The sequence below is a fragment of the Vulpes lagopus genome, chromosome 10 (genome assembly GCF_018345385.1).
Source record: "Vulpes lagopus strain Blue_001 chromosome 10, ASM1834538v1, whole genome shotgun sequence".
In the NCBI taxonomy this organism is placed as follows: domain Eukaryota; kingdom Metazoa; phylum Chordata; class Mammalia; order Carnivora; family Canidae; genus Vulpes; species Vulpes lagopus.
In genome coordinates, this window is record NC_054833.1 from 61240405 (window position 1) to 61312493 (window position 72089).

Here is a 72089-nt window from a genome sequence, read left to right on the forward strand (position 1 = left end):
GGCAGACTCTTCACCTACTGAGCCACCAGGCACCCCCCAAAATAATGTTTTTAAATGCATACAGTGAAGTATGATTTTAAGATTTCAAAAGAAACCAAGTTATTCTTATTTATTTATTTGTTTATTTATTTATTTAGAGAGACAGAGAAAATGCAAGCAGGAGAGGGGCAGAGGGAGCAGGAGCAAGAGAAACTCTTAAGGAAGCGTCATGGTCATCAAGGAGCCCGATGTGGGGCTGCATCTCACCGCCCTGAGATCAACCTGAGCCAAAATTGAGAGTTGACACTTAACTTAGCTACCAAGGTGCCCCAGAAACCAAGTTATTCTGAAATACAGTTATCAAAATATTTTAAAAGCTGTGTTAATTAAAGAAGTAAATATATTCACATTTCTCGTGTAAGATCTAGAGGCAGATCTGTAACTGTTATACTTTTAAAGTGGTGATGCTTTTTTTTTATTTTTTAAAGATTTATTTATTCATTTATTTATGATAGAGAGAGAGAGAGAGAGAGAGAGAGAGAGAGGCAGAGACACAGGAGGAAGGAGAAGCAGGCTCCATGCCGGGAGCCCGACGTGGGACTCGTTCCTGGGACTCCAGAATCGCGCCCTGGGCCAAAGGCAGGCGCTAAACTGCTGAGCCACCCAGGGATCCCCTGGTGATGCTTTCTAACCATATTTTGAGATATATACAACACTGAAGGATGATATGAGATGATATGAGAAACTTGTGATTTCTTTTGTTGACAAAGCCATGGATACTGCTACAATACTAGGGTCTGTCACCCTTGCCATATTTGAAAGAAATAGATTCTAGTTTCATTTTCTCTGAATAGTTTCCCAATTCTTTTTTGCCTACCCAATCACTGCTCATTTTTCAAGACCCAGATGATTTCTCCACTCATTCCAACCTTTACCAAAATCCCATATTTCTGGAGCCTTCGTGTCTGTTATAACAATAACATCCAGCAGGGCATTTCAGTTCATAAAATTTCAACTTTGTGCTTTATCTCTCTTATTTCAGTGGAAGCAGGGATTGAGCTTGTGCTTATTTTGAAATTCCCTGGTCAGGGTCACAAACACAGTGATGTGTAGATGATGCTTTAGTGGTTCTCAACCTTGGACACACATCAGAATTACCAGCAGGTACTTGGGTTCTGTGCCTTAGGCTAGTGATTGTCAGCATGTGGTCCCTAGACTGGCTGTATTAGTATCACCCGGGAATTTGTTAGAGATGCCAGTTGTTGAACCTCACACCAAACTTACTGATTCAGAAACTCTGGGGGTGGAGAGGACAGCGTTCTGTGATTTTGATCCACACTGAAGTTTGAGAATAAATGCCCTAGGGATTCTGATTCAGAAGATATGGAGTGTAATTCAGAAGACCATATAGACCAAGTACCATTACTCAGTGAACTTCATGAAGTCACTACAGTCCAGTGTTGCTCACCATTGTATCTCCAGGCCCTGTCTCAGTACCTGACACATGGTTGGGACTCAAAAATATTTGTCAAGTAGAAGGAAGAAAGGTGATTTTGGAAGTCCATTAATTGAGTAATGAGCAACTACATGTCTAGGTATCTAATATCTTTTATAGAAATTAGGTGCAAGAAGCTCTTCTCTTTGACAGATAACTATTCCCTTTGACGAGGCCATTTATGTCAGGAACAACAATTATTTAATGATGTACTTGTGGCTCATCTAATAGCTCCAGCTAGTGATTTGAATTGTGGGAGAATTTTGAAAAATAAGCCAAAAGGTCAGACTTTGCAAACCTAAATGACTACACAAAGTTAAATTTCGCGTGATTTTTTTTTCTGTCCCAAGAACTTGCTATGTTAAGCCCTCCAGGGTTTTCTGATCTTCCTAGTATGACATGAACTCTTGCAGCCTACAGAATAAAGGAGGAAAATTCTGTGTTTCACCCTCAGGTGTAAGTAGAATAAACTAAAGCCGCAAAGGATAGTAATTTCCAGGAGACAGTGACTTAAATTAAAAAAAAGTGGTCAGAGAGCATACTTTGCTCTTTAAATAGTGTGTCCTACTATGTGCAAATCATTGTTTAAGACAAATCTTCTCACTGAAACAGTATTGCTACTCCCTAAGAGCTTACAGCCTGGAAAGATGAAAGCAGGAAGGCAAATAATCCTTCTTCTTCTTCCTCTTTATTGCTCAGCAGAGCCCTTATCTGCTGTTTTCTTTTTTATTTATCTATTTGCTTGTGAGTGTATTGTCTTTCCCTATCACTAGAATATAAACTCCAAGAATCTCTTTCAGTCATATTTGACCAGTTAGAATACTCCCTGGAGCATGATGGACATAATAAGCATTTAGATGAAATGCAACAAAGAAAATTCAAAATTAAATGTGTGCATTACTTCTTTTGAAGTATCAGATCCCATGTCTAGGTCTGCATTTTCATATCCTCTGGCAAAGAGCCATGCTCTGGATTCCCATGGCTTTGTGAGGTTCAAGTCTGGTTCTGAAATTTACTGCCCTGGGGCCTTGACCACATTACTTAACTCTTGACTCTTGCTTCCCTGCCTGCAGTACGGTAAGGACCGCAGGACAGAATGTGGCTAAGGGCACTTAGCACAATACAGGGCTAGTGTTCGCTGTTATGGACACAGAACATTTGAAGCCTCATCTTCTTTAACAAAACTTTGTTAAAAACAGAACTGTTAAAGCCTCACCCCTAGCTAGAAATTATAACTGAAAACAGAGTCTTCAGGTGCCGGGTAGCAATTTTAAAAGAAGCCTTGAAGGAATGGGGGGCTGTTGACTCAGTCCCTGTGAGGATGAGCACTGAGCTAGCCATCACACCTTGTGGGAAGTAGACTAGCACAAAGTTACATAAGATTTACAATAAGCCCATAATTACTCTGTACAGTTCCATTTGAAGTTCAATTTTTAAGTCTCTTGGTTAAGATGAGCAAAGAAATGTCCTCTGACATTACAAAATGTGTTTCACCAGGTCTGAGGACCATTGACATACAACCTGGAAGCTACAGATATTTTTATGAAACAACGACTATATATGTTACATTTAAATTTTTTTCTTGTTATTTTTTGTAGAAAGCTTGTTAGTTCATTTAAAGTGGTAAACTAAAATTAAAAAATAAAAAAATAAAGTGGTAAACTATGTCATAAAAGGATAATTTTACTCAATGACCTTGTGATGATTAACTCACCATCACTTCCAAATATAGCTCAAATTTACTCAAGCAATATTAAAGGACTGTAAGATTAGGAGCATAGCTAGAGAAATTCCCTTGGAGCAATGAGTAAAATTATGTAAGTAAAATTAAAGTGACTGGCAATAACTTTAGAACCCAAGGCAGGATTCACCTTAAGGGTATTATTGTTTATTCTGTTGAAGTAATATTGAATTGGATTTCCATTACTTGAGGCATCAGTAATTCTAACAAAAGGAGTTTTCATGGATGTGTATAAATACAGGTGTTAATATTTATATAATCAGTATTTTTTAGAGCCATGTTTCTCAAACTGTCTTTCCCTTGCTGAACTGAGATTGGTCTTTTTATGCGTTTTTCTAAAGAAGCAGCAATGTTTCCTTTGGTGTGTTCTGTGGAACTTACTTCTGATGGCTTGGGTACCTTACTTGTTAGTAAGCACCCACCTCGAATGGTCCTGGTGCTCAGTGAGAAAACCATTGTCAGATCTCTTCAAGCCTTTAGTTTCTTATCTGCAACGTTAGAGTCATAGCTATACCTTTTCTGCTTTAAGGATCAAATATGAAGTTGTGTGTAGTGTTTTATAAGTGGCAAAACACTATATATATATATATATATATATATATATATATATATATGTATATATATATAATGCTATGTGTACATATGTGTGTATACAGGTGAACAATAAGCTATTACTTCTGATGCTCCCTAACAGCTTGCTTTTATAGATCTCCCAGGAAATGCTTATCAGGGGATTTTAGTGGGTCTAGTTATTAGCTCTTCACTCTCTAAACCTCACTTGGCAACACTGAATATGACTTGGCCACCATATTTAAGAGCACAAGATAGGGCATTCTTTTCACACTGCCTTGGTTTCTTGGTTTCCCCTTTTCTTGTTTCCATTTCCCTTGTGAAGACTATTGGAAAATGAAAATTTCCAAACTTGCAAACCCTGGGTCTTAACCAGAGGAGCCTTCTTATTCCTCGACAACTACTTCTTACTGGGGAGCTAGGGCCCTAGATGGCAGAGGGACAGGCCTGGCCTGAACAAAAAGCCCTGCTGGCCAAGAGGGTCTGGCATGCATCTGGCACAAGTGTGCTTTCTCTTGTGACAGCATCTCACAGACTAGACTGAACCTTTCTGAGACTCCCATTGCTCCTTGTGTTGTTTACAGAGTGAGGAAGTAAGTCAGTTTTTCAACAATCGATAATATCTTGCTGTATGCAGTGATGAGGCTTTAAAAATGAAGTACATGGACTAGAAAGCGAAGGCTCTCCTCTTTGCCTTCTGTTCCACGATTAGCAGTTTGGAGCATGGCTCTACAGATCACGCTGTGTGCAGTTTTAATATGCACATCCAAAGATCTTTTTAAATAAAGAAATCATTCTGTACATTTAGCTCTGCACTGAAAACATCTTTTCATGTCAGAACATACACTGATATACCTGTTCCATAAGATGAATGTATGTCATTTACCTTCTGATGGACATTTCTTTCTCTTCCTTTGTCTCTCTTTCTCTTTGCTATTACCAAATGCCTCAGCAAACATTCTTGTATGTAAACACACACACACACACACACACACACACACACATATTTCTGAAGAGCACATTTATAAACTTGTTTCATACAGAGTGTTCTTTAATGCAGCTAACATTTATTTTTATACATAATGTGATATCACTATACTTTAAAAAGAAATATATGCCCAGGGCCACCGCAGTGGCTCAGTAGTTGAGCGTTTGCCTTCAGCTCAGGACATGATCCCGGAGTTCCCAGATCGAGTCCCACATCGGGCTCCCTGCATGGAGCCTGCTTCTCCCTCTGCCTGTGTCTCTGCCTCTCTTTCTGTGTCTCTCATGAATAAATAAATAAAATCTTTAAAAAAATAAGAAATATATGCCCATTTGTTCTCAACCATTTATTGTATAGTGTAACCAGCTGGTATAAAATGTTAGCTTTACCATAAACTAAATTTGCATGTACACCTGCTTCTGATTCTTCCATTGATTTATCTTTCTACAGATCCATTTCTCTGTACAGTTATGGTAAGTTATGTAGTTATAATAATCTTATATGACATTCCAGTTATGATAATCTTATAAGATATTTTCAGATCTGGTAGATCAAATCTTCAAACATTTTTTCTGCTTCAGAATGTTTTCATTATCCTCGTACATTTTCTTTTCTGGCTTACCTTCAGGATTAACTCCTCAAGCTTCATTTTAAAATTAAATTGGATTTAGGGCAACTGGGTGGCTTAGTCAGTTAAGCATCTGACTCTTGATTTTGGATCAGGTCATGATCTCAGGGTTATGAGTCAAGCGGCATGTGAGGCTCCATGCTGGGTGTGGAACCTGCTTAAGATTCTCTCTCTCCCTCTCTGCCTCTCCTTCCCTTGCTGAAATAAATAAATAAATAAATAAATAGCTTTGGATTTAAAAATTAGCACATAGTTCTGTGAGTTTGGCACAAGCATGGATTTGTGTAGGCACCATCATAATCAGGATACAGAACAATTTCATCTCCCCAGAACTTCCTCCTGCTACCCATACTTTGTTGTCATACCCTCGTCCAACCCTGACTTCTGGCCACCACTATTGATTCTGTCCCTACAGCGTTATCTGTTTGAGAATGCTATGTAGGTAGAATCCTATAGTATGTCGCCTTCTGAGGCTCACTCAGCACAATGCCTTTGAGATTTATCCAAAGTCTTGAGTTTGTTCCTTTTTATTGTTAAGTAGCACCCCATTGTATGGAGGTAGCCCAGCTTATCCACTCTTCCCTGCTGAAAGACATATACATTTGGGGCCATTACAATAGAGCTATCTTAAACACTCATGTACAGGTTTTTGTGTGAACAGAAGTTTTCATCTTTCACCGGTAAATACCAAAAAGTGATAATGCTGGGCTGTACTGTGAGAGTATATTCAGCTTTGTGAAAAACCCTACCAGACTGTTTTCCCAGAGTGGCAGTGCTGTTTTGTATGTATTTCCATCGGCCATGCCTGAGAGTCGCAGCTCCTCTGCGTCCTTACCAGGACTTAGTATTGTCAGTTCTTTCTACTATAGTCATTCTGAGCAGAGCATAGTGGTGTCTCATTGTCCTTTCAGCCTGTGAATCCTCACTAGTTCATGGTGTTGACCTCTTCTCATGTGCTTATTTGCCGTCCTTGTCTTTTTAGTGAAGTGAGTCTGTTCAAAAGTTTTGCCCATTTTAAAGATGGGATACTTGGGGCGTCTGGGTGGCTCAGCAGTTGGACGTCTACCTTCAGCTCAGATCATGATCCCAGGGTTCTGGGATCAAGTTCCACATCAGGCTCCTCTCAGGGAGCCTGCTTCTCCTTCTGCCTATATCTCTGCCTCTCTGTGTCTCTCGTGAATAAATAAAATCTTAAAAGATAAATAAATAAAAATGGGTTACTTGTTTCCTTACTATTGAGTTTTGAGAGTTCTTTGCGTATTCTGAATACAGATCTGTTGTTGACAGGGGTGGCTTGTGGGAGTGTGACCTGTGCAGTTGCCCAGACCCCATGCTCAGAAGGGCCTGCCATTTCATTTGACACTCTACTGTCATAATTTGAAGTTCTTAACAATTTCAGCAAAGGATTCACATTTTCAGTCTATACTGGGCCCCAGACATTATGTAGCTGGTCCCATGTATTGGATTGTGTGATTTGCAAATACTCTTTCCCAGTCCACAACTTGTTTTTTCATTCTCTTGGCAGTGTCTTTCCCAGAGCAAAAGTTTTTAACTGTTGGTAAAGTCCAGTTTATCTATATTTTTCTTTGATAGATTGTGTTTTTGTTGTCATGTCCAAGAACTTTTTGATCACAAGGATTTTTTCTTCCATTATCTTATAAACATGTTACAGTTTTATGTCTTATGTTAAGATATATGATCCACTTTGCATTAATTTTTTTATAGTAGATGAGATTTAGGTTTTACATTGGAACTTTTATTGGCCATATATTTAATTTATAGATTAATTTAGGAAGAACTGACATCTTTACAATGTAGCATCTTTATATCTAGGAACATGATGATGTGTCCTTCACTTATTCAAGCCATCTTTCATGTCCTGTAAAGTTTCAGTTTTATTCATATACAGTTTGTATATTTTAATATTTATTCCTATTTTTGTGGTTTTTATTGATACTTGATATGAGACTTGTTTTCCATCATGTTCTCTATTTCTTTCTAGTTGATGAAAAGAGTTGAAAAGAAGCTGTTGTTTTTTGGTTGATCTTCTGTCACAGTGGCTTCCTAAAGGGTTTTGCTAATTGTTTGCTTTAGGCAAGTTCCCAAGGAAATGACTTCTTCCCCTTACTACCCATCTCTCCCTGTGTGACCTAGAGATGGCTGTGGGGTTGAAGGTTGGTCCGTTGAACCGCCACATTGCTTCAGGGTGCTGAGTGCCCTTGTTCTCAGCAGTGGGTTTCAGGAGCTAATGGCCTCAGACAAACAATAAGCACATTTCATCAGTTCATATTCATTCAGCTGCAAGTAACAGACTAGTTAAGTGGCATTTACTTTTAAAAATGTGTTTTATTTTTCTCATACAACAAGAAATCTGTGCAATAATGCCATTGGGAATCCAAATTCTTTCCTTTTAGACTTTTTCCAAAATAAATTTTTAGTTTCAAATTATTTTAGGTTCTCGGGGAAACTGCAAAGAAAGTGCAAAGAGTTCTCATATACTCTTCACCCAGTTTCTCCTAATGTGAACATCTCCTATAACTATAGTATATTTGTTTAAGAATAACAGGTTAATGTGAGTTCATTACGATTAACTAAGCTACAGATTTTATTGAAATTTCATCAGTTTTCCCATTAAACGTGTTTTAGAATCCAAGCCAGGGTACCATCTTGCATTCATGTCCTCATATCTCCTTACGCTCTTTCTTGGCTGTGACAATTTCTTTGTCTTTGTTTGCTTTTCATGACCTTGACAGAGTACTGGTCCGGTATTTTAGAATATTTCTCATTTTGATTTTGTCTGATGTTTCCTCATACTTAGTCTAAGATAATGAGTTTTGGGGAAGAATACCATAGGGCTGGAGTGCCCTTCTCAGTGCAACAGATCAAGGGGTATGTGATACCAACATGACTTATCACTGGTGATGTTAACCTTGGGAGAGTCAATTGATCATAATGTTGGGCTTGATCACAGAGGTAGTTTCTGAGAGATCTTTTAGTCTTTATATCATGGAGAAGTCAAAGTATACATAACAGTGAAGAGAACATGCATCTATATCTAGCTTTGACAGTTATTTATGGTTGATCTTGTTTTATCTATACCTCTATCCACTTTCCCATCAGCCCCCACTGGGCTATTTTGAAGCAAGTACTAGACATCACATTTAATCTATAAACATTTCAGTGTGGATCTTTAAAAGATAAAGACTCCTAGAAAAATAGCCACAAGATCATTAACATTCATAAAAAAATGTAACTATGATTTCAGAGCTGTTTCTGTTTTCTCATTCTACCCTCCTTGGCATGCTGCTCTTTATCCTTGGTTGCAAGAGAGCCTCTCTGGCTTCAGCCATCACATATAAATTTTGGGAGATATGCAATATATGTTTTGTTTTGTTTTGTTTTTTCTTTTCTCTGTCTCATTTGTTCTACAGTGGTGGAAGTTAATATCTTCTATAACATGACCAGCATGCACCCAGAACCAAGTGGTATACTGTGCTGGTTCATTCTGTGAGATTCCTCATTCCCATTCTGCCCCCCTCTTTTATCTCATTTATGTTTTGGTAGTCAATGTTGAGGCCTTTTACAAGTATTTCTGGTTTATATAAATTTGGGACTGAGCATCTTCTTACATACAGAAACAAGAGGATCACCCTCTAGAACCCCTCAAGTAGGCTACATTCTCCCTCCACTACAACTTTGTCACCACCACCATCTCCCAGTCCCCCCATTTTTTTCTTCTCCTTTTTTTTCTCGTTTTCTTTTCTTTTCTTTTTTTTTTCTTTCTCTTCTTCTTTGGGATTCTTGGCCTTTTATTTTTTGCTACTTTGTTTTAAAATTTCTTTTTCACTTTAGTGGTTTTTTTGTTTTATTTTGTTCTGATCTTTGTTTTCAATTTCTGGTCTCTGACCACGGCAGAATCATCTAGGGTGAAATTTACTTAGGTCGTGGTTGATATTCTTGACGCAGCCCACTCATACAGCCATGGTGCACTGAGCAAAATGACAAGAAAGCAGAACTCACCACAAAAGAAATAATCAGAAACAGTTCTCTCTGCCACAGAGTTACAGAATTTGGATTACAATTCAACATCAGAAAGCCAATTCAGAAGCACAATTATAAAATTACTGGTGGCTCTGGAAAAAAGCATAAAGGAATCAAGAGACTTAATGACTGCAGAATTTAGATCTAATCAGGCTAAAATTAAAAATCAATTAAATGAGACAATCCAAACTGAAGGTCATAACGATGAGGGTTAATGAGGTAGAAGAACGAGTGAGTGACATAGAAGACAAGTTGATGGCAAAGAAGGAAGCTGAGGAAAAAAAGAGAAAAACAATTAAAAGACCATGAAGAAAGGTTAAGGGAAATAAATGACAGCCTCAGAAGGAAAAAAATCTACATATAATTGGGGTTCCAGAGTGTGCCAAGAGGGCCAGAGGGCCAGAAAGCATATTTGAATAAATCATAGCTGAGAACTTCCCTAATTTGAGGAGGGACCAAGGCATTCAGATCCAGAAGATAGAGGTTCCCCCCCCCAAAATCAATAAAACTTGTTCAACACCTTGACATTTAATAGTGAAACTTGCAAATTCCAAAGATAAAGAGAAAATCCTTAAAACAGCAAGAGACAAGAGATCCCTAACTTATATGGTGAGAAACATTACAACAGCACACCTCTCCAAGGAGACCTGGCAGGACAGAAAGGACAGGCAGGATATGTTCAGGGTACTAAATGAGAAAAACATGCAGCCAAGAATACTTTATCCAGCAAGGCTCTCATTCAGAATAGAAGAAGAGATAAAGAGCTTCAAAGATAGGCAGAGACTGAAAGAATATGTGACCACCAAACCAGCTCTGCAAGAAATATTAAGGGGGGCCCTGTAAAAGAAAGAGGATGCCCAAAGAAATAATCCACAAAAACAGGGACTGAGTAGGTATTACGATGACACTAAATTCATATCTTTCAATAGTAACTCTGAACATCAGTGGGCTAAATGATCTCATCAAAAGATGCAGGGTTTCAGACTGGATAAAAAAGCAAGACCCATCTATTTGCTGTCTATAAGAGACTCATTTCAGATGTAAGGACACAAACAGTCTGAAAATGAAAGGTTGGAGAACCATTTACCATTCAAGTGGTCCTCAAAAGAAAACTGGGGTAGCAATCCTCATATCAGATAAATTAAACTTTATCCCAAAGACTGTAGTAAGAGATGAAGAAGGACACTGTATCATACTTAAAGGGTCTATCCAACAAGAGGACCAGACAATCATGAATATTTATGCCCCCAATGGGGGAGCTGCCAATTATATCAATCTATTAATAACCAAAGTAAAGATATACATAGATAATAATACACTAATAGTAGGAGACTTCAACACGACACTTTCTGCAAATGACAGATCTTCTAAGCACAACATCTCCAAAGAAACAAGAGCTTTAAATGATACACTGGACCAGATGGATTTCACAGATATATACAGAACTTTGCATCCGAACGCAACTGAATACACATTCTTCTCAAGTGCACATGGAACTTTCTCCAGAATAAACCACATATGGGGTCACAAATCAGTTCTCAACTGATACCAAAAGATTGGGATTGTCCCCTTCATATTTTCAGACCACAATGCTTTGAAACTAGAACTCAATCACAAGGAAATTTGGAAGAAACTCAAACACATGGAGGTTAAAGAGCATCCTGCTAAAAGATGAATGGGTCAACCAGGAAGTTAGAGAAGAATTAAAAAGATTCATGGAAACTATGAAAATGAAGATACAACCATTTAAAATATTTGGGATACAGCAAAAGTGGTCCTAAGAGGGAAATACATTGCAATACAAGCCTCCCTCAAAAAACTGAAATAACTCAAATATACAAGCTAACCTTGCACCTAAAGGAACTGGAGAAAGAACAGCAAATAAAACATACACCAAACAGAAGAAGAGAGTTAATAAAGATTCAAGCAGAACTCAATGAAATACAGACCAGAAGAACTGTAGAACAAACAGATCAACAAAACCAGGAGTTGCTTCTTTGAAAGAAAAAAAAAAGAGATGGATAGATAAACCATTAGCCAGCCTTATTAAAAAGAAAAGAGAAAATACTCAAATTAATAAAATCATGAATGAAAAAGGAGAGATCACAACCAATACCAAGGAAATACAAGCGATTTAAAAAACATATTATGAGCAGCTATATGCCAATAAATTAGGCAATCTAGAAGAAATGGACGCATTTCTGGAAAACCACAAACTACCAAAACTGGAACAGGAAGAAATAGAAAACCTGAACAGCAATAACCAGGAAGGAAATTGAAGCAGTCATCGAAAACCTCCCAAGACACAAAGGTCCAGGGCCAGATGACTTCCCAGGGGAAGGGTGATAGGGTGCTTTCCTATCAAACGTTTGAAGAAGAAACAATACCTATTCTACTAAAGCTGTTCCGAAAGATAGAAAGGGATGGAATACTTCCAAACTCTTTTTATGAGGCCAGCATCACCTTAATTCCAAAATTAGAGAAAGACTCCACCCAAAAGGAGAATTATAGACCAATATCCCTGATGAACACAGATGCAAAAATTCTAAACAAGATACTAGCCTATAGGATACAATACATTAAGAAGATTATTCACCATGACCAAGTGGGATTTATCCCCGGGATGCAAAGCTGGTTCAACACTCATAAAGCAATAAATATGATAGATCATATCAACAAGAGAAAAAACAAGAACTATATGATCCTCTCAATAGATGCAGAGAAACCATTTGACAATATACAGCATCCATTCCTGATCAAAACTCTTCAGAGCGTAGGGATAGGGGAACATTCCTCAGCATCTTAAAAGCCATCTATGAAAAGCCCACAGTACATATCATTCTCAATGGGGAAACACTGAGAGCCTTTCCCCTAAGATCAGGAACACGACAGGGATGTCCATTCTCACCACTGCTATTCAACATAGTATTAGAAGTCCTAGCCTCAACAATCAGACAAGAAGAAGAAATAAAAGGCATTAAAATTGGCAAAGAAGAAGTCAAACTCTCCCTCTTTGCAGATGACTTGATACTGTACATAGAAAACCCAAAAGACTCCACCCCAAAATTGCTACAACTCATACAGCAATTCGGCAGTGTGGCAGGATACAAAATCAATGGCCAGAAATCAGTGGCATTTCTATACACTTTTTTTTTCTGTGGTCCAAAGTTCTGGTAAGATGTATGTTAAGATACAGAACATATATACATTGTCCTCGGTTACCTCAAAAGTAAGGACTCCTGCCCCATACAAGGGATGCGAGTGCACCTACAAAGCTCTACAAAGTCAGAGGGGTGGTGTGAAGCCTGTTACTGGTGATCCACCTGTGACATCCTGAAGCACCCCAAAGAGCGAGTTCCCCAAAGAGCGAGTATGTGTGGAGTGGGGTGAGGGAGGAATAAGTCCGAAGCCAAGAAGCCACTTCTAATAAATAGCTGCCGACTTGCTAAAAGTTCTTGATCAACTCCGACTGGCTGGTGGGCTCCATAAAAGGTCTTTGAAAAAATTATGTGTTTTACTCACTTATTTAAGGCCACGGAGCACCTACTCCCTGCAAGTAATTCAAAGGTGAGAGGCCTGGGAAAAGCAATGTAAGGAGGCACAAATGGCCATACAGAGGAGAGGTGGTGAGGGGGCCAGGCCTCCTTGAGTCCTGAAACTGAAGAAAGAGAAGTTAAGGAATTACTCCCATTTACAATTGCACCCAAAAACATAAGATACCTAGGAACAAACCTAACCAAAGAGGTAAAGGATCTATACCCTAAAAACTACAGAAGACTTCTGAAAGAAATTGAGAAAGGCACGAAGAGATGGAAAAATATTCCATGCTCATGGATTGAAAGAATTAATATTGTGAAAATGTCAATGCTACCCAGGGCAATTTACACATTCAATGCAATGCCTATCAAAATACCATGGACTTTCTTCAGAGAGTTGGAACAAATCATCTTAAGAATCAGAAAAGACCCTGAATAGCCAGGGGAATATCGAAAAAGGAAACCAGAGCTGGAGGCATCACAATGCCAGATTTCAAGCTCTACTACAAAGCTGTGATCATCAAGACAGTGTGGTACTGGCACAAAAACAGACTCATAGATCAATGGAACAGAATAGAGAACCCAGAAACAGGCCCTCAACTCTATGGTCAACTAATATTCAACAAAGCAGGAAAGACTATCCACTGGAAAAAGGACAGTCTCTTCAATAAATGGTGCTGGGAAAATTGGACACCACATGCAGAAGAATGAAACTAGACCATCCTCTTACACCATACACAAAGATAAACTCAAAATGGATGAAAGATCTAAATGTGAGACAAGATTCCATCAAAATCCTAGAGGAGAACACAGGCAACACCCTTTTTGAACTTGGCCACAGCAACTTCTTGCAAGATACATCCATGAAGGCAAGAGAAACAAAAGCAAAAATGAACTATTGGGACTTCATCAAGATAAGAAGCTTCTGCACAGCAAAAGAAATAGTCAACAAAACTAAAAGACAACCTACAGAATGGGGGAAGATATTTGCAAATGACATATCAGATAAAGGGCTACTATCCAAGATCCTTAAAGAACTTATTAAACTCAACAGCAAAGAAACAAACAATCCAATCATGAAATGGGCAAAAGACATGAAGAGAAATCTCACAGAGGAAGACACAGACATGGCCAACAAGCACATGAGAAAATGCGCATCACTTGCCATCAGGGAATACAAATCAAAACCACAATGAGATATCACCTCACACCAGTGAGAATGGGGAAAATTAACAAGGCAGGAAACCACAAATGTTGGAGAGGATGTGGAGAAAGGGGAACCCTCTTGCACTGTTGGTGGGAATGTGAACTGGTGCAGCCACTCTGGAAAACTGTGTGGAGGTTCCTCAAAGAGTTAAAAATAGACCTGGCCTACGACCCAGCAATTGCACTACTGGGGATTTACCCCAAAGATACAGATGCAGTGAAACACCGGGACACCTGCACCCAACAATGTCCACAATAGCCAAACTGTGGAAGGAGCCTCGGTGTCCATCAAAAGATGAATGGATAAAGAAGAAATGATCTGTATACACAATGGAATATTCCTCAGCCATTAGAAATGACAAATGCCCACCATTTGCTTAGACGTGGATGGAACTGGAGGGTATTATGCTGAGTGAAGTAAGTCAATCAGAGAGGGACAAAATTTATATGATTTCCTTCATACAGGGAATATAAAAAATAGTGAAATGGGTTAAAAGGGAAAGGAGAGAAAATGAGTGGGAAATATCAGAGAGGGAGACAAAACATGAGAGACTCCTAACTCTGGGAAATGAACAAGAGGTAGTGGAAGGGGAGGTGGGCAGGGGGTTGGGGTGACTGAGTGATGGGCACTGAGGGGGGCACTTGACAGGATGAACCCTGGGTGTTATACTATATGTTGGCAGATCGAACTCCAATTAAAAAAATATACAAAAAAAAAAAAACCCTACTATTTACAGCAGTTTTGTATCACTTTGTCATATTCTCACCTGTGCACCTCAACCATATGTGTGCATATCTGGTGACTTTCAGAAGACATTATTTTCTGTTTGATCATGTCAATTTATACAATTGGCAACACTTCCTTCAGTATTGTCAGAATTCTTGGTAAATTGGGTTTACTCACTTGGAAACGTTTGTGTGATAGTTGCTGAAGAACCAGGCTGTTTTAAACAGAAACATTCTTTTCCACTCTGGGTTATTGGATTTGAGTAATCCTCCTGTCTTCTTTGACAGCAAGTCACTCAAGAAATGGGTTGGCTTTTTTTTTTTTTAAGATTTTATTTATTTATTCATGAGAGACAGAGAGAGAAGCAGAGACACAGGCAGAGGGAGAAGCAGGCTCCCTGTGTGGGAAGCCTGATGCGGGACTTGATCCCAGGATCCTGGGATCACGCCCTGAGCCAAGGATAGACACTCAACCCCTGAGCCACTCAGGCGTCCCTGGGCTGACTTTTAAAGGAAAATTTCATAGTAATTTTCCTCTGGCTTATTTTTGGCAATCAAAACAAATAAAATCAAGAGACAGGGAAGCATTGATTCACCGTTTGAGATCTTAGGTTTATGTTTAGACTGTGGTACAGAAACGTGAAGCCTCATACTAATCTGCACACGTGCTTTAACAACAACAACAACAACAAAAGATAAAAACCGTAGGTGACAAATTCAGTAGATAAAATAGACCAACATCAAGAAAAATGGCATTCTGAATTTCGATCATGGAACTAGTCCCTTCCATGTGTTCCAGGGATGAGAAAACAATGACTTATTTCAAATCCATATTTGCTTTTCCTTTCAGTTAAATTGTTCATACTGAATAGTCTGTTTATACATCAAGAAAATTATACCTCCACCCCCCTCCACCCCCAATCTTTCATGGAAAACAGTGAGACAACTAAATCTTCCTACTAATTGCTCTGATAATTCAAACTCTTAAATATGTCAGACTCAAATTTGGAACTTCTTTAAGATCAGATACTGGAAGACAATGCAATTCATCAAGGACTCCCCTTTGGAAAATAATAATTAAAAGCTCAGACAGCTGTAATATGGTAAGTACAATGATCATGGAAGAGATGTCGGATTAGAACAAAACAGTTCTTAAAAGGGTAGAACAGTTGTGAAGGGCTAGCAGATTACTACATGAGGACCCAGTGACTGCCAGTAGCCAAGAATTGTCAAGGACCCGTTTTCAAATCCGTCAGCAGTAAAGGTGGAGAAGGTATGGAAGGAAAAGGGGTTGGGACCCTTTTACAGATACTCAGTGAGGTTTTTTTTACTAGAGGAACTCTGTGGAGAAAGAGTGACCTAAAAGCTTGCCTGGGTCAAGGGAAAGATCTTGACTGCTCTACAACCTTAAGTTCCCTAGGAGGAGCTCATGATCTTAGCTCTGGAAGCAAAAGAAGCCACTGAAGGCCCAGAAAGGGAGAGGAAGGTGAGGAAGGCAATAGGTCAAAGAAGTAGATCTTGAGTGGAATGCAGAGTGGGATGAGGAGTGGAAATTGGGGATCAGAAGTTAATGAGATTTCTGATTGACTGTGTGGGCCCCTAGGGATGGGGAGATGAAGCCGAAACAATGTGAAAGAGTGGGGAGCTTGTGAGGAGGAATTGCAGACAGGCTAGATGGGGTCTTGTAGGCCCAACGTGCTGCCCAGTACAATGTGTCTGAGTTCAGCAAGCGTGTTTTGAAATGGCTCCTTCTACTGATGCATCCAGTGGTTAACTGGGCTCTCTAGCTACCCTTTTAAGAAGACAACATGCTCTAAACTGTAGGATTTATTTCATTGCCTCTCTTTGCATCTGTCCTCTCTAGAATGTGCCTATAGTGTTCTGAGTCTCTCTGCTTGCTCGGTCGCAGGCCACCATCCCCACCTAAAACTTGAGTGAAAAATCCCATACAAGGCCAGCAGCCCCTCTCTGTTGGAGGACATGGGATGAAAACAGCTCTTTTTTCACTCAACCTTTTGCCACCCTGTTCCTCTAATGAATACACTGAACAAAGTCTATGAAATTTCTTTACTCAAGGGATAGAAGGGGTAGGTTAAGTGATCAGCTCTTGATTTGGGCTCAAGTCATGATCTCAGGGTCATGAGATTGAGCCCCACAGCAGGCTACCATGCTCAGTGGATTCTTCTTGAGATTCTCTCTCCTTCTCCTCTCTGCCCCTCCTGCTTGTGCTCTCTCTCTCTCTCTCAAATAAATAAGTAAATCTTAAAAAAAAAAAAAAAAAAGAGAGAGAGAGAGAGAAAAGAGTATTATAATGTAGGAGAGTAAAAAGCTAATAAGAGCTTTCAGTTGAGTGCTTGCTCTACCTGCCGTGGTTCTGAGGGCTCTATATGCTTCATTTGTTTAATCATTACAACAACACTGTGTGGTATTATTGTGATTTCAGTTTTACAAAAGAGGAAACTGACAACCAGGGAAATTTAGTAACTTCCCCAGAGTCACACGTCCACCTAGTGAATAGTACAGCAGGAAATGTAAGCTCAGGGAGTGTGGCTTCAGAGCCTGCATCCCCAGCCACTGTGCTGCTTACAGGCTCTCTTTAGGGAACACCTGGGAGACAGACCTTCCCAAGGAGGTCTTCCCCTTCACCCCACGCCTAAGGTGGCTTTCCTGCTCTGGAGCTTGGGCCTTTCCTTCCTAAGCTCCTTTATATGCAAAACTTTACATCCTTTCCTTCAGCTCCCTACATGCAAAACTTCCACTCCTTCTCATGGAAATCTCCACCATATCCCACTGGGAGAATCCCTAGTCCCTATATTTCTATCCGTTCCCTATTTACATTTTCCCAAAAGTGAGTTCCATAATCTTGAACAACACCCAGAGCTAGGCAAGTGGGAAGGGATGCTCATTAGTGCGCAGGCTGTGGGAGGGGGATTCTCATTTCATAAATATATGTGGACACAGATTTCCACCCCTTTCCACTCCCCGCTTCCCAATTCCACTTTCATTGTGAGTCTGGCAGTTCATTCACTAAATGATTTCTTAAAAGTAGGCATATCTCCCAAAAATGGACATTCACTTTTTAAATAAAAAGGCTTATTAATATAATTTATTATTTTTAAGATGTTATTTATTCATGAGAGACACAGGCAGAGGGAGAAGCAGGCTCCCTGTGTGGGGACCCTGATGCGGGACTCTATCCCAAGATCCTAAGCCAAAGGCAGATGGTCAACCACTGAGCCACCCAGGTGTCCCAGAGGAATCACTATAAATACATAATATTAATACTAACTGAAGTCAGTAGTTTACATTACACTTTCTGTGTTGCACAGGCTAGGGATTTTGACAAATGAATAATGTCATGCATTCACCATTGCACTCTCATATGGACATTAATTTCTTTTTCAGGGATGCCATATATTGATACCGTATTGATGAAAGAATTTTCCTGTCTGTCCCTGAATGGAAGTCAGTGGGCCCCTGTTATGCTGAGGAATTTTGAATGTCCTTTCTGCTTTGGAGATGCTTTCTGCTGGCATCCCTAAAAGAACTACTAAGTATTACATAATACTTCCAGTGGGGTAAGAAATGTCATGATCACTGGAAAACTTTCCTAAAATCATGAAAAACACTGAGTTCCAACACACTTGGCCCCAAAGGTTTTGAGTTTGGAATTGTAGACCTGTATTCCCAGCATCCCCAGCAGGATCTGTGGCAGCACCTCAGAATCACACATTTTAATGTTTCAGTAGTGAAATGATCTTTGCACATGTTCACACTAAGTGGGAAAAATGGAGGTAAATATCTCCACATCAGTTTAAGACAAGTCTTGTTGCCAAGGTGAAAATCTATCCATTGTTTAAAAAAACAAAATTCATCTGAGTAAATGTGAAGATCTAGTTGGCTTTATTAAGTGATTCATGAATTGGGGAGGATGCCCTCTAGAAGAGGTGGGACCTCAGAGGAGTTGTGCAAAATGGAAGGATTTTTTAGGAAGGAGGCTGAGGCAAGAAGTTATTAGCAGAAGGAAAGGACTATTTTGGGCAAGGTCACCTTCCCTTAGGGGAAGGGCAGAGAACCTTATCATGCAGATTACCTCATCTTCCTTTGGAGGATGGAGAGGGCCCATGTGGCAGATTACCTCATTGATACTGACCAGACATTCCTGACCAATTGGTTAAGGGTACATTTCTAGGGGAGGTTGAAATTGAAGTTAAAATAGATATTAAGCCTTAATTTGGTGACTTGGCCTAGCATAAGTGACTCCATCTTGGGCCTATGATTTTCTTTTTAACTTTCTCTCCCTCCCTCTCTCTCTCTCTCTCTCTCTCTCTCTCTCTCTCAAGTTTCGTCTTTTCAAAGCATGTGGATTTCACAGTTTCAGATAAGGGATGGCCAACCCAGACAATACAGATCAAAGTGGAATTGATGCCATTATAAAAGGGACCATGGACATGTAGAAGGGCAGTTGGCTCATGTCTGTACCCAGTAGCTGAATTTGATTTCAGAAAAGAACTAATAAGGGAATAGAGCTGGTGGATAGTGACTATTTGTGTAAGAAGTTTCTTAAAGTATATCAGTTAGTATGTTTTTATTAAAAGTAAATTCCAATTCAAAGAAGTGAAAACAGCAAGTACATCTGCTAATATACTTGGAAAAGCCAGAGAGAGGATGAGTATAAGGCAGGCTTGATCCAGAAACTCAGTGATATTATCAAGGACACAGATTCTTTGGTCTCTCTTCTTTCCCGTGCCAGTTGTTTGCTCTAAGGTTGGCTCTCGTTGTGGTTCCAAAATGGCTGCCAGTAGCTCGCAGGTCTCCACGAGTCCCCACTCAAGTCCCGAGGAGAGAGAAAGCACTTGTGTCTTGGACAAGCTAAAGTCACATACTCCTGTCTGTGGCCAGGAGCCGGGACTGCAGTGATTGGTTTAGCTGAAGTTATTAGTCTTCCAACTAGCTATGCATATCCTTGAGGGTAAATGAAGCCTTTCAAAATGGTACACTGACTTAGTTTTACAGTAGTCAATATATTCATTTTTCATACTCACTCTTGCCTAACATTGATGTACCTGAGAACCTCTCTGCAGGTGAGGCTTTGGGCCAGTTCTTTTCATTCCCTTTCTCATAATCACCCTTCTCTTGCTCTACCAATGCAGGAGCATGTCTCAGCCATCCCAACTATTACTATGGTGCCCTGACCCAGGGCATAAAAATCTCTGGGGCACATTCCAAAAGGTCAGATTTGCAGTGTTGCTATTGAACACACTCTTTTGATCAAGGCTTTATGACTTTTCCTGTCTTAGCCCAAAGCATGACTTGGGAAGCCAGTATCAGATCACCTTGGTGTGTTCTGAACCCAGACTAAATAGCTGGAGCAGTGAGGTGGTTTCCATCAGAAGCCCCAGCTGTGCTGAGGGAAAGCATCCTTCCAGAGGGAAATTCATGAGAACAAAGCAAAGGGGAATAGTAAGAAGGAAAGTGGTGGTGGCTTGATTTCCTGGTGCCCCCCCCCCCCCGCCCCCAATCAGACATCTGGGGTTCAGAGGTGAGATGTTTACCATGTTTAACATTTGTGTTTGGGCTGAAAAGTGAAGAAAAGCTTCATTTGACAAAGAAGAAGTCTATTTGGCTACAGGTTTGACAGTGAGGTCTGCATTTGCAACATGATTATATGACAGATATTTTCTATAACTCTAGTGAGTAAAATCTGCTGTTCCAAGGTTTCTATGAAATACATTTAAACCACGTGATAAACATTTTATTTTGTAAAAACATGTTGGTAATGCTTTATTGAAGTTAGCAATACTTTTATTTTCCATGTCCTCTCTGGGTATATCAGGTTAAATCAAGTGTTTCTTAGCAAAAGAATAGCAAGTATAATTAACAGTCATTTTCTATCTAGGCAAAGCCTTTTGATATAATTCTTCCCAATTGAAAGAGTGAATGGCTCTAACTGGGAAACAAGTCCATTAGCAAGACATGTGACTTCCAAATCTTTGTTCCCAACAAAATTAAAGAAAAACTCTGACTTCCAGCTAGCTTTAAGAATAGTTTTTCATAGACCACTGTGAGATTTTTGGCATGTAACCTGTGTGCATAATAATAAGATATTAATTTCTATGATAAAATTATTTCTCTTGCTTCCATTTATTTATAGGAATGAGGTCTCAGCACTTGCATTTATAAAAAGAAAATATAACAAAAGAATTAATCTTATTTTTGAAAATTTCTCAAACTGAGTAATGTTTATTCATGGATTTACAAACTAACTAAAATATAAAGGTAGCCCCATTTATCTCATTAAAAAGGATTTTCTGATAACAATTTTATTATTCATGTTTGGACATTATTTATCAAATCTGTCATATATTTATATTTTTGATCGAATTGTAATAATCACTTCATGAGGAAAAAGCTGACATCTAGAACCTTATGGCCACAAGAAAAAAATTAATCTCAAATAATGGACATTTGTTATTGCCTAGAGAAATAATAGCTTACTTAAAAAAAGCAAAAGGAACATTACATTATGATCAAATTCTGTGGAAGAAATAGAATAGAAATCCAACTTCTAAGTAATAAAAAAGAATAGTGGGGAATTTGACCCGTTATAGAAGAGCTTTTCAGATTTATTTTAGATGTTGGAAATCGATTGCCAAAAAATTTAGAGTTTGCTATGTACATGTAAAAGAGTGAATTAACAGTTTTATTTTAAAGTGTCAAAAGATACATACACAGGATTAGTTCTTTTGCATCTAAAACTAATAATGAAATTATTTTCATGTCAACATAAAAACGTGCAAGGGCCAGTGAGTTTTTCAAAATTCTTTTAGGTGTACATCAACAGCAACAAAAAATTGAACAAGGTGGCCTAGGCTGTGTGCCCTGTCCATTCCTGGAAGTGGTAGGAGAATCACCTTCCCTGGAACTGTCTAGATATCCAAACCAAAATCAGAAAATATTGGGAAGGAGCAAAGGAGATTGGCTGATGCAGAGGCAGGTAGTCAACAAGTATAAGGGGAAAAAGCATTCTAAAGGTCAATAAAGTCAAGACAAATTTTTTTCCTTCTTCTTCAATATGGTGTATATGTGCTTGCTTGAAGGCAGAAAGGAGGAACCACTTGTGAAACGGGGTCTAGAGGTCTAGGGAAGAGATCCTGGGGGAGGGGAGGAAAAGAGATTTAGTCAGAGAGACAGTGGGTGTGTGGCTTTGTAAATAGGTTGTGGCAACTGGCTCTGGCATCCCTGAACTTGAACTGCCTGATGGATAGGCACAGCTGAGTATCGTGGAGTCTCCTGGGGATTGCTGTGGTCACAGAGCAGTTTTTTTCTATGGAGTCTAGCCTTACCCCAAGCTACCTGAGAGCAAAACCTAGCTGTTTAATCATTATTAAAAGGATATTGTCTAAAGGGTAAAAACTTCCAGGAGGAATAAATTCTGGGGATCTAGTGTACGGCATGGTGATTATAGTTAATACTGAATCATACACTTGGAAACTGCTAAGAGAATAGATCTTAGATGCTCTCACTACAGAGAAGAAATGGTCATTGTGTGACATGATGGGGGTGTTGGTTCATGCTATGGTGGGCTGTCATATTGCAGTACAGTGTTTCAAATCAACACATTGTATGTGTTAAACTTACACAATGTTATATACTAATTGTATCTCAATAAAGCTGGAGGGGGGAAAAAGGGAAATGTTGGTAGTGCCCCCACAAATAAAAAAATGCACTTTCAAAGCATAATATTGAGTCCCTGAACTTAGCCATCTCGGCTTCAAGCACTGACCATTACAATTGTTTAAACAGATAAACATCTGTGGTAAATCCACGGAGATGTCCATGAAGATAACATGTATATTTTTTAGACTATTTATTGAATCATTATTTAAACACACAAAAAAAGAAAGTTTTTGAAAAATAAAATTCAACTGAGTAAATTTGAAGATCTAATTGGCTTTCTTCAAAGATTCATGAGCATCCCATCGAGCAAGTGGGGAGGAACTTGAGGAGCTGTACAAAATGGAAGGCTTTCATGGACAGAAGGCGACAGGGACAAGGACATCATAAATAAAAGAAGGGATTATTTCAGGCAGGGTCACCTTGCTTGGGGGAAGGGCAGGGCTCTATCAACAGATCACTTTCCTAGTGCTGACTAGGAAATTTCAGACCCATTGGTTTAAAATTCTGCTCCTGGAAAAGGCTGAGACTGCAGTTAGGTTAGGTATGAAATCCTGGTTTGCTGACGTGGGGGTTAGCACAAGTAACTCCATTTTGGGCCTGTTACTTCTTTTCTTCTTCTCTTCTCTTCTCTTCTCTTCTCTTTTCTTTCTTTTCTTTTCTTTTCTTTTCTTCTTTTCTTTTCTTTCTTTTCTTTCTTTTTAAAACAATTCCCCCTTTTTGATCAGGTTCTTAGCCTATGATCAAGATTTCAGGCATCAGTACTGTTCTCAGCTACCTCTTTTATAGTTCTCACAACTTTTTTTTTTTTTTTTTAGTTCTCACAACTTTGACTGATACTCTAGGTGACATTCATGAATCATGATGTTTTCTTTTTCTGTTTTTATTTTGTTCTGCTTTTGCAGAAACTCTATGGTATTCACAGATCATGATTTCAGGCTAACAATTTTTTGGTTGGTCATTTTCTTCATTTTTTTTTTTTTTATCCTGATGTTCTAGTCTTAGGGAGATCATTTGCTTGGTGGTTAGAAGTTGCTAATGTGCATTAAAAACCTTTGAGAGAATACAATGCACCAGGGAGATTGCTATGATGATTATAAACAGGATAATCCCTGATATCTGTTTGGATATCTTTGGATGCAAGACCCAAACCACTCAAAATCAAATAAGTAAGAGACCCCTTTAAAAGAGTCACCTTTTTAAGCCAAGTGACTTGCTCAGTGATTTTATATAACTGATTTTCAACTTCCCCAGAAGTGTTAATCTAGGTACAGAATGTGATGTGGGCCACAGCACCTCCCTGCTCAGCTGAAAGATAATCAGGGGCTATCCTATTGTTAAGAACAACTTTGGCCAGAGAGTGAGGATTTTTGTTGGGCCACTATTACTTTAGCAACAGATTCTGCAATATTTTTAAGAGTTAAGGAGTGGTTCCTGATTATAACCTTATCTACATTTATTCCAAACTAGGGAAGCAGGACCCTCCCAAAGGAAGCAAAGCCTGAATCATGAATGTTTCCTGGTAATTCCCACTTGAATCTGTGGCCCAGGACTGGAAAAGTGACAGCCATGGAAGCCAGTAAAATTTTAAAGGTCTGTAAAGGACACGTGCAATTTTATTCTTAGCCCTTGCCTTGTGCCCCTTTCTTTGCATAGAGCCTGGATGCAAAATTCCCCAATTTTGGGATTGTTGAGTGGAGACAGGGAAATGGACCAGGGGGTCTCTAGCATCATGGACAGATGAGTTTTTATGACAAATCCTAGCAATAGCCTAGGGGATACAGATGATGGTGTTAGGCCAATGCCAGAGTAAAAGAAAGAAAGAAAAGAAGAAAGGATTTTATGTTTTTTTTAAGATTTTCTTTCTTTATTCATGAGACACAGAGAGAAAGAAGCAGACACATAGGCAGAGAGAGAAGCAGGTTCCCTGTGGGGAGCCGGATGGGGGACTTGATTCCAGGACCCTGGGATCACAACCTGAGCCAAAGGCAGACACTTAACCCAGGCATCTCTTACATTTAATTAGAATATAAAGTCTTGATATGGCATGTTGGGTGGAAACAGTCTATATTGATGTTTACTACTATTCCTCCAACTCAGTTAGAGATGGAAGTCTCCAGCATTTGCATGGGACCAGATGTTAGGTGAAGCCTTTCTCAGCTGTGAGATGTATATCCAAGGGTCTCTGAGGTTTAGCTGTCATGTAGGTAGTTCCTGGTGTAGTTCCTGCTGAGGAGATTTAAGGTCAGTCTTTGTTAGTGATTCCAGACCAGAAGGGTGGGAGAGAATTGGAAATATTAGTTTAGTAAATGATAGATACTTGCAGAAATCAGAACTCAGGATCCAGTCCAGTTTACAGGTATGTCATAGAAACAAAGATTAAAATAGATTTTATAGATTAAAATCTATAAAACAAAGATTATAACCATCCTCATCAGTTCACTCAGTCCCATGGTAGGAATTCTTGTTCTATTTGAATCCAGGTTTTCCATTAGCTCTGAAAATTCTTACCCAGTTCAGTTTTATGAAAGTTATCAGAAACCTGTATTCTGGAGTACTTTCCATGAGTTTCCTTGAAGATGAAGGACTTTTGCAGAAGCATCAAAGTAAAATAACAACTCTTTGTAACTGACAGACTTAAAAATGTCCATTGTTAAAGATCTGATGAGAGTTTATTGTAATTATAATAGAATTGACAAGGAAATTTGGTTTTTCTGTAAGGCACAATATTTAAAAATAATAACTGGCATCATGGTGAGAACATTATACCAGGAAATATCAGACGTTAAGAATTATGTGCAATTTCTGAAATATTTATAATATATATACCTATACAAATATAACATAAAAAAGGCTTACTATGACTTCTTACTTGATAATGCTTTTAAGGTAATTTACATACCAAATTAGGATAATAGTGTATCATCTCTCATTTTATAAGGAGAGACAACAAATAGTGAGATGTTCCAGGGATCCTCTGAAAAATCCCAAATATGTTTGATGTCAAAAATAATTCACTCAGAATTTGATTTGGGGGAAGTTTGTCAAAAATATCAAGAGATGTTAAAGCACTTGGTCAACTAGGATCATAATTTACTGTGAAACAGTAGTTAGTTATCTGTTTAACCAAAAGTGACACGAGCACCGGGAGTTTTGGAAGGTTACATAGTTCTGAGAAAACCTTAACTCTTGTAATATTGAGAGTACTAGATTTAAGTAATCAAAGATCAGCTGAAGAAAGAGAACACAGAAAATTATTTTGATAAAAAGATCATTTAGAAGGTCGAAAAGCCTAATTTCTTAAGAGTGGATCAACTAACCAAGAAAGCTTGTCCTTTCAGCAGATGAAAGAATATTAAGTTTTAGTTTTACATAAGTACACAATAGGTATTAAAGCTCATTAAAACATTTTTTAATTCGTATAGCCTGGTCATATGTAAAATTCCTTTCCCAAGATATGTTTCCACAAACCTTCTACAACCTTCTTTTTTAAATTTAGACTTCATCCTGTGTTTTTCCTCTCTAAACAAACCGCCTCACTTTAGGACACAGTTACCTTCTTTTTTCTCAACTAAAAATGCATCTCTGCTCCTCCTCATGATGAAGTTTTGGAATATAGGTGAGGTCTGGAGCCAACGACCAAGAAAGAATTCTTGAGACGTCTTTGGTGCAAAATGGTGGTTTTATTAAAGCCCAGGGACAGGACCTGGGGGCAGGAAGAGCTGCTGCCCCGGGCCTGTGAGGGGTGGCTGATTATATACCTGGGAGTTAGGAGGGGTTTGAGGATAGTGTACTCTCTAAGGAATTTTGGAAGCAAGGTTTCCAGGAACTGGGGGGCTAGCTATTGTTGGGAAAAGGTCACTTATTACCATCTACTAAAACCTGAGTCATGAGACCCTTCAGATATGTATCGGTGGGTCATGTGCTTGGGGGATGGTCACCAACACGTATCTTGGGGGTTTAAAGATAAAGGAAATTTCCAAAGGAATTTTTATATGTTAAAGTAGACTTAGAGGATCCTGGGGGTCGGGCTAAGATTGCCTTCTGCCCTTAGCAAAGTATCATCGAGGCAGTTGAGTCCGTCGAGGAAGGTCACTCTCCCTGTTTCAAGGACTTGTCAATGTGCTTTGTCCTCAGCTAGTCCTCTGTTCCTCCATCACTCGTAACTTCTCTTGCTGAAAACATGCATCCCATTTTCCTTGCCTACAGAAACACTTATTTCCCTTATTATTTATATTAGCTTAATATATATTGAATTTTCAGCCTTTAACAACTGTAATTCCTAGTGAAGATAAAGAAGCAAATAATTGCAGACTGTCATCCTAGCATTCTATAGATTGGCAAACTTATGAATACATTTAGACATTAAACAAAGTTGGCCACTACTACAGCTGCTTTCTTGCTGATGGATTTTTGTAAGAGAAACATGAACTTATTTGACCTTTGGTAAACCCAGGTTGAATGAAAGTATTGCATTTAATGCTTGTAACTCTGAAGCCATGCCTCTTTTGAATTAAACCGATGAACTTAAACTAGCTTTAATACCAAATGTTTTTCTAGATCACATGAATCTGTAATTTATTTGGATTTATCTCTATTATATTTCTGAGAATTTAATTTTTATGAGCACTCCATTTTTGTTTACCCAATTAAATAAAGCTCTTTTATGAATTAATTTTGGCAATACCATCCCAAGGTGGTGAATACTATACATCTACACCTCTATGTAGACACGTGTGAACAGACACTAACTAAAATTTTAGCAATGATATGGATTGGAGACACACCAGGATTTTTTTTTCCCACTTAAGTTTCAAATAACCTTCTCCCCACTTGTTTTTCTTCTGACAAGAATTATCTCCCTGAAGTAGGTATTTTAAAGAGATGACTTAGGTAAGAATTCCTGAATATCTAAATGTAGAATATTTACATCTCAAGGCACAGGGGCAGAGTTTTGAGATAAATAGGGGAAGTTTAGGATTGATAAAACGGATTGAGGGGCTTTGAGTTGCCTCTGGAGCCATACCTTTGGTTCCTTAAAGACTAGATTTGTAAAACAAAAACAGCTGTTTTTCATTCCTCAAAGAATTGGGTAATACCAAGGGATTGACGACGCATCCTTTCACTTATGTTGGAATACTGTTCTTTCTCCTGAGGGGAAAAGGCCTCAAACAAAGTTCTTACCAGGCTCTAAATGTCAGGCTCCAGCCTGGCCCACCTCCACCATAGAGATACTTAAAAATTCTTTTGAATATCCTCTGTTTTTAGCTGGAACAAACAAATATTTCTGATAGTATTAAACCACCCATAGATCCAAGAGGTGTCCTCAAGGAGAATGCAGAAGGCATTATCTTCACAAGTTCTAGAGTTACTATCAAAGATCAGTGACACATGGCCTGGATTTTAAAGCAAGGGACACGGTGACCAAGGCCCTTAGATTGGCCTTTGACCTAAGAGTGAAAGATTCCTGTAGTCTTATTCAAAGTGTATTTATTTTTAAGTAATCTCTACACCCAACATGGGGTTTGAACTCATAACCTTGAGATCAAGAGTCACATGCTTCACCCACTGAGCCAGCCAGGTGCCCTGAGTGGTCTTGGTTCAAAGGCATCTGTTTAATACTCTGTTCAGAGTGGAAAGGCAATTCAGACACAGGAATTCTAGAATTAGTGCTCAGATAAAGGAGGGGAGAGAGGGGAACAGTAGGAGTTATGTCCTTTTTAAAGTCTTTTTTTGGGGGGATCCCTGGGTGGCTTAGTGGTTTGGCACCTGCTTTCGGCTCAGGGTGTGATTCTGGAGTCCCGGGATTGAGTCCCATGTTGGGCCCCCGGCATGGAGCCTGCTTCTCTCTCTGCCTGTGTCTCTGCCTCTCTCTCTCTGTGTGTGTGTCTTTCATGAATAAATAAATAAAATCTTAAATAAATAAATAAATTTTTTTTTTTTAGTTTTTATATATTATTTTCCATCAGCCTCTTGCAATGAATCTTTCAATGAAGCTGTTTTGGAACTTTGAAAGTTTTAGGGGGGCTTCTGCATGCCAATTAAAACAACTATCCCATTTTATTTAATTTGGGCACCCTTACTTTCAACTGCACTCCTTAAATGGTCTTATTTAATTGGAATGTTCCCCATAACAGCCATTTTATTTTATTTTATTTTGTTTATTTTTACTTTTTAAATAAATTTTTTTTAATTTTTATTTTTTAAATAAAAATCTGCCTGAAGGCAGATGCTAAACCTCAGCCATTTTAATTCTAGGTTGTCTTTAGTAAGATTTTGTCATTTTTATAGATATCTACAGCTTTGGGACCACAGTTCTTAGATATAAAATAAGCAGCTCTGCTGGAAGGTGGCACACTGGAATTTGAGAATCCCATTTATTATTATTTTATTATTTTTTTATTTTTTTATTGAGCTAAGCCTTTGAGTCTCTCAGAGTTGAACTAATACCTAACAGAGATATGTGTTGGGTTGGGAATTATGCATTGTTTTACAATATACATCATTGCACAGAAATTTTCTTGCAGTTGGTGGGTGACCTGTAGGGTGCCCTGATCAGCTGCCGAGTGTGGGGTGCTCTAGTCGGGTGGAGGCTGGTGGCACAACTGGTAAAAGTATTCACCCAAGACAGAACAGAAGAGATAGAAGCTTATAGAATACACTACAAGGGAGCAATGGGCAAGACAGCAAAGGAGAAGCCATCTGACATGAGGTGGTAGAGGGGTCACAGTTATAGGGCAGAGTGAGAGAGTGTGGGAACAAGTGAAAATTTCTCTGTTTTGATAATCTTAGAAACTGTGCCTGGTTGTAATTGGTCACTTAGAGCCTATGGCTGTTTTGCAGTGGGTCACTTCATGAGCCTGTTTGCTTCAGCTCAGGGGTCACTGTGGGCCCTTTTGCTTATTCAGGTTTCCAGTGCTCATGCTTCCTGCCGAAAAGTGGCCTCTACGTGACCTTGTGTTGGTCTAACCTGTTTTATGACCAGTTTATCCCAACTTGGGAGTCTTTGGGTTAGGTGGTAAGCATTTTAGCAGCTTCTAAATGCTTGATCCATGCCCACAAGTTATTATGGTTTTTCTTATTTCTTAGATTCCCATCAGCAATTAGCCTTTATCTACACAAAAGACAAATACGTGCACCTTAATATATTAGCAGCAATCAAGAGATATTATTGTGTCCTGGCCAAGAGAGTGGGCCTGTGTGTACCACCACCAATTCCTATCGGATTGGGGAAAGGATGGAGACAGCAGGCATCAACCGGGGACTGTGGACTCCATGCTCCACATGGATGGGGAACCACACACCACCACTAATAGGTCCCATATGAATCTTGAGGCAGAATTATGTGCTGGGGGTTTTCCACTCAAAAACCTGGTGATTGCAGTCGGAGAGGCACTCCAGACAGCTCCAGGCAAAACTATCTCCAAACTCAGTTGGGCTCTGAGGAGAACCCTCTGTAAGCTCAAGCTGACCTGCCCTGTGCTGGACAGCCAGTTAGATCATTGCAGAGAGCAGAGCTCACAGCCTAGGGGAATTTATCCACAGTCCTTGGGAAGTGAGGAGGAGAACTCAAAAAGGAGTTGATGTGTGCCATGCCTATGTTTCTCATTGTCCCCAAGTACCTTTAGAAGTTTGCTTTGGATCCCATCGCTGCCACCAAATCTGTTAAAAAACAACAACAACAACAAAAACAAAACAAAGAAAAACAAACAATTTAACATGTTTGAAGATCTAAATTTGAAGTTAATGTCAAGATCTAATTTGCTTTATTCAATGATTCATGAATTGGGCAGCATCCCATCCAGCAAGTAGAAAGGAGCCCTGTGAAGGGGAAGGCTTTCATAGACAGAAGGAGGAAGGGACAAGGACGTCATAAAGAAAAGAAGGGATTATTTCAGGCAGGGTCACCTTACTTTGAGGGAGATATAGGGTTCTGCCAACAGATCACCTACCTAGAAGCTGACCAGGAAATTCCAGACTGACTGGTTAAAATTCTGCTCCTGGGAGAGGCTGAAACTGCAGTTAGGTTAGCTATGAAGTCCTGGTTTGCTGATGTTGAGGTTAGCACAAGTGACTCCATGTTGAGGGCCTGTTTTTTCTTTTATTCCCAAAGTAAACATATCATAAGATTATAGCTTGATGAATTTTTACAAACTGAACATACCAGGTGGTCAGCATCCAGGTCAAAACCAGAACATCACCAGTACCCAGTAGCCCCCTTCTACACAGTAATCTGATAATGTTAAAATTTAGTCCAGTTAGGCCCCGAGGCTATCAAGAAAAAGCAGTCTGTCTTTGAAACAATATGATGGCAGTTTTAGAGTAAACTGTTAACTTGGTTGTAGGAGTGTTTCACTACTGGAAAACTGATTTCAGAAATATTTTGCTCCTAAAAACCACATCTTTAAGCAAAAATCTGAATTGCTCACAGCAATAATTTCCATCTTTTGATATGTCAGCAGAATCTGTCAAATGAAATGGCAAATTGGTGAGAAATACAAGATGAATAGAATAGAAGCAGTGATGAATGAGCAAAGAAGCAAAAAGATTAGGAATCAAAATAGGAGTCACTCCCATTTTGTAGTTTAGTAATTTGATTCAGGATACTGCTCTATAAACACGCTCTGTGTTAGGGACCTGTCAATGGCTCCTTAAGGAGTTTTGCTCTGTAAAGGTCGTTATTATTGGAGAAAAAAAACCTGTTTTTTTTTTTTACTTCTTTTTATGCTAGTAATAATATTAATAAGTATCTTGTTTTATATGTATATATATTTTAAAGATTTTATTTGTTTATTTGAGAGAGAAAGAATGCACACAACTGGGAGAGAAGGAGAAGGAGAATCTCCAGCTGACTCCTCACTGAACATGAAGCTAAATGTGAAGCTCGATCTCATGACCCTTAGATCATGCTCTGAGCTGAAATCAAGAGTCAGATGTTTAACTGACTGACTTACCCAGGCAACCCTCTTGTTTTATATTTTTATAGAGCATTGACATATTCATTTTAATTATTTAGATTCTTTGCTTTTCAATTGTTTTTTTTTTTTTCAATTGTTATATCAATGCCAATCTGGCATCTAGCTCCCTGTCTTCATTCAATCCACATAGGTGTGTTTATGGAAATGGAGTGTTGGACATCGTACCTGTGTTTTAAAGCATCAGTGGTTAGCTACAGTTTTATAGTTTTTTTTCCCCACCCTGGGTAAGGTAGAAGAATCAGTTGAGGATTGGAATGGGAAAGATAGGAGTCCAAGAGGTCATGGGGGTTACTCCGCTGAAGTTGATCATCAAATCAGGGGACCATATGGTCACGCTGAGGTGTAGAGGACACTCCTCCAGTGTCCCTGGCTCCCCTAACCTTGCCTGGTCTCTGCTGGGACTGAGGACCAGGAGAGTGACTGCCAAGGGCTCGCCCACTCCCAGGTGATTCAATGCATCCCTGTTTCTCTGCCTGCAGCCATGCAGCAGTTCCTGGGGCCAGGCCCTGTGTTTGTATACCTGCGTTTATTTATAACTGCATACCCTCCTCCTATCACACCACTGTCTACTGGGAAAACAGAAAACGTTGACATTAGTTAGGCTGAATATCAACAGCAACCAAATAAGTCTGGTGAATGTCAGCTCTTTAAAAAAATTGTGTTTTTTTAATAAAGGACATTTAACATGAGATTTACCATCTTAATAACAAATTTCCAGCATACAATACAGTATTGTTAACTACAGGCATGATATATTGTACAGCAGATCTCTGGCGTTTATGCATTTTCCAAAACTGAGACTTTTATCTGTCGAAGAACAACTCCCTATTTCCCCCTCACCCAACCCCCATTTTCCTCTCTACTTCTATGAGTTTGATTATTTTAGATTTTTATGTAAGTGCAATCATGCAATATTTTTGTCCTTTTGTGACTGGCTTATTTCACTTTAGCACGATGTCCTTGAGGCTCATCCATGTTGTCACATGTGGCAGGGTTTCCTTCTTTTTAGAGGCTGAATGATATTGTATGTATAAACCACATTTTCTTTATCCATTAACCCATCAATGGACACCTAGGTGGTTTCCACATCTTTCAGAGGTGTTTTGGCTCTTTTGGATAGATACTCAGAAGTGGGATGGCTGGATCATATGGTAGTTCTATTTTTAAGTTTTTGAGGAACCACCAGACTGTTTTCCACAGTGGCTGCACCATTTGTGAGCATGTAATATGTTTACTTAAGTTTTTTAGGTAACACTCACTGCAATATGGTCATGGGTACAATTTCTACTTCTCAAGACGTACCCACACCAGTAGTTGTGACATTTTAAGCTTTTAGCTTTTGACAAGGAAGGAACTTGACTATGAGAAATAAATTTGAATATTGGGAAGATCATACTCTTTGATTCTCAAAAAAATGATTTTTTTTCTATCAAAGATACTTTAAATCTACCTTTTTTCTTTTTCCATCCTCCCCGTGTGTTTTAAATTCAACACTTTAGGCTTATTGCCTCTTGCCTTCGTTTGAATTTCCACTCAAGGTAATTAAAATATGATGGATGGTTCTTGACAGTCTGCCACTCCCTATCACAATGGACTATTGGAAATACAGCCTTCCAAGGAGGAAAGTTTATGCCCACTGTAGTGGTGGGATTGTGCTAGCACTCGACAAAATGGAAACAGTGATTTGGAAACTCAGAATTGTAGGTTACTGACATGTAGACATCAAGAAAGTTACCCATGTGTTCCTGTACATGGAAAAGTGTGAGGGTGAGTGGTGATTGGAGACCAAGTCAAATACAGAGGGAGGAGTTAAGGCAGCAAAGTGGAGAAGTTAGAAGGAGAGGGCCAGAGTGGATTTTAGGAGAGATGACACAGGTGGTGGGAGTACAGGGCTTGGAGAGAGTGCAAGGGGGAAGGGAGGCAGGCAGGAAGTAAACAGGGGGAGTGATATAGAATGAGAGGTGGTCCCTGGACTATGAGGGAGAGGACCTCATGATGCTGGAGTATGGAGGCATGGAAGGAGGAGCTGAGGCCAAGGTGGCAGGGTAGGTAGGAGAGGGGCAGGGGCAGAGACCTCAGTTTCCAGCAAACACAGCAGCATTCTTACCTGCCTGTAGAATTATGGCCTTGAAATAGCTCCCATGGAAAGCTAGCACGTCTAGAAAAGTAATTGGATACAGAGCATCTGTCAGTTTACTGAGCCTCCGAAAGGCAAGAACTTGATTTCCTGACTTGTGAATAAACATTTACTCTACTAAGAAAAATTAAGGGACTCCACCTCATCCATTTAAATCTAAGTCAGAGAACTGAAGGCATGGTCCTGCTCCAAATCAAAGTGAGTCCATTTTTTGGTCATCTTAAAGCAATATTTTTATTTGTCAAATGTTCCAGGGGTAGTACGTGAGAATATTGGTACTGTATATCTTGCTAACTGGTAATGATTATATTAGACAACCGCCTTAATAGAATAACATGTCGGGTGCAGAGATTTCTTCTTTATCAATCAGCTCATCAAAATATAACAGTCTTAGCCACAGGTTTAAAATATCCTAGCTGAAGTGTCCCCTCTGTTAACCTTCCTGAAAGAGTGAAAAGATTCGTATGAAGGAGAAATGTCTCATAGTTTAAGAAATGAAATTTATCTGCTAATAATTAAAAGGAAAATGGCCTTATTTCTTCTGGGGCCCACAGTGCCCAGGAATGTCCTGAGCACAGAAGTGTTAAGCACAGTGTTGCCCTGGGGAGTCTCACGATTCAACCTAGTAAAAGATGGCTTGTGTTGAAAGACAGTCACCTTCATCTGGAACTTGTACATTTGAGCTGGGGATGCATTTGTCACATAGCAACCTTGAAATAAACAAGGTGGCCGCTCCCCCAGAAATAGGATTTTTATTTGCCGAGGGGGTTGGATAGATAATCTTTCTGGTTTGGTACGGCTTCAGTCCTCTGTGGCCCATCCTCTGCCTTTTCCAAAATACGTGTATGGGGAGGGCTTCTCAACTGGTTTTGGTGGCAGTATAAACTGAAGCGGTATCTTTCAGGGGGGCAGTCAGGGAGTTGTATCAATGACTAACATGCACAGATCCTTTGGCCAAGCAGTTCTACTTCTAGAAATTTAACTTGTACACATAGTTCGACATGTGCATCAACATACACACACACACACACACACACACACACACACACACAAGATTCATCACCGCAATGTTCATAAGAAAAAAAAACCCTTCATACCCATCAGTGGGAGACAAATGAATGAGTAATGATTCCTCATTCAATGGAATACTGATCAACATTTAAAAATATGAGCTCGGGCAGCCCAGGTGGCTCAGCGGTTTAGCGCCGCCTTCAGCCCAGGGCCTGATCCTGGAGACCCAGGATCGAGTCCCACATCAGGCTCCCTGCATAGTAAAGCCTGCTTCTCCCTCTGCATGTGTCTCTGCCTCTCTCTCTCTCTGTCTGTATCTCTCATGAATAAATGAATAAAATCTTTAAAAAAATAAAATAAAAAATATGAGCTAAATCTATATGTGTTCAAATATTTGTATTCTTATCTCCATGAAGGCATGTGTTTTTGTCTTTTATTTTCCCCCACCAGTGCTTAAAACTGTACGTGGAGCATATTAGGTGCTAATAAATTTTTTAACCAAGTAAAGGGATGATGAATGAATCTTAAAAATGAATTTAAAGATGCCCATTATAAATGCCCAAAAAGCACTCCATCTTTCCAAATTTCCCAGGGCACTTCATAACTGGATCCTTGGTCATTCCCAGCTGCAATTGTAGGAGCTATGAATATTTTATGCCCCCTGCCTTTGAAGAGTAGATGATTTTGTTTAGAAGTAGTAATGCTTACTCCCCAATCCAGACGACATCCCTGGGTGACAGAGGTGGAGGCAGGAAAAGCCACCGCAAGAAAGCACCATTGCCCATTCAGAGCACTCCACGAACTGAACCGTCCTCATGGCTGTAGGCAGCTTCAACTGTGCTTGACAACTGAATAGGAAAGAAATTGCCAGCTGCTCCATCTGAAAACATTTTCCTTGATTCCTTGTTAGTTTTACCACAAATTCTTTAGCTCAGCAAATTTACTCCTTAAATGAGACAAAATATTTCAAAAGAATATATGTTTGCAGTGAGCGTGACAGAGTTACCCTTTTTCATATCAAGGAGTTTGAAGATATATGCTTGGTGAAATGAGAGTAACTTTAAAAATGTTCTTTTCCTGAACTGATAACATAAGAGACAAAAATCCTAACATTAACCTAGTGGTTGCCTGTATTTTGATCGGTCAGAAAGCATGAATTTCATTTCCCCTTTGCTATCTTATTTCTCTGCCTCCTGTTTTGTTTTGTTTTGTTTCATTAAATTTCCATTCTGTCCATTTCAGTAAACACCTGGGAATGTGTTCTTAAAGGAACACATCCTAGTCCTCACATCCCCCTGGTCCTTTATAGAAAAAAAATCAGGAAGCCTAATATATATAACCACACCTGTTGATTAAAGATACATGTTACAGAAAATAAAACCACTGCTCATTTTCCTTTCCGTGTTCACAAGATTATTTAAGGATTTGTTTCAAAAGAACTGCTGAAAATATGGAAACTTGACATCATCGTAAACTTGCTGAGATGTTGGATGCTGGATTTACAAGTACACTCCCTTAGCACCCGTGTTGCAGTAGATAAGCCAGGTCTTGGCAGCCTGTTTGTAGTCACTGAAATTTGTGTGAGTCTCATATTGTCAAAAACTTAGTATAGCTTCTGATGGACCCCTCTGATGGACCAATACCATGGTATTGATGCCATATAGCCTTCTTATTTGGGGGAATGGGACTGAATATTAGTCTCTTGTTGTTTGCCATTAGTGAGATTCAGCTTCTCTCTCTGTACTTTCTCAATAGATTCAAGAAAGAAGGTGAAGAAATATATTGAAATTTTGGACGTCTTCATATAAATGGAGCCAAACAGTTCATTTGTCAGTTTATTCTATGGGAACAGTTCCTTTTTCTTTTTTCTTTCCTTTTTTTTCTTTTCTTTCTTTCTTTTTTTTTTTTTTTTCCTTTTCTTGGCTTTCAATCCAACACATCTTATTTTTTTAAGTGTTTTATTTTTTTAACTTCTTTTTTATAAGCTTTACATCTACAGAAAACTGACAAGACAGTCCAGAAAGCTCCCATATAACCCATGCCCAGTTTCCCCGTAACATCTTCTATTGGTATCAAATATTTGTCACAATTAATAAAGCAACATTGGTACATTATTATTAAGTAAAGCCCATAGGTTATTCAGATTTCTTTATTTTTTACCTAATATTCATTTTCTGTTCCAAGATCCCATCCAGGACATCACATGACATTGACTTGCCATGTCTCCTTATGCTCCTTTTGGCTGTGACAGTTTTTCAAGCGTCATTTGCTTCTGATGACCTTGACAGTTTTGAAGAGTACTGCTCTGGTACTTTATAGGGTACTCCTCTATTGTCTGATGTTTTCCTTATGGTTGGACTAGGGTTATTGGTTTGGGGGATCGAGATCCCAGAGGTAAAATGCAATTTCTTGTTCATGTTGAGTTTTGTCACCTTGCTGAGGTTGTATATGTCAGGTTCTCTAAAGTTCCCCTTTTTTCCCACCTTTCCATCTTGTATTATTTTGAAGAAAGTTACCAAGGCAGCCCACACTCAAGGAATGGGGAGTTATGCTCCCCCTTCTCAAGGACCAAGTAACTATATCAGTTCTTGGAATTCTTCTGCATGAGAAATTTACCTCTTCTCCCCCACTTATTAATTTGACCAAGTATTTATTTCAGTATGGATATTTATTCTATACCTTGAGTTATAATCCAATACTACTTTATCTATTTTGTGGCTCAAATCATGCTAACTTTGGCCATTGGGAACTATTCTGGTTGGTTCCTATGTTCCTTTGACAGACTCCTGTTATTGTGTGTGTGGGTATTTTGTTTGCTTTGTGTTAGCACTGCCTTACTTTCTGGCTCTATAAGATGCTCTGGGCTCATCTTCTATATTTCCCTGTCTCATCCTTCATTCAACTCTTTCTTCAAGGAATGCTACTTCCTTTTATTTATCTAATAATGGTATTAGAAACCAAAGTCTGGCCTTGAAGTGTGCTTGTCACTAGTGGGGTGTCAATACTTTTAGGCCTTTTCAGTGGACAGAGCAAAGAAATATATGTGTGAATCCTATCCTGTGTATATAGACATGTCAATATATAACCATCTGTCTATTAAGCTAACAGGAGTTAATCCTGGCAAACTGTAATCTATTATCACATGGATCATTCTAGCCCCCTATCTTTTATATGTAAACTCTCACTCCAAGAGTGAGAAACTTGGATCCCATCATTGGCTATTCATTTAATTGTTCAATTTCAGTATATATACATATAGCAGTATCAGACTTATTACCATGTACCCCCATGGGAAACAACTTCATCAGTTAGAGTACAGAATGTATGTGTAGGCCCTTTTGCTTTTAATCTTACAGATTCTATTCATTCCTGAAGTTACTTAATAAGGTCACCACCCTCTTCTTCCCTCCCCATTTCAGTGTGATTATTTCATACTGAATAATATTCCCTAATTAGAGTTTGCATTCCTTAATGGGATCCTCTAGCCTCCTAAAAGATTTTTTTAATTTTGCATACCTTAAGGTTCACTCTTTGTACTGTAAGTTCTCTGGGTTTTGACAAAGCTATAATGTCATTTATCCATCACTGAAATAGTTTCACTGGCCTCAAAATCCCCCATACTTTCCCCAGTCATGTTGCCCCTTTTCTGTAAATAAGTTAAACCTAGAAATAGAATATCAATCTCTAATTTCCTGATGATGTCACCATTTAACTTTTTAAATAATTGTTAGTATTATGAAATATACCTATGAAAGAGCATATCCAAGATGTATGTATGGTTTAACTAATAGTAGTAAAAGTTTTCCCCACCTTACAGGCGTGGACTTCTAGAATGTAAAGGGGCCTCATTCCCTTTCACACTGGGGCTATGGATGCTTTCTGACTTTCCAAGGTGACCCCTTGGCAGAATTGGTACCGGGTTCTACTGATTCATCATCTAGTGGGCTTTTCATTGTTTAGCTCTAAAATGCTATTGTATAATTAAAGCAAATATTTGGCATTCATTTTAAACAAGGACCATCTCTCAAGTCAAAACAGATACCTGGGGATCCCTGGGTGGCGCAGCGGTTTGGCGCCTGCCTTTGGCCCAGGGCGCGATCCTGGAGACCCGGGATTGAATCCCACGTCGGGCTCCCGGTGCATGGAGCCTGCTTCTCCCTCTGCCTGTGTCTCTGGCTCTGTCTCTCCTTCTATCTCTCAAGAATAAATAAAAAAAAAAAAAAGATACCTAATGATTATTACCTACCTCCATGCTCCATTCCTTTTTGATTGATACAAACGTTCCTTTTTTCTAGACCCACAGCAGAGCAAAGGCCCAAAGATTTCTATTTAGTTACATAATGAGGTAAGGAAATAGAAGTGATTTCTAAGTGCTAGATATTATGACCTGTAGGTTTTAAATAGAAACAGAGTATAACAAAGAGCTACCTAGTATCTTCTACATCCTGCTGCTACCCAGAAATGGTCCATAGGCCAGCAGCATTGGCATCACCTGGGAACTTGTTAGAAATCCAGAATCTCTGGCTCTGCCACAAGACACTGAATCAGAATCTACATTTAATGAGATTCTCAGGTGACTCCTATGTATCCAGTGTCCAGGATGCATTGTCAGATACTCATCAGCTCACATTTAGGGCACAGAAAATCATTTTCCAAATTCTAGTTTTTCATAAAGAAAAATAAATTTTCTATATATTTTTTTATCTCTTAACATACTGTTTCTTATATACACATGGTTAATGTATCCCTTAAAGTGATCAGTCAAGATATCTTTGTCATATTTTTGCTTACCACTGGAAGCTGACCTGAGATAAATGCCTAAGAGGGGGAGCCGGTCCTGTCTCTCACCTCTACAGGATCAGGAGGCATCAACAGCCTATGAAATTCAGATTACACCAAATGAGCTTGAGTCAACTTCATTCGGTGTTATTGTTAAATGACAGTTTTGAGACACAGTGATAAAATAAAGAAATCTATTGAGTCAGCAATGCAAGTCTCAAAAATGAAATGCTGTAGTGTAACCAGAAGTACGGATCTCAAATTAATTCCCATGTCGGGATTTTTGATTGCCAATTATATGTCAAATCCTACAAGCTGTAAATTATGAATTTGATGGATAATGGCCTGTCAGCAGATGGACTTGAAGTTACAATTGAAATACATTTCAATATATTTTAAATACATTTTGAACAAGATGCTACAGCAGGATACACAAAGCAGCTTTGCTCTCCTTGTTCTGAGGTTTCTCACCCCCCACACTGACAAGGTGATTCTTTGTTGTCGGGGGTAGACCTCTGCCTTGTAGGATGGTCATCAGCAGCCCTGGCCTTTTCCCACTAGATGCCAGAAGCAACTCCCCTCCCCTGAGATGTGATCTTCAAAAATATCCCTAGACATTGCCAAATGTCACCATGAGAGACAAAATAGCCCCCAGCTGAGAATCACTGCTGTATGCCAATGTAAATATTCACACCCAAAAAAATGTCTGTTCTTTGGCAATATCCTGAGATTGTAGCCACAACATATCAGACGATGAAGCCTCTCTACAGTGGCTGGAAATATCTAAAAAGTTGAATTTTGAGGATGAGGTCACTCAGTTGATAGGCCTGGTATCTTATAACATCGGCAGTCACAGGTGTTCTATTCTACCTCTGACATGCAGTTATGGTTTATAGAACAATTTCTTACAGAAGGCCTGTGGTTTCTTCTACTGCCTTGGGAACTAGGAGATCCTGGGAAACATGGTTGTGAACCAAGCCAGAGCACTATTCGGATACACAGAGTAACCGGTTCTCAAAAACAAAATGGTGACTTTTTCAGAGCTTCACAAGCATGGTGACTCTTGGTCTTGTTCTCCTTGACCACAGCCCTGGACTCCTGGGGACCCTTATAGGGAGTGTCTTAGTCTTCTGGCTGCTATAACAAAATATCATAGCAGGTAGGAAACAGAAGTTTATTTCTCCAGTTCTGGCAGCTGGGGAGTCCAAGATCAAGGTGTTGGCAGATTCAGGGTCTGGTGAGAGCCTGCTTCCTATTTGACAGGGAGCCATCTTTTCCTGTGTCCTCACATGGTGGAAGGGCATGGGAGCCCTCTGGGGGCTCTTCTAGAAGGGCACTAATCTCATTCACGAGGGTTCCACCCTTATGACCTCCTTGCCTTTCAAAGTCTCCACCTCCAAATGCCATTACACTGGGGAGAGGTTTCAGTGTAAGAATTTGGGGGAGACAAAAACATTTTGTGTCTAGCAGGGAGGTAGAGTCAGAAAGCTAACCACTTCCTAGCTCCGTTTAAGCAAAGCCCTCCTAGCAGGTGCTCCAGGAAGAGAACAGTGTTAGATTAGAAAGGAATCCAATCATTGTTCTAAAATCCTCCCGACTCTAAGATTCTGCTTCTGATCCAGATGCCCTCCCATTCACAGAGCTAGGTTGACTGAAGATAGCAACATCCCCTAAAACAATCCCTGGGAATTCTGGGCAGCTGTGGCCCCTGGAATTCATGGAAGTGTCAGCTCAGGCACACTTCCTCCTGTCCTCTCACCAGCCCAGGCATCAAATGTTTTCTGCATGACAAATAATATATAGACTTCAAGGGTTTTTTACAGACATTAATTGGATCACAAAGGTCATCCCTCTAATCTTTCTCTCCACCGTGGACCCTTCCAGTTCTCCCGAGTTCACACCTATGCCCTATTTCATTCCTTTGCCTGCTGCTTCTGCCCAAGACCACGCCTGGTCTTAGTCCCTTTGATGTCTAAGTTCTCCTTTCCAAGCTACCTGGGTGACACTATGACCACCCCTGCCCAGCCCTCCCATCCTGACAGTGCAGCCGAGCCTCCCGGTGGTCCACCTGTGAACACTGATGCCATTGACCCCATCCCTGGAACTCCGTGCCTCAGGGTGGGGACTGCTCCTCATTACCTCTCTTCACCCTCATGGCCTTTGCCCATCTTACCTAACTGTGGCTCTCATCTTCTGCATGAAATTAAGGGAAAACTGTATCTTCTAATGTTTGGTCTGTGTAGTCCATCCTTATTCTTCAGTGGCTCCACATTTGCTAGCTTGCCTAGGTGCTAAAATTTATTTGTAACCCCCAAATCAGTCCTCCTGAACTTTTGTGGTCACCATGGACATGCTCAGCATAGTGAAAAATTTGCATTTCCAGCTGAAGGAGGGCAAGGTGCCACTCTGCATTTTGTTTCAGGTCTCCTACCATAAGCAATGCCCTTTTTTTGGTCTATTAGGTGCCCCATTTTTTCCATTTCTGTTGATGAACTCATTGTTTCAAGCCCAGGGGTAATGATAGCATTCTGTTCAGTGTTCCAAAGTACAAGAAGGCCATGATGTGCCTTATGGAGGAGACATTCATATTCACCAAGATTCGTTCAGGCAGGAGTTGTGCTGTTGGGCATGAGTTCAATGCAAATGAATCAACAATAGATGTTAAATAAGGTGTTTTTAAACAGAATGACACATAGAAGAAAATTATATATTGACCAATTGATGCAAATGTTGTGACCAGAGGCTCACAGACACTGAATGCTGTGTTTGCTCTAGTAGCAATCATTCAGTGTGCGCTAATTTATTTTTAATTATGTATAGTTATATATATACATATACATATACGTATATATATAGCTATTCCCTTGAAGGATATACAAAAAACTGTTAACACTGATTGCTCCAGAGAACAAAACTGGGTGGCTGAGCTACAGGGGTAAGAGGAGACTTTTCACTGTAATACCTTTTGTGTTTTGTGCCATACAATCACAGCCATCAAAAAATTAAATTATTTAAAAGCCAATAACAAAATGAAAACATACAGTTAAATCATAGGCCTCCTCAATTTCAGGGAAACAAAGCAACTGCTGCTAAAAAATCCAGTCTATTAGGGGACACCCAAACCTGTTCCCTGATCTTTAATGTCCTGTACCAACAACCCCATTGCTCTGCCTCCTTGGGCTGCTGCTCACCCCCTGCTTCATGAATGATTCAGGTCTACTCATTGCTCTTGCAAGTGCCTTCAATAACTCTGCTGTCACTTACTCTACATTCCTTATGAGAAACACTTATCTCCTCTATACCTACAGTCTGCTTTTCCTTCAAAGTCCTTGAAGGTTTCCCTGACCACTGTCTCCTTTCTGTGTTGGAACTGCTTAGAAGAGTTAGTTCACTGTTGCTCTGCATCCCCACTTGATTTTGTCCGTTGTCTTTTAAGTTTCAAGTCTCCCCAAATCCATTACCAGTTCTTGAGGATGGACCTGGGGTCTTACCTTACCAACCCTTTGAACTCCTTCAGGGTCTGGCATGTAACAAACAGTAATATTGATTGACTGATCGTTCTTCATCATTCACTACCAAAAATAATTTTATTGAAGCCTTTATTTCTAAGTAGATTTATATCTAGCCATATAAAATTGAAGCAGGCTTTAGGAGTAGCATGAGGATTTTGTTGGGAGCTCTGGGAAAGACTTATAACTGCTCTACAAGATGCACAGAAGTAGGATTGTTCCATCTGTGAGGAGGAGATCTGGAAACCAGATTTTTATCTCAAGTAAGTCAAAGTGGGAAGGAATCTGAGTGTGGTTTTGTTGAGTTCTTACTATGCAGGACACCATCTATGGCCCCTAATGTACCTCATTTTATTTATGGAATCCTATATGGTAGCTATAATGAAGCCCATTTCATCAATGAACTAACAAAAGCTCAGTTACTAATCTAAGTATTATGTAGCTGGTGAACTACAGAATTGAGATAAGAAACTGGGTGATGGGCATTAAGGAGGGCACATGACGTGATGAGCACCGGGTGTTATACACAACTGATGAGTTATTGAAAACTACATCTGAAACTAATGATGAACTCTATGTTGGCAATTTGAATTTAAATAAAAACAAAAAACAACTCAGGTCTGAATGTCTACCACATTGGGTTGCCTCCAAACAGTACAAGCAAGCAACATTCTGAATAAATATGAGTGAAAGTATTATTTTTGCTGTAAATTCACAGTATGATGCCTTTGGGTAAAACATAGGGCAAGGGCATTTGAGATGGTCCTGGGCAAAGCAATGTATAACTATTAATATATATGCTCTAAGGGGGGAAATAGCATGAAGGACTTTGCCCTCCCTGCTATCAGCTGACATACCTAGTGACTTAAAACAATGCAAACAAGAAATAAAATAAAAATACAGTTAGGAAAAAAAAATATACAGATAGGGACAGCATTCAGTCCTAATTAATCTGGGTGGAGCTCAGGCACTGGTACTTTTATAAAGCTCTACAGGTGATTGCACGGTGCAACCAGAGTTGAGAACCACTGAGATGGGATGACAGAGAGGGTCAAGAACCAGGGTATTTCTCTAGTGTAGTGGCTTTAAAATCTGGCCCACAGCTCAGCAGCATTAGCATCACCTGGGACCATGTCAGACACACATATTGACATTAACTGAATCAGAAACTCTGGGGGTGGGGCCCCACAATCGTATTTTAAGTCTTCAAGGTGATTCTGAGCTATGATAAAGCCTAAGAAGCTCTACTTTTCAAACAGGCAATTCGCTGGAAAGGGAATCCAAAAAGTCAATAAACATATGGGAAGACACTCAACCTAGCAACTAGGGAAACACAAATGAAAATAACAAAGAAGGTATACTTTTTATCTTTCAGACCAGTAACAATTTAAAGGATTGGTAGTATCTAGCGTGGCAGTTGGATACAAGAAACAGATACTCTCAGATATGACTAGTGGAAGGGGAACCAGTGCAACATCTACTAGAGCAGAGTTTGGCAGATTAGTTTAAAATTAAAAGTAAGCCTGTCTTATAACCAAGCAATTTTCTCTCTTAGCCTCTCTGCTAGAGAAACATCGTACCGATGACTAAACAGACACATTCGAAGCTACTCATAGTGCTCCCTTTGGCAATGAGGAGAAACTGGAAACCACCTAAATGTTCATCAATAGAGAAATGGCTAAGTGGGCTGAGTAGCATGGCCTTCCTATGGAATACTATGCAGCAGGTGAAAGGGAAGAGGTGGCTCCAAATGAACATGTGTGGAGCTCTCCTCAAGACATTGTGGAACTCAGGGCAAGTGGAGAAATATGTATAAGATATGGAACCATTTAAGTCTGGAAAATCACACCCAAATGCTCTAAATTTTCTCTGTGAGTGCAGAATTATGAAAATGTGTAGAACACGCATCATTTATCTCTGGAGGGGGCAACACTAAAGGAAGCAGATAGAATGTAGGTATGGAAGAGGCTTCAGACTTATTTGTAATTTCTAAATTTCCTGTAAGATTTATGTAATCATGTCATTCTGGCGCGATGAAAAACAATTTTTGAGAGCACACAAAATACTCATGGAAGTGTACTAGCTCGATGGTTCTTAGTCATTTTTTGGTCATGACTTCTGGGAATTTGATGAAAATCCCTCCCCTCGATTGAAAGTTTTTGTTCATCCCAGGGTATTTCTAGGTACCCTCATGCCTCTTAGGGCTTCTGGACCCCAGGTCAAGAGTTTCTGGCCTGCCTGATTTTTGAGAATCCTGAATAGCTTTGCTTTTGCACCCTGGGCTCCGTGACCCCTTCTTCACCGTACCACCGTATGTGTCCCGGAGGAGTCATAATGTCTGACAGCTATTTTTATGACTGTCAGCAGCTCTTCTCCAGCAGATTAAATTTCCCCAGAAGGTAGGTTTTCGCTGACATCTTAATACTTGGAAAGGAGCGGATGATCCTTGAGGAGTGAGTGAATATAGCATATGGTTTGCTGAGCTGCAAACAGAAGCTGATCTGTGTCAAGGAAGCTTCAAGTGTTATGCATTTGCTTTTAGACATCATCAGGTTCTTTTTATAAGTTTTGCAGTGTCATTCTCCCTTCACATACACACAGACCCTTTTTCGGACCTCTTTGGCCATAAAAAGAGATTTTTCCCCCCTTTTATGTTTTTAAATAAGAAAGGGGCAAGAAAACAGGATCTTTTCACTCGTAAAATTTTAATCAGATTCCCTTCTGCTATCCCAAAATGGTTTTGCAAAATGAAGACTTATATTTGACCTTTTTTAGTCTATTTAACTGTCTTAAATGGCAAAGTCAGTCCTCATAAATGCAAAGCTCCTTTCTAACCTACTTCTTAAAAAAAAAAAAGAAAGAAAGATTTTATTTATTTATTCATGAGAGACAGAGACACAGGCAGAGGGAGAAGCAGGCTCCCTGTGGGGAGCCCAGTGCGCAACTTGATCCTGGGATCCTGGGATCACAACCTGAGCCAAAAGCAGACCCTCAACCACAGAGCCACCCTGGTGCCCCAGCTAACCTACTTCTTATTAATTCCCTGAGCTGCCAATAGATTTATGGTCCTTGTGCACTAAGTCTCATCTTCAGTATGCTGTGCCTTCCACACAGTCTCCCTGGGGAGGCAATTTCGACCATCTTGCTGTACCTACCCCAGTGCCCCACTGCTTTTCGCACCATGGCAGGTTTGGGGGAGCCCTGGCGAGGTTGGCTATGATGGATTTATTTATCCTTCCTCTAGCTTCTCATTGCCTTATTTACATTCTAAGTAGGAGATGAGAGGTCTGGGTACTGGATGGCGTTAACCTGGTAGATTTAAAGAAAAGAACAGCATGGAGTTTCCTCAAAAATTTAAAAATAGAACTACCTTAGCATCTGGCAATCACACTACTGGGTCTTTACCCAGAGAATACAGGAACATTAATTCAAAGGGAAACACACACCCCAATGTTTATAGCAGCATTATTTACAATAGCCAACATACAGAAGCAGCCCAAGTGTCCATCAACTGATGAAAGGATAAAGATGTGTATTATACAATGGAATATTATTCAGTCCTAAAATAAAAAAGAATGAAATCTTGCCTTTTGCAATGACATGGATGCGGCTAGAGAGTATAATGCTAGGTGAAATAAGTCAGAGAAAGACAAACACCATAGGATTTCAGTCTTACGGAATTTAAGAAACAAAACCAAAAAGTAAAGGGGAAAATGAGAGAGAGACAGAGAGAGAGAGAGAGACATACGGACAAAGCAAGAAACAGACTCTTAATTATGGAGAACCGACTGATGGTTACCAGAGGGGTGGGAGGTTCAGGGATAGGGATGAAGGAGCACACTTGTCATGATGAGCACCGGGTGATGTAGGGAAGTGCTGAATCACTATATTGTACACCTGAAACTAATAAAACACTGTGTATTAATGAACTAGAATTAAACAAAAAGCCCTGAAAAAATAATATATGGCATTTTTCTAAGAAATGTGAGCTTTATTCAGTAGGGATGCAACCAAATATTCTTGAGTCCTTTCTCCTCTTAGAGAATACTTTCTGCAGCTGGCATTGGAGCCTGTCCATGGGCAGGTCCAGCCTGCCTTTTCAGGCTCACTGCTTGCTCCCATGAACTCTTGGGTTCAGCTGTTCAAATGACCCCTTCCTGGGGAGTCTGAGTGGGTCAGTTGGTTAAGCATCTGCATTTGGCTCAGGTCATGATCTCAGGGTCCTGGGATCGAGTCCTGAGTCAGGCTCCCTGCTCAGCAAATAATTAAATGAGATCTCTAACGATCCCTTCCTGCTTCCAGGCTCTTTGCTCATGCCCCTCTGGCCCACCCTCACAGACCCCAGCCACATTCATTTTTTCTCTCTTCATCATGATCTAGATTTCAATCTAAATTTTTCATATAACATTTGCTGATCAACCCAGTTGACCATACTCATTCCCCTTAACATTTTACAAAACTCTGTCTCTTCTGTTCATGAGGTACTTCTCTGTGGAATATTGTACTGACCATGCCCTCAACAAGTGTGTGTTGAGCATGCTCTGTAGGTTCTGGAGATGTGAATGAGATCCTTTTCCCATGGAGCTACATTCCAGTGTGTGAAACAGAATCAAGAAGTACACAGATAAATGCAGTCATTTCCAAGAGTGGAGAAAATGAAGCAATAATATAATAAAGTGAATAAGAGAAAGGGATACCATTAGATGAGACGCTCGGGGAAGATTTCTGTGAGGAGAAAGCATCTGAGTTGAAAGCTGCCTGGTCAGAAAAAGAGCTTTAGGCAGAAAGATCAGTACTTGCAAAGACCTTGAGGCAGGAAGGAGCTTGGCATGTGGGCAATCGTGGGTTTTCTTTAAAAAAGGGATTTTATGAGATGACTGTGTCTCCCCTGCAGTGTCTAGCATGTAATAAGGCAATCAGATGCTGGACTGTTCTCTCCATGAAAGTAGATTCCATGCCTATCTCACTTTCCATGACTACTAGCACAGTGATTGGCAGATAACCAGACACTCAAACTGATTAATGAATGCTCATCAAGTAACTGAATGACTTCTTTTCTGGGCTGATAGCAGAACCAGAACGGACAAGAGAACTCCTTCCTTTACTAAATGGTAGCTCTTGCTGAAGCCAGCTCCCTTTGAATCTCTTTTTGTTCATTCAATGAATAATAGAGCACTTAACTTCCTTTTTGGAGGAACACTGTACCCAGGAGAAATCTGATATATAAAATGTTTGGAACTTTTGGAAGCTGCTCAATAAATCCAGGCAATTCCTACAGCATGGCTCAGCAGGTGGGAAGCCGGAAGTCACTGTATATTAAATTTTACCCGAGCAACAGTAGGAATGCAGTGTGACTAGTCCCTGCCCTTACCACTGTAGGATTCCAAAGCTGGCACCTCTTTTAAGCTTTTGGAATGTGGATAAAGCATTCCATCATGTTAGCAGGACACTCTTTTACCTTCCCTGCTGCTGAGTTTATTGTTGTAGTAATCCCAGGGTACCCGTCTGGCCCTTCTCTTGCATTCTCTCATGGAGAAGGCTGTGCTACAATCATTCAAAGTAATCCCTGGTGGAGTGATGTTTTTAGCGTATCAAAGAGCCTGTCCATTCACAGAAGCAATGTAGTAAGATCAGTTTTCAGGAGCACCAAGTTAATAAAGAATACAATCAAGAACTTTCTTAAAATAGTGAGCCTCCATAAAACCTCCCCCCTTCAAACAACAGTAGTTGAAACTAGGCCTGCTTCAGCTTTCAGTGGAAGTATAAGAAGCATAAACTACTCTGAACATCTTTGAAATGCCTGAGGATAATTTACTCTTCCAGTATTGCTATTTAGGATTATAAAATGGTAGAGAGGGGCCCCCGGGTGGCTCAGTCAGTTGAGTGGGCAACTCTTGATTTTGGCTCAGGTCATGATCTTAGAGTCCTGGGATCAAGCCCCACATTGGGCTCCATGCTCAGTGGGGAGGATTCTCTCTCCCTCTCCCTTTGCCCCCTCCCCCTACTCGTGTTCTAGCTCTCTCAAATAAATAAATAAATCTTCAAATAAAATAAAACAAGATAGAATGATAGAGACAGTGGCTACTGGGGTCAAATAGGGAAGTAGATGAAGCATTCTGATTCTCTTCCTCCAGTGAAACCAAGATACATCCCAGGTCACTCTACCAAGGGGTCACATTTTTTCCTAAACAGTAAAAAGCAAGTGCTTTAGGAGTGATATTTCCTAGAAAGAGTTCTCAGCCCACACCTATTTCCATACCCACTCTGCGGCTGAGCATTACCACTATTGATGGCAGTCACACCTGAGCACAGGTGCAGAGAACACCCATATTTGTGATGTGAAATGTCAAGTTCAACAGTGACTTGGTGCAGTGGCCAGAGTTTACCATAGCATGTGTAATAATAACATGTGACGGCTGAGGGTGGGAAGAGGAGACAGAGGATGAAGCTGTCGAGTCCATACTCCTGGCTTAGTCCCTTTTTACCACTTCGAAGCTACTCCCTGAGAGGGCAGTGCCTGGGCTACCACATGAGCTTAGATGCAGACACAGGTTATGATCCTGTGTGGTCCTAATCATTCAATTGACTGACTGATGGATTGAATTGAGTTGGGGGCCAGTTTGGCCACTGAGTTCCCTAAGTATTCCCTGCTGCACCAGTTACATCTCCAAAGCATTGTTCAGCCTCTAACAGAAGCCTCTCACCTCCCAGGACCCTTAGTCCAGATGGCTTCTAGGCCAGGCAACCAAGGTGCCCTAATGTTAGCACACTCTGGTTTCTCTGATTGATGTTGAACCCAGTTTGGAATGAACGTGGAAGTCCCTCTTAGCAGCATGGGAGCACATTATGAAAGATTATTATCTGCCATACAGTTACACTAAAACTTTTTTCTAGTTGGTGTCTACTTATTTCCAGAAGAAGCAATTTCCCCTCTTTCTCGAGAGGTCTCCGGAAGGAGGTTTGACCCTTACAAGTCAATAGATGAGGAAAATCTTGAACCTTTCTGAATAAAAATCCTCCCATTAGATTCTTACGTGGCATCAAATAGGTCCAGTTTTCAGAATATACTTTCCATCTTGGACTGCTTTTCATAAAAATGAAATTTACAACTAGTAGGTTACCAACTATGACTGAAGGTTTGCTCAGTAGACACTGGTTCTTTTTTTTTTTTTTTTTGGTATTTTTTTTTAATTTTTATTTATTTATGATAGTCACAGAGAGATAGAGAGAGAGGCAGAGACACAGGCAGAGGGAGAAGCAGGCTCCATGCACCGGGAGCCCGACGTGGGATTCGATCCCGGGTCTCCAGGATCGCGCCCTGGGCCAAAGGCAGGTGCCAAGCCGCTGCGCCACCCAGGGATCCCTAGACACTGGTTCTGATTTAGCTTTTGCTTTTCATTCTTTTGTAATTTGGGTGATATGATTTCGACCCAATAATTGTGAGCCTCAGTGTCTATACATGCAAATGCAAAACAGTGACCTCTAAAGTCCTAATTATGTTTTCCAATTAAACTCACTTTTTTTCCAACTTAACTCACTTTATGCATTCACCTATACTACAGATGTTTTACACACCCAGCATGCACTTGGTTCAATAATACTAGTACTAACTCACTATAAAGATGAGTAATATGGGGCACCTGGGTGGCTCAGTGGTTGAGTATCTGCCTCTGACTCAGGGCATGATCCCGGGGTCCTGTGATGGGAGTCCCACATCGGGCTCCCCACAGGGAGTCTGCTTCTGCTTCTCCCTCTGCCTGTGTCTCGGCCTCTCTCTCTCTGTGTCTATCATGAATAAATAAATAAAATCTTTAAAAAAAAAAAAAAAAAGATGAGGGGATCCCTGGGTGGCTCAGGTTTAGCGCCTGCCATTGGCTCAGGGCATGATCCTGGAGTCCCGGGATCAAGTCCTGCATCAGGCTCCCTGCATGGAGCCTGCTTCTCCCTCTGCCTATGTCTCGGCCTCTGTGTGTTGTGTGTGTGTGTGTGTGTGTGATGAATAAATAAATAAATAAAATCTAAAAAAAAAAAAAAGATTAGTAAGACAAGAGATGAACAACTTTTGCCTGCACAGAGTCTAGTGGAGAAGACAGGCATACACACAAATAATGATAAAAGCAATATGCTAGAGACTAGATTTGAGGGTGACACAATGTGGAGAACACAGTGGGGAGAGGAAAAAGAATTATATTGGGGCTAGAAAAGGTTTCACTGAGGAGGGGACAACTTTGGCATTTAATCTTTCTTTTAATTTTTTAGTTTTATTTTTAAGTAGGCTCCATGTCCAACATGGGGCTTGAACTCACGATCCTGAGATTAAGAGTCAGTCGCATGCTCTATGGACTGAGCCAGCCAGGCGCCCCAGCATTGGCATTTATTCCTAAAAGGAGGATTTTGCCAGACAAAGAAGAGAGAACGTGCATCCCTCACTAATAGAACCTCATGAGCAGCATGCACCACATGGAGATGTAGAGAAGCCTGACAAGTCTGAGAAGAATAATTGTCAGGGTAGCTACTTTGTGGGGTGGGCATGCAAGAGTACAGAAGAATCTGGAGAATCATAGAGAGGTGAAAGACACAGGGTCTTCCATCAGTTCAGGCCTGGGCACTATGAAACAGCTTGCAGCCACTAGTAAAACCCAAAGGTAAGGCATATTATCATGCCATAATATTACTGGGGCCCAGAGAGCAGGACTTAGGAGGCAGAGGGCAGAGTGTGTGTGACAGACATGAGGGTTTTTCTTGGCTGCAAAATTTACTATAACTGTGGGTTTAGGAAAATCATTAGTTCTTCCTAAATCTCAGTTGCATTACCCGTAAAATAGCGCCATGGGTATACTTTCCTTCATAAGTAGGAACATGAGGAACAGGTGAGATGATAATGTACCTGCCACGCTCAACAGATATTGACTAGTACAGGGGAAGTACTCAACAAACGTTGAGTTCACAATGATTGGTGGTTCATATTCATATCTGATAAATATGTGATTGATAATAACGTTCCCGTGGTCAGGTCAGTAGAAAAGCCCAGGGCCAGGTAGATCAACTGAGGTCAGATAATCCCATCACTTGGTTTCTGAGAACAGCCCTGGTGGGATTTACAGCGTCTCAGCCAGATTTGCAGTGTTGAGCAGCAGGCTCATTCTGTCCTCAGATTTCTCTCCCCCTGGGGATCAAGGAGGAGGAGCCCAAGCCTTGGATTATGAAGACTTGCGTCTCCCTGTGTAAAATGATAATGCCAAAGGTTCTTGGCACCCAGCAAGGGAATGTGTCCCCCATCCAAGGCTCCTTGTCCCCACACGGTTACCAGGTTCTTGCTGATATTAGGCCCTAGAGACTGTCTGTAAAGTTCTTGTTTCTTTCCCCTTTTGTCTTTGTGTGCCTAACAGCTGCCTTATACAGATGGGTACGGGGTATATCTTTACTTCCTGGCAGTGTCTGTTGCCCCTAAAGGAGATTCTTTACTAGATTTTATTTTTTGAGAACAATATTAGATTCACTGCAAAACTAAGCAGAAAGTCATAGAGTTGCCATACTTCCTACCTCCCTACTCTGACACACACAGCCTCCCCAGCCAAGCCTCCCCCAGCAGAATGGCACATTAGTTACATTCTATGAACCTATATTGATGCATCATCTTCCCTCAATTCCACAATATACATGAGGGTTCACTCTTGGCATTGTACCTTCTATGGGAGTTGTTAACTTTTTAGACCAGCAACTGTCTCAGGAAGGCCTATTCAAATAATTTGGGATAATGCTGGTGATGCTATTTCCCAATAACCTGTTTTGGAGAATAGCATTTAAGACTGAGTTGAAGTAAAAAAGAAAGGCATGAAGGAAGGAAGGAAAGAGAGAGAAGACAAAGGACCACCCGTTCACCCAGACAAGTCCCACCCCCAATCTCAGAAGCTCTTAGGAAAGGCAAGTGATAGTTCTTGCCTAAAATGTCCCTAACTCTTCTCTTGTTTCTTAAGTCTATTTCTACCTTTGGGCACCTGCCTCTGGGCCTTTGTCTTCCTGGAGAGATAACTCTGCCTTTGAGGCTTTTCCTTGCAGCTTTTTCCCCCACATAGTTTCCAGGGCTACATGATGAGGTCCCCAAACTGCGATGGGGCAAGTTTTTTGAGCCAGAAATCTCATAAAGGGCCAGGGGCAACCCTGGAGAGATTTCTTTCAGCACCAAACATCACTTATTTTAACTGCTCTTGCAAAGTTCTTGTAAGGAAACCTAAGTCAGCCTCTTGCTCTGACAGATGAAGCCTTGTGGGAAGTTGGCTGCCTCAGGAACCACAGGCAACGCTGAGATGTCCTTCCAAATAGGGACCCAAACAGCTGAAGGGCTCCAGTTACCCAAGAGGTGAGTGATGTGGATACTTTGCCAGTTGGAGGAAGGGAAGGAGTGGAGTGAGGGAGGGAGTGGAGAGTAGGACAGAGGTGAAAGGAAGGACGAGGTAGTGGGGAGTAAAGCTGGACGCCATGAGCCACAGTCACAAGCAGCCTGGGAAAAGGAGCAGGGCGTCTTGTCCCCGACCACACTTCTTGGTGTACTTCAGGGGGCAGAGGTAGTACCCCACCTTGACCCTCAAGTGTGATCAGTGATTTGCCAACCAAATCACACCCTGCCTCAAGTGGAAACCATTCCAGGTGACTCCTCTAAGGTCATTAATGTCTTCTCATGGCAAGTGACCATGGCAAACAAACAAAGCTAGCCACCTGTGAGCTGGCAGGTGGAGTTCATCTTGAACCTTTGATTCAGGATTTAAATGTGTATTCGTTTTTTTTTTTTTTTCAGAGAGCATATTAAAATGCACACTCATTTAAATGCTTTTATTTTACCTTGTTTTTGCTCATTGGCAGGTGCTATATTTTTCTGAAATAAGTATGGGTCGTTAGCAAGGATAAAAGTAAATCATTTTCAATTGTAAAAATCAAATTGGTTTGAAAAAAGTCACAAAACAATTTTTTTGAAAACTTTACAGAGAATGGGGTAAATATACATACCAAATTGTTGGCCTTGTTTATCTTGTGGGATGGAGGTGGAATTGGAACAAGAGATAGGGGCTTGTCAACTTTTTAACTGTCTCAATATTGCTCAGATCATTAAAATGAGTATATATTACTTTTGTGGGGTTTTTTTTTTTAAAGGAAATTCAAGAAAGATTTTGCCATGTGTTTTTCAAAAGCAAATCTGTCTCATTAAGTGAAACTTTTAATTCACTCTCTAAAATTGTATAAAATGTTGTGAATTAAATGTTATTTTCTTAACTCTTTAGCAGGTCCTTTCTGCCAATTTTACATGTGTCAGCCCACCTGGCAAAAGTGGAGTTTTGCATTTGTCTTTCAATATGGACCATACAGGCCTTTCTGCCAGAAGCAAATGTTTCCACCAAATGGATTCAATATGTGCATTTAATTCAGAGCTTCAATAGCTCAAGTGACGTTTTTTTGACTATGAAGTTTTTTGAGCTGACAGAAAAGTCTGGGGAATCATTTAACAGATAACCATGACTCACCATCTTGGTTTAACAACTGTCCTTTCCTCCCACATTTGCTTTAAGCTTTAAAAATTATTGCAACTAATAATAATAATAGTAATAATGATGAGTTATTTACCTCCTGCCTTTATTGCAGTAGCAACTGTGTCGCTGAATGTGGTGTGTATCTTACTGTTCAGTGTTGTATACTTACATTTTACATGTGTATCCATGAAGCACTGTTATTTTATATTTTACCAAACTATACCAAAATAATATGGTTCTGTATATATAATTACTTTTTGCTGTTTTTCATCAAAATTTTTCTTTTTTTAGGTTGGGGGAGGAGCAGAGGGAGAGGGAGAGAGAGAAATCTCTAACAGACTCCCTGCTGAGCATGGAGCCCGACACAGGGCTTGATCTCACGACCCTGAGATCATAACCTGAACTGAAATCAAGAGTCAGACACTTAACCCACTGAGCCACCCAGGCGCCCCATCAACTTTCTTTTCTTTTGAGGTTTATCCAAGTTGATACATGTAGCTCTGGTTGGTCATTTTCATTGCTGTATCTTTCTCACTGTACAGCTCTTTGCGGTTCATTTATCCATTCTTTTACTCATGAACACTCAAAATGTTTCTGGTTTTCTCTATTATAACAACTGGTGCACTGAGCATCCTTGTCTGTGTGGTCTTGTGCACTTGAACCAGAGCCCATCCCAGGGCTTGTCCTTGTGGGGGAACCACTGGGCCATTGAAACAGCTGCCAAATTTTAAGAGAGAGGAAGACACACACACAAAGTCTTGGTCTTCTTCAGGAAGCAGGGTTAGTAAGGACCCTGTATCATTTTATTTCATGCGAGGGTGTGCTCCCCACTTCTTTTCACTACTTTTCTCTCAAATTTGAAAACTGGAAACCTTCCTCATTAGAGCCCAGATTGCAAAGAATTTGTTGGTCAGAACTCAGAGAACGAACTCCTCCTGACGTAGAACTTTCTATACTCTCTCTTGAAACATGCTGTATTGGGGATCCCTGGGTGGTGCAGCGGTTTGGCGCCTGCCTTTGGCCCAGGGCGCGATCCTGGGGACCCGGGATCGAGTCCCACGTCGGGCTCCCAGTGCATGGAGCCTGCTTCTCCCTCTGCCTGTGTCTCTGCCTCTCTCTCTCTGTGTGTGACTATCATAAATAAATAAATAAATAATTAAGAAACATGCTGTATTGATTTAGAACTCATTAAACAAGCTACTGAGGCCAATGAGCTTATTCAAGAAAGAAAATGTCTTGCTAAGTGCAATGGTAAATTCAAGATCCTGAATTGTTATGAGCCATGTCCCTGGCCATTCCTGGGTGAGCATGCTGTGATGGTATCTTTCCCTCCTTCTAGATCAATGTCAGCATATTCCCATCAGCAGATCCCAGGTGATGGATAGGTGGCTTCATTTTAAGAGTCTGTTGGTTATAGGAGTGAACTGTGGCCTTTGCAGAAGAGGTAAATAAATCCTCCTGACATTGCCCCCTCCTGCCTCACTCCAGCCTTGCTGTAAATATATCCTCCCAATTCGAGCACTTCCCAAGACAGGCAGACCCCATGAGGATCGGTTGCTGCCTAGTACCTACCCGTGGTCACCTGAAGTTTCATCAGCCCCACATGTGAGCACTTGCTGCAAAGGTGTGCCACACCTGACCCAGACCTTGGCAAGCTTCCCAACGGCTGTCAGGTCCCCAGCCCTGTGGCTTCCAAAGTGTACCACATGCACTAGGTGTGACAGGTAGCATGAACCAAGGTGGCCTACTGCTAAATCTGTTGCATTTTAACCATTGTTCATTTGTAGCCATATTTCACAAATTTTATTGTGAAGGGCAAGGCTAAAGTAAGCATTGACGTTCCATCATTAAGTCATTAGTTTTAAAGGAAAAATACCAAATGCATAAAGATGCATGTGTCTGTGGCAAATATTATGAAGATATTATGCAAATGACTACATTTAGGAGACATTGCCTAATCCAGAGCGTAGGCCAACCTAGTGTACAGTAAGTCACTGAGCTCACCTGAGCATTACACCTAGTGAGTGTTGCTTTGGGCACTTGTCTTTAGTCCAGTTCAGAGTCTCAGCTTACCCACCTGGAAAATGCAGGAGTTGGACTAGGTCAGTGATTCTCGGCCCTGCCTTCACCTTTGAGTCACTTGGGCAAATTTTAAAATTACTGAGGCCTGGCATTCTGCAGACCAACTCAGTGAATGTCTGGGGTTTGGGCCAGACATCAAAATTTTTTAAAAGCTTCTTCAGATGACTATGTACGGGCAGGGTTGAGAACCAGCAGATATAATGATTTCTGAACTTCCTTGCAGATCTAGGATGATTTGATTTTCTCATCCCATGCGTAGACTATAAAGTACTGATTCAGTAACAGTGGAGAAGGCTCATCACCCCCTCTAGGCTCAGCTGTAACAAGTGTGACATTTAACTGCTGTGAAGGCCTGGTCAGCACTGATGTCTGGAAGCTCCCTGTAGAGCTTTATGTGGGTCTTACCTGTTCCTACCATGGTGCGTGGTATAGAGTAGGTGCTTAATAAATGTTGGATGAAATAATGGTAGATTGAAGTTCAAGAACACGTTTTCTTAGGACATCTAGGATTAATCACATCATCAGAAATGTTATAACCAAACTCACAAGAGGCTGATTTTTATGCCTGAAATCCAGTTTGTTTCTAAAAGGAGCTCTCAGGGTCCAAGAAGCAGAACCAGTCTTTTTCCCAGTGCAGTCTCTTCTTGGCAAATAAGATCAGAAGGTTACTCAGTGAACACAGAATAGATGTTGGATCTTCTAATGTGCCATTGTTACCAAGTTATGGTGATCTGATAGCCTGGCCTCCATTTCTTTAAGGCTATTTCAATGTAAAGGGTCAAGATCAATCATCCAGAACCAGAGTGCCTTGCAGACATCCCATTTTCCCTTTTCAGATATTCATGCAGACCACCACCCTGCCATTCACACTCATTACCACAACAGTCTCCCAAGTGTCAGTCTGGCTCAGGTTGAGTTTGGCTGCTTGCTAATGACATACTCAGGACAGGCACTTTAATCTCCTCGGTAAGGTCACTCCAAGTCACTCTGCAAGATGGGTTACTTCTGGAAAGCTGTCCTGTAGGCAGCTAATCCCATCCTTCTTGCAGCTTGACTTACAGAGATGGCATCTGCTGACCTTTCGTTTTGGGAGCCATCTTATTTTGAGGGCAGTAGCGCTTTGTCCACTGTCTACAATTACCTAAACTAAAAATACTTTGGAGGGTGAACAATCTTCAAGGGGACTTTGTAACCTGGGCTGTATGCCTCTTATTTTACTACCATATTTCAAGGCAATATCCTTTTTATTGTACTAAGCTGCATGTCACCTGCTGGACCAATATTGCATGTTATAGTTGTTTAGAAGCCAATCTTTATGCTGAGCCTTGTGATTATGTTGCCATATCACTGCAAATACACCCAATAATCACATTGCTTGTATTTCCCCTGATAACATCATCACCTCTTGGCCTCAACATACAGAATTAACCACCTTCCCTGTGCGTCGTGAAGGTGAGAGGTGCTTCTCGATGAAGAAGCACTGGCTTCTCTCTTCTCCCGCCAGTGTAAGTCTCCATCCTTCTGTGTCAGCCATGATCCTCCTACGTGCCACCACCATCTCCCAGCTAGTTGTATGATTGGTGAGCTCCCGCATGGACCTAAGATCAGGAGAAGAGAAATGGACTTGTGTTGCACAGCTGCTGGTTTTTGTCTAAAGAAAAACATGGAACTTTATGCTGAGGGTCCAAACTGAATGGTGGATTATGTTTCTACATCTTTGTCTGCCTTCGATTCGATGAGCTGTGTGAGTGTCGCTTAGTTGCCAATAGGTTGCCAGTCCCTTTTTTCAGGCACAAATGTGTTAGGCTCTAGCACTGGCTGCCCCCTGTTTTTTAGGGTGCTTAAATGAAAGGAAGCACTCTCTCCATATAGAAATGTTAGAGTAACCCCGAGCACTTGCTCTATATCAAGGAAACTGTTGCTTAAAATTAATATGCATTTTTGCCTCCTTTGAGTCTGATTGGACCAGAGGAGGTGCGTGTGTGTGTGTGTCCTGGCACACTAATAAAGCATTTATGGAAGCATATACAAGAAACTGGAAGCCGCAATTACTTTAGGGAAGGTGACTTGATGAACTGAAGTAGGAAAGGGACATTTTTTTTAAAAAAATTTAAAACCTTTTGTGCTGTTTTAGACTGCTTCATCATCCATTAAATAAGAGATCATAGCTGAAGGATCACATGGTCTTCTGAGCCCTTTTCTGAGAGTCTGTAATTCTCTTGAATTGAGGATATATTTTGTATTCCTTTCTCTAATCTTTTTCATGGAATTCAGCTCTGCTGGTTATATTAGAAATACCTTTTTCCAGCATTGCCTGAGAGTGGTATTTTCCATGCTGTGAATTCTCTAGGTAGATGAGTCTAATCTCTTTATATTGTTGAAGTTTGGAATAACTTCTAATGGAATATTTATAAGTTATTTATATTTATCACATACCTTCCTATCTCCCTTGCTTCTTTGCAGATTTATTGAGATATATAGTTCAAGTATCACAACATTCACCTATCCAAAGTTGAGAGGCACTTAGCATATTCACAGAGGTGTACAAACATCACCACAATCTAATATTAGAACATTTCAGCTCCCCAGAAGAAACTCCCTCCCATTAAGCAGTAACTCACTAACCTATTTCTGTCTCTATGGATTTGCCTATTCTGGATATTTCACACAAGTGGAATCCTATAACATGCGGTCTTTTGTTTCTGTCCCTTTACACAGAGAGAATAGTATTTTGCCATTTCCTGACAGTTTGGGCTTCTTATCATTGATAATGCACTCTCAAGAACTTCAAGACTACCAAGGCAGGGAGGCTCTTGGTCTCAATACTACATGGTCCTTTGTGATCAATGGGACTTTGTCAAAGCTCTGCAGCCCAGACCATCAGGCAACCTCTTGAACACCTTGTCATATGACCTTGACTCTCGTTTTAACAATCATGTCCTTTCCAGTCCTCCCACTGGTGCAAATTTGATCTCCATTAGTTCATGACCTGGATGAGACCCCAGGTCCACCATGTCTTCTCTTGACCCAGGCTCATAATGTAGCTCAGATGTGAACCTCTTTGGTGCATTTCTGTCCTTCTCCTGGAGTGACTAAAAAGGGCTGAAATCTTCCTATCTTTTATTGCTATCTTGAGTATCTCATATCATTAAGGCAGCTAAATTCCATCTTAGAGATAAATCCCCCACAAGTATTTTATGATCTCTCTGGTTTAAGTGGTGCTAAACCCTTTGATTCCTTATATCCTTCCTCTCCCCTTTCTTAAAATAGGTTGTAGTCATGTCAAGGACTTTACCGACTTCCTTTTTTCTAAAATTGTATAATTGTGAAAGATACTTTCTCTTATTTCCCTTGAAGAGCATTGCATAATCAAAACGTTCTCGAATGCAAACCTCCAGGTGGGGGTAGGGCAAGGGCAGCCCCTAAGTCAACAGGACACATGTCTGCTAAGTCCAAGAGAATTTGAATGTCTGGTTCAGAGAAAGGCTCTTTGACCTCTGAACTGTCCTGAAAAAGTAGAGTCTCTGTAATTGCTTCCTTTACATTGTGGTAGGAACCGAGCAAAGAGGGAAGAGCCTCGGGTCTGGGTGAGACTCTCTTAGGGGTTTTTTTGTCAGTTTGAGTCAGTTTGGCAGGGAGGGAGTTGTCACCGTTCTGAATTTAGCTGGAGGAACATGGCAGGGTCTGGCCGGGAGTGTGTCTTGGTGATTTGAGATTTTGGGGCTTCTCTTAGGCTCAGTGTCAGGATAAGCCCTGAAGTTTGGGGCCCTCTTTCCACAAGCAGCTCTGAGACATCATGGATCTGGACACCCATGAAAATTCATTCTGTGTCAGGGAAACCACCCCTTCTTGGCCTGCCTTGGGTAGGGAGAGGGTAGCAGGTCCGAGAGCGCCTGACATCGAGCAGATGGTGAGGATCTGCTTTGCTGCAGGACCAGATCTCTGCAGTTGAGTCAGAGCAGTTGGTGGCACTGCCTGACAGGAGATGCAGAGAAAGAGCTTCAGCATAGGCCCAGCGGAGAAATGCCGTAACTTAGGATTGATGTGCCCCAGGTGCAGGTGAGTGAGTGGAGAGAATCAAGACATAGGGGATCCCTGGGTGGCGCCGCGGTTTGGCGCCTGCCTTTGGCCCAGGGCACAATCCTGGAGACCCGGGATCGAATCCCACATCGGCTCCCAGTGCATGGAGCCTGCTTCTCCCTCTGCCTGTGTCTCTGCCTCTCTCTCTCTCTCTCTCTCTCTCTGTGACTATCATAAATAACTAAAAAAATAATAATAATAAAAAATAATAATAATAATAAAACATAGGGGTAAGCCCTGCTACGGGAAGTGAGAACAGAGCCTGAGCTCGAAGTCGTTGCAGATGGGCCCCAGAAAAGAGTTTAGGTGCACCGTGTTCTGGATGACCTGGCACCCGGGGGCTCGGCCGATCGCAGATCTGGGCAGACTGGCAGACAGGACAGGCCCAGAGGCCCAAGCCCACCTCCCAGGTAGCCAGAATTGAGGCGGTCCCCGCTCTGCTCTGGGCCTGCCTTGGACTGAGCAGGAGGCTGCGTCTCCATAAGCGGCCCGGCACTGCCCTCTGGTGGCGAAACCCACCAAATGCTCTCTGGCTGAGAAGATCCCCGCGGGAGTCTGGCTGCCTACAACCTCTTAGGAGATGCCCTGGGGGCGGCAGCGCTTGGGTTTTGGGACTAATCTAACTAATTTGCACCAACCCAATCCTGCTGTGACGTGAGTACAAATAAGCAGGGAAAAAAATGCACGTTGTGCTGTCTGGTTCCAGCCGTTTACGCTAGCCTTTAAGAGCTACCACAGCAACACAGCATGTGACAGGCATTGTGCTAGGTCGTGACCTCTAGGACAGGTGCTATAGCTAGCTCCTCATGTTACAGATGACGAATGAGGCTCCAAGAGGTAGTTGCACCCATGTTGCAGGAATATGACGTTTGGTTCTGGGTGCACCTGACCCATTGATGATGGTATCCCACCGGGGGCCGGGAATGAGAGAGAGAGGGGGCAGGGGCACTTCCATTTTATTTTATGTTTTACAAATATATTTTAATAATGAATACATATTATTCAGAGAGAGAGCGTGCACTCCAGAGAGTGCCAGCAGGTGGCAGAGGGAAAGGGAGCAAGAATCTCAGGTGGACTCCCCATGGAGCACAGAGATGAGGCCCTATCTCACAACCCAGAGATCGTGACCACAGCCGAAATTGAGAGTCAGACACCCAACTGACTGAGCCACCCAGGTGCCCCTCTGTATGTGTATAGATAGATATAGATATAGATATAGACATATACATATGTAGACGACATTCTGGATGTAGCAGGTGACAAAGGGATACTGCCTGTCAAGCACATCAGGAAGAGGGTAACCAGGAAGGCAGGGCAGGGAACAGGTACTGGGGCTCTTCTTCCCTGGTAGACACGGTTTTATAGGAATATGGTAGCTGTTTCATGAATCCTGCAGAGCCAGGGGAACAAGTGGATCCCCTCTGTTTCTGCAGCGTGCAGGCCCAGCGCCCAGAGAGCAGATTTCTCAAGGCAGATGTCAGCCACATTTCAAGGCATTTTACTGCCACAGGGGCTGCCCCGCTAGTGAAAATGGTAAGGTGCAGGTGCAGTGCCGCTGGAGGGGCTGGGAAATTTGTACAGGGGAACCCTTGCTGGGTAGAAGCTAGGTTCTGAGTCCTTAAAGCTTCTGCTGTCCCTCTGGGCCCCAGCCTGTGAGCCCCCCAGCAGACAGCAGTACCGTGGCTCAGTTGGGTGGAGCCTGGTGAGTGTGTGCCTGGTTTCCCACTGTGGGCCAGGTATCTTTTCACCTGCCAGGCGGAACTTAGAAACTACTGAAGCCTCAGGGGAGGGGAAGGGACTGCTCCCCCAGAGGTTCTGATGTCATCAGCCATGGGTGTGGCCCCGGGCCTTGGGTTCTCTAGAGCTCCTAAGTGCTTCTAGAGGGAGTGCATTTCTCTTGGTTTAGGGCCCACCTTATTTCACTCTTTTCTTACACTGAGCCCTGCAGGGGGAAATTGGGGTGGCTCCAAATGCTGTAAAGAACACTAGCTCAGGGCAGCTTGGGTGGCTCAGTGGTTTAGTGCCGCCATCAGCCCAGGGTGTGATCCTGGAGACCTGGGATGGAGTCCCATGTCAGGCTCCCTGCATGGATCCTGCTTCTCCCTCTGCTTGTGTCTCCTCTGCTTCTCTCTCTCTCTCTCTCTCTCTGTGCCTCTCATGAATAAATAAATAAAATCTTTAAAAAAAAGAACATTAGTTCACCTGAGGTGGGGGTGAGGGGAATAAAAAGCTTCCTCCCAAAACAAGAGAGATAGAAGAAACAAGAGCCCAGCCAGCATGCATGAGGGAGTGGTAGGCAGCAATTCCCCTGGGGAAACAAGTGAAATCAAGCCATGCAGGGGGCAGGGGAATGTTCTAGAAGGCCGGGTGACACACAGGGCTGCTGTCTTATAACAGCAGAAACAGCTATTTCTATAGGCCTAGGCACTGGGGCACAAGCCACTGTGCTGCCGGGGCCCAGACTGGGACCACGGTGAGGCGAGTGAGCTCTGAATTTGTGGGGACACCCAAACACTTGGTCATTGATAAGATTAATGATATTTCCACACAATATTTTTCCAACTGCAACGAATGCACAAGAATCCACGATGAACAAAATATCAACGTTTTAAATTAAGACTGGATCAGTGTCAGCATGTTCTTTTGCCTCGGCTTCCATGCGCAGCGCGGCCCTGCTCTGGACTTCTCCAGCAAAGCGCAGAGGAAGGATGGGACGGGGCGGGGGGGGGGGGGGGGGGGGGGCCTCTCCCCCTCCCCCTGCACTCTTCCAGAGTCACCCACCTGGTCACCTTTCCTCCCAAGGGGACCCAGGCGGCTGGCAGAGCAGTGGTGCCACCTAGTGGAGACCCTGGCACCGAGGCGCGGAAGGTGACGCCCAGCCCCTGTCCTGGGGAAGCCTGTCCCTGCAGCTGGTGGGAAACCCGACCTGGGGCCTGGCTTGGGTGGCAGTTGAGGAGGGGCAGCCAGGGACTGTGTGAACACATGGGCCAGAAGGTAGTGCCGCCGGGACCCTATTATTTCCCCGCGGGCCGGGCACCCCCAGGGCAGAAAGTTCCCAAGACCCCAGGGTCAGCAGGGCCAGGACCTGTGGGGTGGCCTGGAAGAGGTCACATACCCTGTCACTGTTTCTGATTGTGACGGAAACGGGAAGGGAAAGCTCACCCTGGAACTCAGATTTTGTCACTGCCAGTCCTGTAGTTCCTGTAGTAACTAGTTCTGCGTGTGTGCATGTGTGTGTGTAAATGTGAAAACACACAGTATTGGGGTAGGAACCGTGGTGCAAGGTCAGCAAGGCAATAAGTCACAACTCCTACTTACAGGGGCCCAAGGGAATAAGAACGTGTCCCGGGAAATGTGTACAGAGCATCACAGGGGGACCAGTGGTGGATGCAGAGGACCAGCTCAGGCGTGCAGGGTGTCAGGTGGGTGTCAGAGGGGACCACTGATGGCATCTGGCCAGACCAGTGACAGATCAGAGATGTTTCATAGGCCTAAGGAGGACCCCACTGTATGAGCCCACGTGAATGCACTCGGCTGTGACGTTGGTTACCTGGAACCCAATGGCTGGTGACCTCCATGCACCTCAGCTCACGTCTTCCAATCACCAACCTTGAAAGCCCCAAAGAGGGGTTCCAGGCAAAGCACCCGAGGCAGGAAGAGACTGGCAGACTTGCTTCTTCCTTTGGCCGTGGAGCAATGATGGGCATCCAACGTGTCCTGATCTCAGGAGCTCAGAAAGGTCTGAAACACAGGACTGTGAACACTTCCTTATGGAGCTGGCTAGAGCCACATGCCAAAAAAAAAAAAAAAAAGCCTGCGTTCATCTTCAGCCCCCAAATTTCAGGCAATGAATGAAAGGCCATGGGTGGCTCAGGATTGCCACGTGGAACAGAGCCCAGAGGAAGAAGAAGGGCAGATGGGCCCCCGGCCCCTGGGGCAGCAGAAATGGTCCCGGACCACTGTCAGGAGTTCGAATCCCAGCCCGTGGAGCTGTCTTGGGGGCCCCTCAGCACCAACAGGGCTGACTCCTGGCAGCCCCACTGGTGTTGTCACTCTGAGCCCTCCCGAGGGGCGCACAGAGGCAGGGGGAGAAGCAGGTGGCAGGAGACACTCTACTTAAGCCCCCCACCCCACCCCGAGTCCGGAAAGGACCTGCTGAAGTCACGGCTGAGATGCTGTTCTTCCAGAGGAAGTGGCCTTCTTCTGCCACAGAAGGTGACAATGAGCCCTGGGGGGCGTCATGCCTCTGGCCTCGTGAGATTATTTGTGGCCACAGATCTTATCAGGTGCATTGATTGTCCCCCCACCACTACCACCAATGACACTACACTTAAGACCCTGTTACAGTCCGGATGTTACTCTGGCACTGAAAGCAAGTCACTTAAAAGGCGAAAACTCGTGTCATTTTAACTTTCAGACAAGCGATGGTCACATCTGCAGGCTGATGGCCTTTGCGGCCTGCTGGGGCAGCAGTGGAAATGATCGGGAGAGGGCACATCAGGACAGGGCCTAACACAGTGTGCGGCGGCAGGCACGGGCAAGCTTTCTGCCTTGTCAAAAAGATTGTATTTATTTATTCAGGAGAGACCCAGAGAGAGAGACAGAGACACAGGTAGAGGGAGAAGCAGGCTCCCTGCGGGGAGCCTGATGTGGGACTCAATCCCAGGACCCCGGGGTCATGCCCTGAGCCGAAGGCAGACGCTCAACTGCTGAGCCACCCAGGTGCCCCCACTTTGAATTTCTTCCTCAGCTTGATCAGGCACCAGACGCTGAGCCCCAACATTGGGTGGCAAGAGGGGCTCCCACTTCTCTCTGCCTCCTGACTTGACCTGCTTGGTGGGCTTCTCACGGAGCCAGATGTACCCCACCCTCTACAGCCCCGAGAGGGGCACACGTCCCAAACCTACCTCCTCCCAGAAACCTGTAGGCCCTGCAGGGCCAGGCCGCGGGTGGCCCAGGAGGCCACAAGCTGATGGGCCCAGTGGGGAAACAAAAGAGGAGGAAATCTGGAGTTTCTAGCTGAGGACAGTCATTTGGAAAACTGGCTTTTGCCCCAGGAATGGTGCTAGGATGCCCTCAAAATGCTACGCCTTGCTCTTCAGGCCTCAACACCTGTTGCCCATGAGACAAAGACCCTCCCACCTCACGCCTGCAGGCCCAAAATAGGCACAGCTGTTGCAGAGGCTCATCTCACCCAGAGCTGAGGCTGAGCCATATTTGGAAATGTATGTGGCCCCCACCGGCCCCACTCTGAGCCTTTTTTATTTTTTGAAGATTGTATTTATTTATTCATGAGAGAGGCAGAGACACAGGCAGAGGGAAAAGCAGGCTCTCTGCGGGGAGCCCGGTGCGGGACTCAATCCCAGGACCCTGGGATCACGCCCTGAGCTGAAGGCAGGCGCTCAACTGCTGAGCCACCCAGGTGCCCCTCCCCACTCTGAGTCTTGAGGCCTCAAGACAGGAGCATTTGCTTCCGTTCCTGGTCTGGTCTGCTTTCTTGGGGACTTGTGCTTCTCCAACTCCCTGTCCCTGGGCCCACAGTAGGCAGTTGGTAAATGACAGACGAACGAACGCGCATCTAGAGACTTCCAGCAGCAAAGCGTGGGGCAGATGGAGGCTCCGGGCCCGGGGCTTGGGAGCTGCTAGTCTCCAGATGTCACAGGGCAGCACCTCACCCCCAAGGGCCTCCTTTTTGATACTTGATTCTCTCTGCAGGCTTAGGAGCTGGTGTGAACTGCAAACACCCCTCCTTTCAGAAGGCTGGCAGTCAGGACGGCTCACAGATTTGTAAAGAGCCCCCTGCTGGCATATGACTGTCTCTTTATTCCTGACACCGGGAGGCAGAGAGCCAGAGTTTCTAGAAAGAATGGGAGTTTTCCCCCCAGGGCACGCAGATTCCCACCACTCTATTTTTCCTGCTGGGAACTTAGTTCAGCAGATGCCCTGGGTACCTGTCGTGTGCAGAGCACTGTGCTCATGCTAATGAGATGGGCTTTCTTAGGATCCATAAAATCCTGTCACCTTCCTCCATATCCTATTACCTCTGTGTTCTGGATTGTTTCTCATAATTATTATCACTGGGTAACCCGTGTTGGTGACAACCATCTGCTCTCTGTCTCAGGAAACTAGTGTTGGGTTTCTTGATGAAGATGGTCTAAGGATGTCTGACTGTCCGCTGCTCCTCTGACTGTCCTCAGGGCTCCTGACGAGGTTCCACGTCTAACATGATAAAATATCGAGAAGGCCCCCAAATGTCCGGGCGTTGGGGCGTCTTGCTCCTTGCTGCCATGGAAAGCATGGTGACATCTTAGCTAAAAATAATCGGTGTCACCCTGGGCCCCTGGCTCCTGGTGACCTGGGCAGGAGCGCCTCCGGAATGTCTCAGCATTGCTCAGGGTAACCGGATCCCGGCTCGGCGCCAGCAGGCAGCCTTAAAAGCCCTCGGCCTCAGCTGTTTTAACAGTGGGATTATTGGTAGGGGCAGAAATAGACCTCTACGTTCTGGTGGCTTCCTCACCCCACATTCCTAGGTGCACCTTGCTTTATTAAGGCTCTCAGCTGTCGCGGTGATCCAGGCATGGAGAAAGGAGAAGCAGCCCTCACCAGCTGCTGGCAGGCCACTACCCAACCGGTGTGCCCCCAAAAGGACATGTTTCTCTTATTAGAAGCTGTGTCCCTCACGCGTCCTTAAGGAGGAGACCATCTGCCAATCATAAATCAAGATTCATCCTTTCCAAATAAAGAAGGAGCCTACCATCTTCGTCGGCAGTCCCTTTATAGTTGACAGAGATTTCTTCTTCTTTTTTTGTAATCCTGTGCTCGAGCATGTATTTCTTGCGTAACTGAGAACTATAAAAGGTAATAAAAAATAGAAATCTGCTAAGAGATTTGAAGCTCAGTGAAGAATCCGGAGACTCTGAGGTTTCTGGATAGTATACGGATTAAGGAGCAAGGACATAAATAAATTGAGGAAAAAAAATACTATAAGAGTGAGGCCATTTAGAAAAAGGAAAAGCCATTTGAAATGGCCCTTGAGGGATCCCTGGGCGGCGCAGCGGTTTGGCGCCTGTCTTTGGCCCAGGGCGCGATCCTGGAGACCCGGGATCAAATCCCACATCGGGCTCCCGGTGCATGGAGCCTGCTTCTCCCTCTGCCTGTGTCTCTGCCTCTCTCTCTCTCTCTGTGAGTATCATAAATAAAAAATAAATAAATAAATAAATAAAAAATGAAATGGCCCTTGATTGGGAGGTAGAGTGAGCTGAAGAATGGGCTGGAAACGGAAGGACCCTGTACCCTTCCTTTGTTGTCATCCAGTTTGGGGGACCCATGAGCAGAGGAACCAGTCGATATCGTGAATGAGCTGATGATCACCCAAGTTCCTACTAGAAGGTCATATGGCCCGAGGGAAGGCTGTCTGGATTGCCGTGGGCTCAGTTGGTACAAGAGAAGGGTTGGAGGGGAATGCCTGGAGGAGTTAACACACACAGGCAACAGTCAGAAAGACCAAAAATGCAGATTTGGGGTTTTATCAGCCCAATCCTAATGCACCTCTGCCCTGCACCCCATCTCCCCAGCATTCCTCAAGGCAGTTTTGCCAGACAGTCAGGGAGGCAGTGCTTTGTAGTCCAAGAGTCTTGGGATCTGGAGGGATTCCCAGCTGTGGCATGTTGACCTAAAGCAAGGTACTCTACTTGGGTGTCTTCGTGTGCCAAACGGGGGCATGGCCTGGCTTGTCCTCCCTGCACCCTTCCGCGGGTGAGGTGGGGTAGTGCGCCCTGGGAGCCCCCAGTAAGACACAGTAAATAGTGCCTGAGATCATCTTCCTCCTCTCCATCCCCGGGCAGGGCTCCCCGTCTCCTGCTTGTGCAGCCCCATCCAGGCCTCAATGTGGAATGAGATCGTGTTTCATTCATTCTCTGTGGCGACAAGGCTTGTGTCTTCCACAGTCAGGCCTGTCCCTCGCTTCAGGGAGCAGATCCGCTGGCAACACTGGTCATAATGTGAACTCTTAGAAAATCAGTTTTTCTGTTTTATCCTCCACAAGATGAGAGCGTACTGGAGAGAGTCATGGATAGTTTTCAGAACCAACGGCTCACCTTGTCCCTAGTGAGAAACACCGCGCTTTGCAGGTCAGAGGACGTTATTAGGGCCTGCAACAGCACCAGAGGTTTTCTTTTCTTTCTTTAAATATTTTATTTATGAGACAGAGAGAGAGAGAGAGAGAGAGAGAGAGAGAGAGAGAAAGTCAGAAGCAGACTCTAGGCAGGGAGCCTGACGTGGGACTTGATCCCTGGTCTCCAGGATCATGCCCTGAAGGCGGCGCTAAACCGCTGAGCCACCGGGGCTGCCCACACCAGAGGTTTTCATGTGTGTTGCTCCAATTCTGCATAAAATGCATCAGGGCCTTGTCTAATCAATTCTTTTAAGCCTAGGATTCTATAGAATACGTTTATTTCAAAGACGGCCCTCCCTTTCTTCCTCCCTTCTCTTGTCCTTTCTTATCTGTATTTTGGTATGTATTTTTAATAAGGACTATTTCAGAAAACATAATCATAATATCACATTACACCTTGGAAACGAACAGGAACCCCATAGCACTATCAAATACCAAGTCAATATTCAAATTTTATTAACTAGGGTGTGTGTGCGTGCGCACTCTCACAAGGCTCACGCAGACTGGTTGGTGGACAGGTATGTTAAATATCTTTTAATCTATAGTTCCTCCTTCCAATTCTTTTGTATGTTTTTCCTTGCAGCCTATATTGAGAAAACTGGATTTTTTTTTTTCTCAGTTGACCTCCCCATGTCCTAGAATGTACTAGTTGACTCTTGGATCTCCATCCCCTGCATTCCCTTTGAGTTGGGCAGATTGTGGGGCAGGAATTCTCCACTGGCAATGGTGCCTACTTCTGTCGGGAAGCATATAGTGTCCGGTGGTCTCTATGTTTATGATCCCAGAATTCATCAGGGGCTCGTAATTCATTCCACATTTGTGATGTTCCAGTTCTTTCATTTCTTTATTTATCAGTTTGAGGACACCTGTAGCAAGAAACCATCCACTTTCTGTGTGGCCCACTTCCCACCACAGGCAATCTGCAAGGGTCCTTGTCATTCTGGACGGCAGTGACCCTCGGCCCTGTGTCCTCGTTGGACTTGTTCTCAATGCAACTCCTCTCAGCAGTGGCCGCCCCACAGAGACATGCCACCTTTTAGTCCCAATGTAGCCAGGGAGTATTGAAAGCAGGTCAAAGAGACAAGATCTTGGAGACGCAATTCTCTGAAACCACCCACACGCCAAATCTGACATCAATATCGGCCTCCTTTCTAGTGACAGGACCTGGAGGTGCTTAGGTCCCAGTCAGGTGCTGAGAACACCCCCCCTTCCCTCCCCTGGCCTTTGACACCCACTGAGTCTCTCCTCATCTTGTAGAATTGGACAAAGAAGGGAACCCAGGGCAACTATTTCTGACTCATCCCGGGTTAGAAGATTCTATTTCCAATAGTGGCCTAGCCAGAGAATTATTGTGACTTGCCACCATTTTTCCTCTCTCAAGATAAAGACAAGTTTACCCTGGGTAAAGGGTAAGATTTTCTGTTGGGCGGCTTTAAAATAGTGCAGAGGGAGCCCAGGACTCGGTGGTAGATTCTGACAGAATCTGGGAGTGAGCTGACACGGCCTCAATCATTGGTGTATTCGTGATGGTTCACACAGCAGTTGCATGGAGGCTGCCCCACAACCTTGGCTGGACTCCAGATCCTTCCTGACTGAATGTAGAGGAGGGAAGTCTGTCCCTTGCCCTACGACCCTGTCCAACATGACACAGGGTCTTCCCAACCCTGAGCCTTTGTGTTCCCCTCACACCATACCGAGAGGCAACTCTTTTGACAAACTCTCCCATCTTCCTCCCCCTGCCAAAGCAGTGGTTAATCTAAGATATTCTTTCCTTATGATCTAATCTCACATTTAAAAGCAATTTCTGGGGGTCTGGGTGGTACAGTGGGGCAAGTGTTTGATTCTTGGTTTCAGCTCAGGTCATGATCACAGGGTCATGAGATCGAGCCCTGTGTTGGGCTCTGTGCTGACTGTGGAGCCTGCTTGAGATTCTCTCTCTTTCCCACTTGTTCCCCCCCTCTCTGTCTCTCTCGCTCTCAAAAAAAAAATCTTATAAATAAATATTAAAAAATCAACCTCTCCCTGTCCCCAAACACACACACCAGAGGACTTTATCACATCTGCCCACAGACATTTCAACATCAGGCACAAAAACCACCAAGCAATGAACCATTTCCACACAGGGAAGAGAAAACAAATACAGCCTCGATTTGGAAACGAAGCAGAGTTTAATGCATGTGAGTCACATGGAAATGAACTGTAATGGCCAGGAACCATGAAAATACACATTTTGCATATTTCCCGTCCTGCTCCAGAAGAGGCTCACTCACTCTTCGCTCTCATGGACCACCATCTGGAAAGAAAGTGGGTGTTTTTTATTATGTCAGGTGGCAGACCCACATTTCTTCCCGTCCCCTCTCCCCGCAAGCATTTGGAGTTGCTCGCTGCTGTTTTTCAGTAGGACAGGATATTTGGGGGACCTCAGGAGAATACTTGGTTGCATACATGGAGAGGGTCACCCCGTAGCCTAAGAACCTGGGAATAAGCTGCATCCTCGGGGACATCCTACCTCTGGTTATCTACCTACACATACGGTGACTGCAGACTAGAACCAGCAGAGGGCTGGAAAGATCCCGGCCAGAAACACGCTCCTTCCTTCTCAGGATGGCATTTGCTTTATTGCAACTTGGGTTTTGGTGAAGTTCTTCTCAGCTAAGTGACTTTAAGCCAATCCCTTCCTTTCCTGAGACTGAGACTGACCAGGTTCTAAAGCACGGGGTTCTCCAAGGTTCTTCTCAGCCTAGAAGTGTCTTCTCACTGCGGGCTCTTCCCAGGTGGCCCCGGGGGACGCAACGCTGGTGCACACCTGCTTCCCTAACCGGTGGTGCTGGGAACCACCTACCCTGCTGGAGGTGAAGTCGCGGGTCTTGGCGCGAAGCTTATTGACTTGAGATTCTGCAATATCAGCACGTTCTTCTGCCTCTTCGAGCTCATGCTGAGCTTTGCGGAATTTGGTAAGGTGGGCGTTGGCTTGTTCATCCTAAAACCAGAGAGCCCAGGCAGGTTGAGGGGAGCGCGCACCCACCATAGGGCTCACAGGGAAGGACAGGCCAGGCTGCCGTTCTAAAATCACAGTGTGTCTGACTTACAGCCTCCTCCGCCTGCCTCTTGTAGGACTTGACTTTCACTTGGAGCTTATCCACCAGGTCCTGTAACCTCAGCACGTTCTTTCTGTCCTCTTCACTCTAAAGGCAAGAACAGAGCCTGTAGCTAGAAGAGGAGGGGGGAGTCACT

The 72089-nt window shown here is 42.3% G+C and overlaps 1 protein-coding gene and 1 long non-coding RNA gene across 2 annotated transcripts in view; both read right to left on the reverse strand.

Annotated features, from left to right (window-relative positions):
• Positions 1 to 24654: 24654 nt before the first annotated feature.
• On the reverse strand, positions 24655 to 35552 carry LOC121499388. The gene is made up of 4 exons (XR_005990111.1): positions 35419 to 35552; positions 33670 to 33720; positions 30207 to 30246; positions 24655 to 24810 (listed from the first exon to the last, which is right to left on the reverse strand). It is a non-coding gene; the product is annotated as an uncharacterized LOC121499388 (long non-coding RNA).
• Positions 35553 to 71004: 35452 nt separating this feature from the next.
• Positions 71005 to 72089, reverse strand: part of LOC121499334 (myosin-3-like) — a 23478-nt gene continuing 22393 nt past the window's right edge. Inside the window, 3 exon segments of the mRNA XM_041769873.1 lie at positions 71005 to 71148; positions 71698 to 71835; positions 71945 to 72040. Coding sequence (XP_041625807.1) covers positions 71122 to 71148; positions 71698 to 71835; positions 71945 to 72040 — 261 coding nt within the window. The 3' untranslated portion in view covers positions 71005 to 71121.